The 72,089-nt window shown below is 40.7% G+C and overlaps 1 protein-coding gene across 1 annotated transcript; it reads right to left on the bottom strand.

The window, feature by feature from the left end:
• Nucleotides 1–35,305: 35,305 nt before the first annotated feature.
• On the bottom strand, nucleotides 35,306–67,483 carry LOC138372103 (zinc finger protein 98-like). Its single transcript, XM_069337381.1, has 2 exons — nucleotides 66,336–67,483; nucleotides 35,306–35,623 (listed from the first exon to the last, which is right to left on the bottom strand). The coding sequence occupies exons 1-2, from the start codon at nucleotides 67,219–67,221 to the stop codon at nucleotides 35,574–35,576; spliced, it is 936 nt and encodes a 311-aa protein (XP_069193482.1). The 5' UTR covers nucleotides 67,222–67,483; the 3' UTR covers nucleotides 35,306–35,573.
• Between the last annotated feature and the right edge of the window lie 4,606 nt (nucleotides 67,484–72,089).

The following is a 72,089-nucleotide window of genomic DNA, read 5'->3' as shown; positions in this document are numbered from 1 at the left end:
GGTAATCAATTCCCTCTTTACGAGCAAAAGTCTTGGCCAACTCATCAGTTCTATCATGCATTCGGAAACCAATATGGGAAGGAATCCACAGGAGACAAACACTGACTCCATCATTGATTATTTCATTATATCTGTGTCTAGCTTCAGAGATAAGCACGTCAGTGCCTCAGCTCATTATGTGCCTCTGTACTACCGCCCACAAGATGGGTATGGGGTGCATAATAAATGAGTTAAACTAACTAACAGAGATGAGTTGATAAACATTAATGTTTTATATTTTATTAAAAATACTGGTTTAAACTTTGTTTTCAAACGTTGAATGTAACAATATTTCAAATATAAGAACTAAGATATATTTACGAATTAACAATTTCCTATAAAGTTGCAATATTACTTTAATTGCACTCTATCATCATATGACGCAGGATCGATGTGTAGGTAAATTATGGCTGACACAGTCAGATTATATATGTCAGCCACAAGCAAGTAATTTTCAAAAGAAGGTGCCAAACCGGGGAATGTTATCTACAAGTACAGCTCTTAACTTAAGTATAAGCCTTATATCACACACAAAAGCCTTATATATTATATATCATGAGAAATTCAGAAACAAAATATACTTTAAAAAAAATTTCATATATTGTATATATATATATATATATAGGAAGGGAGTACCACCTCTAGCTGGAAGAAGGGGGACCCATAGCCTCGGAGGAAACCACGCATAACGCATTAGAGGGAATGTTTAGATCCCCTCCAATACAGTTTCTGTGTGCTTTTCTCCTACCACCCCCTTCCTTGAATATTTTTTGTGCTTTATTATGCATTTGATGGTTACAAGATATACATGGGTTGATACAAAAATAATAATGCAAAAAGGTGCTTAAAGGTTATGGATCTCTTGAAGAACACAACAATGGGAAACATTGATGAATGTCACAGACGGGTTCGATCATTGTTGCAAGTCAAACACTTCTTCGAATTCCTCTGAAGTTGGACTAGTGCCCAAGACGCAATATATATATATATATATATATATATATATATATATATATATATATATATATATATATATATATATATATATATATATATATATATATATATATATATTGTATATATTTTGAACCACATAATTACCACGTAATTACATAATTACCACGGAACCACGTAATTACATCCGTGTAATTACCCAAAGCAAATTACCCCCGAGGACCAGGCCTCCTCCGGTTTGTAGTTTGGTCCACCAGGCTGTTTGACGCAGCTGTCATTTACACATATTACATTTATATGTGGATAACTAATCAATCATTGACTTTAACATTAGTAGCCCAACGTCTATAAGGATGATGAGTTGATTTATGAGAGCAGTCAAAACTAACTAGCCTAATTTGCTTCTTTTTTATTTATTTATTTTATTTATATATACAAGAGTTCTTACATTCTTGTAAAGTCACTAGCACGCATAGCGTTTCGGGCATGTCCTTAATCCTAATTTTGACCCTGGAATACGACCCTCCAAACCGTGTACCCATTCACTGCTGGGTGAACAGAGCTAGGCTACTGTTAAGGATTGGCATCTAGTCAATTCTCCCGGGTAGATACAAACGAGTGCTTTACCACTATGCCACGGGGACTGCTTTTTTAACCCAATCTGGCAGCAGGACTCGAGAGAGAGAGACCATCTAGATGTGCTGCTTATAAACAGCACATACATAATCACTAAAAAAACTTCTCTAAATATCTTTCCGGCAGAACAATTCAAATAAATCTCGTTCAACAACTTGAATTTTTTTTATTAAGCTCTTGGTGGTAAAGCGTTTGAACCTAAGAATTGTCTTAGTCATTCTCTGTTTTATTGTTATTAAACATATATTAAACTCAAGCCAAACAAATCACCAGACGAAGTATTTGCCAGTTGTGCTTAAGAATGTTAGTAATAAAACACCTGGTGTTATTCTTCACCTATATCTTTTTCTGGTTAGTCCCCTATTTACATTGTGCAGTTCAGGTTTCGTCGCCATACTATATTTTTAGTTTAGTTAATTTATCTCATAATGGGTTCAGGGACTGAACACACAATTTATTTATCTTAGCAAGTTACAATCTTGAGGAGCTAGCCACAAAATTCATAACACATCGTCACATCAACAACATTGGTTCGAGATCGACCACAAGTACGGTTTCTAAATTAAGCAAATGCCATATGTGGAGAGCTAGTGTCACAATTGATATGTTTGTCCTGCACATTTCCACAGTGGTTTGTTTGGGTTCTTCTAATTATCTTAGATATCATTGAAGAGAACTTCCTAGGTACTATACTGTATATATGCTTGTAATAAGTATAATAATCCTGAGAAATCGTGTAAATTATGTTGTACGAGTGCTTCCAGTTAAGTAACATAGTTCATTTGTGTGCGCGTGCTTGAAGAGGAAATGTTATCCACCTCCCCCCCCCCCGCATTGTAAATATTTGTGGCTTTCAGACCATACGGCCACGGCTTACCCTCGCCGCGGTCGAGGGTAAGAACACCGGATGTATACCCAGTATTACAAGTAAACATTAGCAATAACATTTATGGAAAGTTCCTTCACCTATACATAGACAAGAGACTGAACTTCAGCACCCACATACAACACATAAGGGGATGCTGAGAGAGAGAGAGAGAGAGAGAGAGAAAGAGAGAAAATATCCACTGATGTCTGATTAAGTCCTTTTGGGGACCTTAATCATTAGGACGTCCAATGATTAACGCAAAGTGAGGCGTATTCAGATGGTATATTGACAACATTCAGCATATCTCATAATGACCTAGTAGTACTTGGTGCACAAATACCTTTTCCAAAGGAATCACAACACATAATTAAACACAACTGTACCATACAGTGTTATATATTTATTTCAGTTTGAACACTTTTTAACATTAAAGGATACATCCTTTAATTGATTGAAATTTGTTTTAACATTCGAAATATAATGTGTTGATGTTAAATAATATAAGGTTCAAATTTATTAGGATAGTTACTTTAAAAACTATTTCTATTTGAAATTTAAATAACATAAAAAGAGTACAGAATATAACAAATACCGACTATATAAAAGACCTGACACTTGCAGCACTTAATTATGCTATTGTAACACATTGAAAGTAATAACATTATTTAGTCTCTGTGGTGTAGTGGTAAGACACTCGCCTGGCGTTCCGCGAGCGCTATGTCATGGGTTCGTATCCTGGCCGGGGAGGATTTACTGGGCACAATTCCTTAACTGTAGCCTCTGTTTAACGCAACAGTAAAATGTGTACTTGGATGAAAAAACGATTCTTCGCGGCAGGGGATCGTATTCCAGGGACCATAGGATTAAGGACTTGCCCGAAACGCTACGCGTACTAGTGGCTGTACAAGAATGTAACAACTCTTGTATATATCTCAAAAAAAAAAAAAAAAAAAAAAAAAAAAAAAAAAAAAAAAAAAAAAAAAAAAAAAAAAAAAAAAAATTTGATTCAGCAAAGCATTTGGTAAGGTTATAATAATAGTAATAATAATAATAATGTAGTAATTAAATATTTTAAATTATAATTCACAACTTGCTAGCGCACAAGAAACAAATCCACGAATTATCATTACATTCTGTAACACCTACACATGATCCAGGTGCCAAATATTGCAACGGTCACAGCATACCATCAGCTTCAAATCATTTGGCTTTCTGCAAATGCAGTACACTTCCATCGAGCATGACCGGATGATTCGTTTTCTTCTCAGTGTCTAAGCTGCAGGGAATGAGATTAGACACTTTCCTTTAAAGTTCTCTTGTAGATGTTGTCTCATATTCTGCACATCATATACAAGGTTCACCGGATCTTCACCACTTGCAAGTGATGCAGCAAGCATACACCCCACTCATACTTGAGTCCCATCCTGGCAATTAGCAAGAGCACACAATAAAACATCAGTAGATTTGGATGGTAATTTATGCCTGGTGTCGTATATGTTAATTTGTCCAGTTTCTCCAGTGTTGGAAACGGTGACCCAGTGACAACCATCAACTTGAATTATTTGAATAAATTCACCTAATACAGCTGGCCAGGAGAGGTCCCGCTGCAACACTGGGTCATGAAGGCCTTCTACGCTTGGCATATTTTGTTTGATGAGGTCACATGCAGCCTTTATATGAAGGTCAGAGAGCTGTTCATTTATTCCAATGTTTATGATCTCGTCATCTGTTAAATAATTTAACATTGTCGAATGTGAAGCACTGCTATCAATCTCCGTATTATTGCATTGGTGTCAGGAGTGGCAGTGATTGGTGCAGTTTATTCATCACCAGCTGCCTCTAGCACATCATCACTAGCGACCTCTAGCACATCATCACTACCGACCTCTAGCACATCATCACCAGTGACCTCTAGCACATCATCTCCAGTGACCTCTAGCACATCATCACCAGTGACCTCTAGCACATCATCACCAGTGACCTCTAGCACATCATCACCAGCGACCTCTAGCACATCATCACCAGTGACCTCTAGCACATCATCTCCAGTGACCTCTAGCACATCATCACCAGTGACCTCTAGCACATCATCACCAGTGACCTCTAGCACATCATCACCAGCTACCTCTAGCACATCATCACCAGTGACCTCTAGCACATCATCACCAGTGACCTCTAGCACATCATCACTAGCGACCTCTAGCACATCATCACCAGTGACCTCTAGCACATCATCACTAGCGACCTCTAGCACATCATCACCAGTGACCTCTAGCACATCATCACTAGCGACCTCTAGCACATCATCACCAGTGACCTCTAGCACATCATCACCAGTGACCTCTAGCACATCATCACCAGTGACCTCTAGCACATCATCACCAGTGACCTCTAGCACATCATCACCAGTGACCTCTAGCACATCATCACCAGCGACCTCTAGCACATCATCACCAGTGACCTCTAGCACATCATCACCAGTGACCTCTAGCACATCATCACCAGTGACCTCTAGCACATCATCACCAGTGACCTCTAGCACATCATCACCAGCGACCTCTAGCACATCATCACCAGCGACCTCTAGCACATCATCACCAGTTGTGGGACATTTGGGGCTTGAATCTGATTATTTAAATATTAATGTAGTAAATTAAATTACGAAGGACCACCCGCTTTTATAGTAAAGAGGGAAACTGAGAATTTCTGATCATTAGATAATTCCTAGATGAACCAGTAACTATGGATAAAATACTAGAGAATATGATCATAGAAATAATTAATGGGCTGTATAATTAAATGAATCAAACCCTCAAACACCTACATTGGGGGGTTATTACTGGAGGTAAGTACGTCCAGGAACTAGTGTGGTTCGTTCACTAATCCAAATAATAATAATCTAATCCTATGAATTATAGTGAAACTAATGTCATTACCATGAATGGGAACATAGATTATAAGTATAGTAATGATAGTCACAATAAACACATGTTAATCCTAAGAAATTCTGCATGTAAGTAATTTAAAAAATTTCATGAATGAATACAAAGAATCTTAGCTTAAAGATGATTCCTTTATGTAAGCCACGACGATTCCTCTAATTCCCTGGACTAGGCTGGCTGACGAATGGGATGGATTAACATGGGAGAAGGCGGCAGGGAGAATTCTTCTCACGTGCTGCAAGACAAATATTTACAGTAGCAACTAATTAAACTACTGAATCTCTATATTCAAGAAATTAAGAGTTACAGGTGACAAAAATTAATAACCTGTTGTTTGATGTTGGCATACGTCGTAACGGTCAATCACCCAGCTACTACAAAACACTTTACAAGATGCATCAAATAAAGAGAATATACTTAGCTAATAAGGGCACTGTATAAGTTTTAAGATTGCCGAAATTCGCGTCCCCAGGCTCTGGCTTAGCCTATCCTGGATAATGGTGCGCTTCACTGGCTGGTCACGTGTAGTCAAGAACCAGGTTAAATAGGTTCCTTATATTACACCAGCACCAGTTGAAGATATTATCTGCAAGGTTATTCACGCCTCACAGTGGCGACTTTCATCTGAGAATGGCTAACGTCCACCCTAATGGCTGGGCAATGGCATCTCCTCGTGAGTACGATACGAGTAGGTCTGCCTCAGAGCTTCTCTCCACGTGTACTGGCAAGCCTCCTCTACCCCACGCCGCGTCTCGCGTTCATTAAACAAATTATTGTCACGAACATTAATATTTCTCGCATTTACGCTTGAAATGTTGAAGACTGGACGGGTTTATTATTTAGAAGAGGGAAATATTATTATTTGCCAATTTAAAAATAGGAAATATATAAGGGAGAGGAATTAATGTCTCCCCATGGCATTCACTGGTGACGTTAACTTTTATTACTAGATAATCGCTATGACTCCAACGCTCTATTCGGCTTTTAGTTGGAGGTCAATTCATCAGTAATTAATTATCATACAGAATGCCTTAGTTATAGAGAATCGGATTTAATTCTCAGATACATTGGATATAATGTGTTTATTGTAATGAAAACTGACGCAATACTGGCGTCGGGTGATGTGAGAATTCTAGCCTACTGCACAGATGAAATTATTAGTACATGAGAATTCTATGTGTTGTTAATTTTACTTACTACAATAATTAGTAGAGTTAGTAATAAGTAATGAGAATACAACAGTGTTGTATTCGGTGTTGGAAATATCCAACATAACTCCGGGGGGAGGATTCCAGGGTCGTAGTGTACTGTGGTGTACTGACTGTGGTGTTTGTGTGTTACTGAGGAAGTCTTGGTTGTAGGGTTGATGTAAAGTCATGACTTGGTTACTGACTTTAATACTTAATATGATTACATGACTAGTAGCTACCAAGCTTGGCGGGCGTCCTGTACGCTCTATTGTTTACCTCCTCCTTCTCTCTGGCGTCTCAGCCGCCACACATAGAAAACGGATGGTACCATTTTCTGTGAACATGACATCCCTCCTTTTCTTTAAAAAGAATGAATACAGGATGTCTACCATGCTTGTAGCACAAAGCAAAGTTATTGACACAAAGTAAGTTATTACCATATCAAGAGATACTGCATACATTTAACATTAATTAAGCACACAAAGAATTTAAACAACTTAATCTTTTCCACAAAGGATTTCAATGTTAAAAATACATATGCAATGTTAAACAAACATGAAAGAAACTGTAATACAAAGTTACAAAATATTGAATGAGATATCTGCATTATTCAAACAATATTAAATTTAGTTTAGCACAATAAGTAAATACTTTTCATTACATAGGAACACAATTAATCATCAAATCGTGTAGGGCGTTTAACATGACGTTTAGGACGAGAGTCCTTAAATGCAATAACATCCCTTGATGAATTGTTTGTCGGGTTATAACTATTTTTTTCTTTTTCTTTTGCACGACTTTGCACTTCATCATTTTCTACACTAGTTGGAATCACTTTGAAATAAGCCATATTACGTGTTATACTATGATCTCTATTACTAGCTGTTACTATAGTTCCTTTTACACTAATCACTTTATATGGTTTTGTATCATACGGCATATCTAACTTTCCCTCTTTTTTCTTTTTAACGAGAACAGTGTCTCCAACCTTTATGAACTGTTCCTTTGCACGTTGATCATGAGCAATTTTCATTTTGCCCTTCGCTAGTGCATCCTTCTGAGCGAGACGTTTATCCGTTACCTCGGCTGGCATGACGGTTAGTGCGATTCTCATAGGACGTCCAAATAAAAGTTCGCCAGGCGACTTGCCCAGTGTTCCATGTGGTGTTGCACGGTAGTTCCTGAGAAAAGCATACATAGCTTGTTTCCAGGATCGTCCTTCGGCATGAGCACAGTGTACCGCTTTCATGAGAGGTTGCATGAATCTCTCAACTTCTCCATTTGCTTGAGGATGTAGTGGCATCACACGGCGGTGTTTGAATCCAATATGCTCAGAAAAGTTGACGAAGTCTTGTCCATTGAATGGCGGTCCATTGTCTGTCTTGACTACTTCAGGAATGCCAAAGTTTGAAAAGATCTTGTCGAGTTTCGGGATGACAGCCTTTGCAGATGTGGAAGTGATGATTTCTACTTCTGGATAACGTGAGTGATCATCAATGACTACCATCAAGTACTCTCCAGTTGGTAGTGGTCCGCAGAAGTCCATCGATACTTCCGTCCATGGTGCAGCAGGTAGTGGTGAAGGTTGTAGAGGTGTTGGTCTTGAAGTATCCACTGCAGCTTGGCAAGGGACACAGGCATCATGCATATCCTTTGCTTGACGATCAATGCCAGGAAACCACACCTTTTCTCGTAGCAGCTGTTTGGTCCTAACAAGACCTTGGTGTCCTTGATGTGCAAGCTTCAGAGCACGTTGCTGGAGAACAGCTGGAATAACGATACGAGTACCTCGCAGCACAGTGTCGCGTCGTTGCGTAACACTTAATTCTGTCTGGATGCGTTCAAGTGCTTTGAATGCATCTTGGTCAACCCCTGAGGGTGGGATGCGTGGAAACTTTTTCTTAGTCAATGCATCCACTGTTGCTTGCAGAGTTGGGTCCTCTAGGGTTGCAGTACGTATTTCATCAAGAGTGAGAGCGTTAGGGACTGCATCACAGGTTACAGAGTGTACATATTCCTCGGCAACTTGCTGATGCTTGGTGATGGTGAAACTGTTGCCAGGATGTCGACTGATGTAATCAGCGGGATTGCCTGCACCCGGCTTGTATTTCACCGTAAAGTTGTATGGTTGCAGACGAAGAGCCCATCTCTCAATGCGAGCTGGTGGTTTGGACTTTGGATTATTGAAGATGGTCTCCAACGGTTTGTGGTCAGTGACTATCGTGGTGAAGGGCGCACCAAGCAGATACACATTGAAGTGTTCACAGCCCCATACAAGAGCAAGAGCTTCCTTCTCTGTCTGACTGTATCGTTGCTCAACATCTGTGAGAGAACGGCTGGCGTAGGCAATTACTACTCTGGAATCTGGTTGACCAGGTTTGTGTTGGGCTAAAACAGCACCTAATCCAACAGGACTAGCATCCACCGTTAATTCAGTGTCCATTGATGGATCAAAGTATGCAGCAGTCGCATTCTCTACTAGTGCATCTTTCACAGCATCAAATGCATTTTGCTCGATATCGCTCCAGTACCATGATGCATTTTTCTTCAGGAGCTCACGTAGAGGCTTCGTAATGGTAGCAAAATCTGGAATGAAGCGAGAACAGTAGTTTGCCATTCCCAGAAAACTATGTACTTCAGTGGACGTTGAAGGAGGTGCAGCATTCTTGATATCTGCAACTTTCTTAGGATCTGGAGACAGACCTTTGTCACTAAGTACATGTCCAAAGAATTCAATTTTATGTTGATTGAACTCACACTTTGCTCGGCTTAGCGTCAAATTCTTTTCTCGTAAGCGTTGCAATGTTGCACGAAGAGTTTTGTCGTGTTCAGCTTGGGTACGGCCATAAACAATGATGTCATCAGACATGTTGTCAGCATTAGGTATGTCTTGCAATACCTGGCTGATGATGTGCTGGAATACCTAGGCAGCACTGTTGATACCAAAACTCAGGCGCTTGTACCTATACAGACCTCGATGTGTCGTAAACGTTGTGATGAATCGACTCTCCTCATCAAGTTCAAGCTGATGATAGCCCTTGTTTAAATCTAACTTGCTGAATACAGTTGCACCATTCAAGCGGTAGATCATATCATCTACAGTCGGTGTAGGATGGCGTTCACGCATTATTGCCTTGTTGGGAACACGCATGTCCACACAAATGCGTATCTCATCTGGATTCTTCGGCTTTGGTGGAGTGACAATTGGGCTTACCCATGGTGTTGGGCCTGTTACTGGTTCAATGATATCTAGTTCTATCAGCCTATCCAGTTCGGCATCGACTTTCTTGCGAGTATGGAATGGTTGTCGGCGATGTGGTTGGGCAACTGGAATTACATCAGGGTTGATATGCAGATGTACTTTGCTATCAGTATAACAACCTATGGATTTAAATCGATCAGAAAATTCAGCAACAATACCATCAACATTGTTTGCAGATTCCACTGCTACAGCATTAGAAAGCTGAAGTAGCCCCAATTTGGTTGAAGTCTTGTAACTGAGTAAAGACTCCTTTGCATTCCTAACAACATGGAATGTAGTAATGAGCATTGCATTCTTTGACTTAATCTCTGCAGTGAAAGTTCCAATCACTGGCAAGGCTACCTTTGAAGCATAGGCAGTGGCTTTGCCATTATAGTTTTCAAGCTTTGGGAACTGTTTTTAAAATTTTTCATAGTGGCACTCAGCAATGGTATCAATGTTTGATCCAGTGTCAATGAGAACCTTGAGACAAATACCAGCAATGTATACACATGTCTCTGGGTTGTTTGGAAGATCATTCCATTCTGTGATTGCTTGTACTCCATAAGTATAATCACATTCACTGTCATCTGAGACTGGTTGTAATGAAATGTTGTCTTGTATATTATTAACATTCTGGATATGAGGTGCAATATTGTGTTTACCCCCTCGACCCCTATGACCTGATCCTCGTACAGTGCTTTTATTCATTGACTGTGGTTTCTTTAGTGCGGAACGACACATAGCACCAAAATGACCTAGTTTTCCACACTCATAGCACTTCTTACCTTGAGCAGGACAAACATTATCTTGGTGTGGGTAGTCTCCTCCACAATTGTAACATTTATTGTTGACACCCTCTGATGTGGGTCGTTGTGACTGCTTGAGCCTTGTTCCTTGACCCCAGTTGTGACGTGGTTCTCGGCTAAATTTACTGTTAGGTTTGCCATGATATCTTCTTTGATCACGGTGTCCTCCCTGAACCTTACGTACCTCATCACTGTTAGTAACAGTGGCAGAACCGTTATTAGCACTGCACTCCATGACACGAGCATCACGTGCAGCATCTTCCATTCGACGAGCCATATCCAGTATCTTGGTAAGAGAACTGTCATCATCAACAAGTTCTAGAGCTCTTCGACGAAGACGTGTAGATGTGCATGATTCAATTATTTGCTGTTTGATTTCTTTGTCAACATCAGCAAACTCACAATGGGCTGCTAAACCCTGCAGACGTGTGTGGTATTGATCCACAGTTTCGTTAGAGAGTTGTTTTGCTCTCCTGAAATGCATAATTTCCATAGCAGTATTTTGCCTTGGTTTGAAATGCTCTGTTAGTTTGGCTTTGGCAGTGTCATAATCTTTGGCACCACCAGTGTCTTTCAGTGTGTCAAAGATGTCACAAACTCTATCACCTGCATAATGAAGTAGAAAGGCACGCTTTCTTTCAGCACTTTTGATGTCAGAAACTATCAACAAATTTTCAAACTTTTTAAGCCATTTGACCCACCTCTGTGACAGGTTTGTCTGGTCACAGTCAGGATCAAATGCAGGAAACTGAGGTATATTTGCCATTTTTACTGAATAAATGTAACTTATCACTTAAATGTTCCTCAGAATATTAAACACTTACTGCACTGAATATGTTAGTCAAGAATTCACTGTAATTACTTTAATTTTGCAAAGCACACAAGCATTTTAATGCAAAAGTTCACAACAGTGCCCAATACAGCAGCAACTGACTTCTTACCTAGCCCTTGTGTACATGTGTTGTTCCTCCTCACAGCAGCAGCACAGCAGCTTGGCACAGCAGTTGGTACAGCAGTCAGTTCAGTGTGATGAATTTTGTAGCACGAAGCGTCGTTTCGTAACCAAAACATCAGGTTTTGTACACATCAAAGCGTCGTTTCGTACACAACGTCGGCAGATTCCTCAGTACACAGTTTCTTCAGCACAGCTTGGGTAGCACACAGCTTGGGTAGCACACAGCATTGGTTAGCACACAGCATCGTTTAGCACACAGCATTGGTTAGCACGCAGCATCGGTTAGCATACAGCATCGGGTATGGCGCTCACAGCTTCTCTTCCTCCTCCAGGCAGCATGCTTCTCCCTTGTGTTTGAAACTGAACAAATACCTGCGTTCACAGTTCATCCTCGTCGCCAATGTGGTGTTTGTGTGACTACTGAGGAAGTCTTGGTTGTAAAGTCATGACTTGGTTACTGACTTTAATACTTAATATGATTACATGACTAGTAGCTACCAAGCTTGGCGGGCGTCCTGTACGCTCTATTGTTTACCTCCTCCTTCTCTCTGGCGTCTCAGCCGCCGCACATAGAAAACGGATGGTACCATTTTCTGTGAACATGACACTGACCTATCCCGAAGTGATATTAAGATTAGTATATTAGTATGTTAATATGTTAGTATGTTAGTACACACATAACGAACGTCCCGGATTTATCAAGGACTTACAAGAACTTAAGTCTTGCTATTTACATGTCAAATGAAACATGTTGCTTATAGCCTACACAATATTTATAGAATTTAACTCACCCAATTTAAACTAACAGAATCTACGGTGATACGATATCCTGGGTCATAGTGACGTGTAATGTTTTGTTACGTGATATCACATCGTAGCATCATCATAGTTATCTAAGTGGGAAGTGAAGGAAATTACTCTTGTTCAGAGTTGTAATAGGCTTGCAAATTCTGCCTACATTGTTGAGCAGCAGCTCTAGTGGGGCGGTTGCTTGGAGGAACAGGATCATTGTCCTCGGAAATTACTGGGGAAACTGGATCTGGCTGATATTCTTGTTCAGTCAGTTCAAGGGGAACCAGCTTCTCTAAAGTTTTTAGAGTAGTGTTGCCTCGGCATAAAACTTTAACTACTCTTAGGACACCTTGACGATCTGGATGAATGGTAACAATTTTGCCTATAGGCCACTCTGACCTTGGTCCATCACTGTCGACTAGTACTAGGTCTCCTGGTTTTAATTGCACCTTATTGTAAGGACTCGAAGCTCCGTAGTGGTACTCTCGTATAGCTGTGAGGTACTCTCGAGTCCACACCTCATTCCACCTGTTAATAACTCTAGAAAGATGCTGGTAGCTTTCCACCAAGTCTCCTCTGGTCACATGTGACGGGTCTACAGGGTCCTCTTCGGCTAGAGGGATGAGAGGGCTCAGTAGACCTCCATGGATCAAGTGAGAGGGGCTCAGAGGTTCTCTCTGGGTTAAATCATCAGACAGGTAGGTGATTGGGCGGTTATTGACTCGCGCCTCGATTTCCACAACAATGGTTTGGAGTTCTGAGTAACTGACTTTTTGTCGGTGTAAAGTTTTCCTTAGACACTTCTTGACTGTGCCTACCATTCGCTCATAGAACCCACCTTGCCAAGGGGCTCTCGGTGCTATGAATTTCCAGTGACATTTTCGTCTCTGTAAGACTGACTGTACTTCTGGGTGGTTCCAGACTTCTCGCAAACAACTTTCTCCTGCCACAAAATTAGATCCGTTGTCAGATATCATTAATTTAGGACACCATCGGCGGGCAGCAAATCTGCGGAAAGCTTGAATGAAAGCTTCAGCACTCATGTCTGGAGTGACCTCTAAGTGTACGCCTCTGGTTGTAGCACACGTAAAGAGACAAATGTACGCTTTCACTGGTATATTATCTGGGTTACCAGTGAGGAGTAAGGCTCCTGTATAATCAACACCAGTGGTTTCTAAAGGACGAAGATGAACCACTCGCTCTTCTGGGAGTGGGGGAGGTCCTGGGTAAGGACATACTCTAGCGTCGTATCTCTTACAGATTACACAAGATTTGATAATTGTCTTAACAGTCTGACGACCTTGAGGAAGCCAGTACTTTTGTCTAAGGTCGGTGAGAGTATCTAAAACTCCACCATGTAAGGTACCAAATTGATGGTGATGTAAGACAAGAAGTTTAGTGATGATGTGGTGACGAAGGTAAAAGAATTGGATTCTTAGTGTCTAAGTCAATTTTTGCATGTAGCAAACGTCCTCCACATCGTAGTATGTTATGAGTGTTGGCATCGTACCAGATGCCTAGAGATTTAGTCAATTTATCTGGAAGGTTCTCATATTCGCTTCCATATGTCTCTTGTTGTGCACGTTTGATCCAATAGTGGATAGGATTGGGAAACTTATGTCGAATTCCCACCTTAGCAAGGAAATCAAACACGTGTGCAGTCACTCGTAACAATTTGCTTAAGTTAGAATAATGATGAGGATCAATGGCAAATATTCGCTGAGGCTCTGGTTCTTTCATGGGAGTGGTGATATTGGTCACTATGACTTGTGGCTTTTGTTTGGGCCACTGACCACCAACAAGAACAAGCCATAAAGGTCCATTGAACCACAGCGAAGACTTGACAAGTTGTTTTAATGTTAATCCTCGAGATAAATAATCTGCAGGATTGTCCTTAGTAGGAACATGTCTAAACTTATATCCAGCAGATAAATCATGAATCTCCCTGACGCGATTACTGACGTAAGGAGTTTTGTTGTTATTGTTTCTTACCCATTGTAAGACTGCCTCGTTGTCTGACCACACGACAATCTCACCAAAGTGGATATTATTGAGTGTCTTTGCCAGGCAATGAGCCAATCTTACTCCCACTAGCAATGCAGTTAACTCCATCTGAGGTAAAGATCTCTTCTTGATGGGAGCAACTCTTGCTTTAGATGTGAGTAAAATTGATTGTGCACTATTAACTAAATAGGCTGCTGCACCATATGCTTTGCCAGAGGCATCGCAAAAAAACGTGCAAATTGGTGGGTAAGTTTGGTCCTGAAGCATTACGAGGAAATTTCAAAACGCCTAACTGATTAAAATCCGTTGAGAGTATTTGCCATTTGGCTTGTAACTCACTTGATAACGGATCATCCCATCCCATATGTTTCTGCCAGCACTCCTGCATTAGGAGTTTGCCCCTTATTAATATAGGACTAAGTAGGCCTAAAGGGTCAAATGGTTGACTGACAAATGAGAGCAGTGTTCTCATGGTAAGGGTTGAATTATCAGTTTGCACTGACTTGACATTCATCTCGTCAGTGCTGGTGTTCCATTCCACGCCTAGAACCTTTAATTGACTGGGTACCTGATAATCTGGAAATTTTCTCGATTACCTGGTTAAGCAGTTTATTATTTGAGGCCCATGACTGTAGTGGCATATTGGCTCCTAACAGTTCACGGTTAGCCTCATGGTAGATTTCTACCAGATCAGCTTGATCATTAGCTGTCCCCTGGAAATTGTCGACATACAAGTTGTCGCTAATGGTTGCCTTATAAGGGCTGTTTGATTTCCTCAAATGCGTGTCTAATGTTGCTTGCAAAAGAAACGGTGAGGACGTAGCTCCAAATAATACTGAGGCAAAACGATAGGTGATTATTTCACTGTTAGGATCTAGTGGATCCTTGAACCAGAGGAATTTTGTGTAGTCACGACCTTCCTCCTGTAATCCTACTCGGAGAAAGGCTTTGCTGATGTCAGCTGTATAGGCAAAAATGCCTGTGCGAAATCGTAACAACACATCATGTAGCCTTTGTGTTAGGCTAGGTCCCGTTTGGAGACATTCATTTAAAGACACACTGCTTGGCTTTACTTTAGCACTGCAGTTAAAGACAATACGAATAGGTGTTGTCAATGAGTCTTTCACCACAGCATGGTGAGGTAAATAATGACCTGTTTTTCGGTCATCGTGTTCAACAACTTCAATGAACTTATTGTTAAGTTGTTGTTGGATAAGTTGGTGATACATGTTTAGTTTGTCTGGCTGCTTCTGCAGTCGTGTTAATTGAGACTGCAATTGTGAGGCTGCCATAAAATAATTCACTGGAAGTTGTGGATGATCCAACTTCCATGGGAGTCTTACCCAGTATTGTTTATTTGAGTAGACAACTGTATCCAGGTATTGCTGGTAAGTCCACGTATCATCAGGACTTGGTTGCCCAGGGATGATGCCTAACGTGTCTAAATCCCACAGACGATGTATTGGTGGGTCAGGCTCAATATCCTCAGATATTTCCCTGAAGCGTAGGGGTGACTGTTCTAAGCCTAGTCACGCCACAATTACATTATTGGACTGTTGGTTTATGGATGCTGGACCTTGTCTGAAAAGCACTGGTCCTGTGAGCAATTTGCCTCCTGAGGACGACAACAAATTCATACCCTGTTGCCTAGTGCATCCAGTTATAAACTTGTAATAATGATCCGCGCCTATTAGTATTCCAATATCTGTGAGGCAGTCAGAATTTATTTTATAATCTGCTAGCCTCATGCGGTTTCGTTTAAGGTGTCTCGCAGTGCGAGCTAATCCTGTGACCTGTAGGTCTGTAGGAATCTTATCCACTACTACCGCTTGGATTGGGCTAGTAGAAGATCCTAGTCTTACTAATACTTTAACTACCTTGTAGTCACGAGGTCCACTATTTGACAAGAAACCAGAAATATTTAACCTCACACTTTTGGCAGGTTTTAAATTTAACTCATCTACCAACTGTTGTGTAATGAAGGTTTTCTGTGAACCTTGGTCAAAGAGACCCCTAGTGTTAATTCTAGATCTTCGGTTTATTAATTTAAGTTGAGCTGTAGGCAAAGTAGTATTATTGCCTGACTCAGTAGCAAGTACATTCACTTCGTGATGCACTTTACAATATTTCACTGCAGTAGAATTAGTAGAATTCTCTCCAGTGGTCATGGTTGGTGTAGAAGATTTTCTACATAAGGCGTAGTGGTGTACACCTTGGTTACAGCGGTTGCAGGAACGTAGCTGCACTGCACATTTCTTGGGATCATGAGAGCCCATGCACTTGGTGCACTTGTGCAATTCTTGTAACCTTTTAACCCTAACATTATAAGTAGGGTAAACAGAGCATTGATAAGTGGTGTGTTCCTGATTGCAGAACAGACACTTTCTCTGGTTAATAGACTTAGTCTCTTTAGTAGACAAGTCATTGGTTATCTCTGAAGGAGATACTGAATATGTACCTACATTTCCACTTCTTTTCCTAGTGGATGGAGTAGGTCTGGATTTATATTTATTAGACTTACTCTGAGTCTGTTTAGGTTTGACTGAAATATCAGTACTAGTTGGTTTAGACTCAGGTTTAATTTTATCATGAGTCTTTAACCTGTTAACTGTGATCCTCAACCCCTCGAAAATTTGATCGAGAGTAAGAAACTCAGTATTATAATGTGAGCAGAGCTCTGTCAAGACATTTCGAGGTAATTTCCTCTGTAATAATAGCTTGATAGACCATTCTGAAGCAGGTATATTAACTTTAGTACCTAAGGCCTTTACTAGAGACTCTACTTCTAGTCTGAAGCTCTGAAATGACTCTGGTCTACTGTTTGGTGCATTCAGATCTAGCAATTGATAATAGAGGGTAGCTATACTTAACTCTTTGTTGCAATAGTTCAACTTCAGGAGTTTTATAGCTTCCTCATAATTACTCTCATTAAGAGCAAGGTTATGTATGACCTTTTTAGCCTCTCCTGTGAGAAGACTAAGTAGGTATGAAAATTTAGAAACCTTGTCTAGAGACTGTTTCTTATGGATGTGAACTTCAAAGGAAGTCCAAAAATTGTCCCAATTTTCTGTATCTAATCCTGAAAATGTAGGCAAGTCCAGAGTAGGCAAACGAACCTCGGGTAAGTGATTATTGAAGTGAGACCCAGTGTTACTGGTATTGGATCCAGATTGTTTGGCTAATTTAGATAGCCTGATAATTCTATCTTGAGTCTCATCTTCATACTGGGAGATGTCGTCCACAATTTGACTTGCTTCATCAGGATCAGTTTCTACAGTATTTAGCAGATCAAGGTAAGATTTACCTGCAGATTTGACTTGATCAAATTTCAGATCAGCCACTCTAACTGATGTCTCTAAGTGATAAGTGTCAATGGGAGTATCTTTAGTTAAGCTCTCAGCCTTATTAATTAATCTGGTCAAATGACCTTTAAGGCCAATGTAGGTTCTCCTCAATTGCTCAGGAGTAGCCATGTTGGGCTTAGGTTCAAACTTCACAGTGTTAGTATATGTATTACTAATGAAGCTTGGGTACTTGTTCATTAGTGAATAAGTAACATTAATTGTAGCCTAATTTAAGGTAGCCACTTTATATTTTACCTCACTTGAGGTTGAATGTACCTACCTACCTAACAACAAATAGCTAGATATTTTGTGCACTGTCTGAACTTCACCATTAGTTCTCGTCCGGTTAGCTCATCTATATCACCATCAGAGTTAATGGAGATTATCCAGCAATACACAAAATAGATACACAAAATAATGCATACAAGAGAAATATTATGGAGACACTCCAATCAGAGTTATCTCAAAAATTAATCCCACCCTATTTAGGGTCAGCACAAATAATATAATACATACAACACTGACTAGTTTAGATCTAGTCGTAATAATTCCTAAGAACTATAAAGTTTAGTCTGGGCTTGTACCAAATTCAGCACAATCTCAGCCTAAATTCTACCTAATAACATGGGTAAAGATTACCAGTATTGTGGTGCAGTAAGGTGAATATAGTTGTGCTGTATTTTTGGGTTTTTTGTTTTATAAGAGTGCTCTTGCACACACAGGTGAAACAATTATGTACAGTTAAGTTTGGCTTGCTAGCCACAGCCGTTTGTGATGGTTGATAGTGTTAATTAACTTGTCAACCACATGCAACCTAGATTCCCCTGACAAGTGTACACCATCTCTGGTCAGGTTCTGTCTGTAAGGTCTGGCTGTAAATTGGATATATGTGGCATCCAATCTCGCTCGTTTTTTCAGCCTGAAATTTATGTACTTAGCAGCTCTCAGGTAGTATTCTGGGGTTACTCCCCAACGATTATCTTGTCTTGGTTGGCGAGGTTCCACTAATGTGAATACTACTGATTCACTGATGAGCTTGAAAGAAGAAATTATGGCTTTGAGGTGTTTGATCACCTCGGCTGGATGACGAGTGGGGTGGATGTCATTACCACCTAAGTATATAATGGTTAGATGGTGAGGCCACTCTAACGCAGGTGTTAGGGTGGGGTTATTATAAAAGTTATGAGCTGTTGCTCCTGGTGACCTAAAGATTCTCACCTCTGTGTGAGGTATAGGTCTAAGTGTTGTGGGTAATTGGCTATGACCCACTAAAGCTACCTTATACATGAGGTGAAAGTAGCAATATATTAGTGTGATCTAGGCTAACTGATGTGTTACACTGTTAGTTGACACAATTAATTAAATAGTTAGTCTAGCTTTTATCACACAAGGATTAGTTATTAATGATTAATATTTTAATTATAAATTTAATGCCTATCCGGTTCGATAAGGACCATATTGTGGGACATTTGGGGCTTGAATCTGATTATGTAAATATTAATGTAGTAAATTAAATTACGAAGGACCACCCGCTTTTATAGTAAAGAGGGAAACTGAGAATTTCTGATCATTAGATAATTCCTAGATGAACCAGTAACTATGGATAAAATACTAGAGAATATGATCATAGAAATAATTAATGGGTTGTATAATTAAATGAATCAAACCCTCAAACACCTACATTGGGGGGTTATTACTGGAGGTAAGTACGTCCAGGAACTAGTGTGGTTCGTTCACTAATCCAAATAATAATAATCTAATCCTATGAATTATAGTGAAACTAATGTCATTACAATGAATGGGAACATAGATTATAAGTATAGTAATGATAGTCACAATAAACACATGTTAATCCTAAGAAATTCTGCATGTAAGTAATTTCAAGAATTTCATGAATGAATACAAAGAATCTTAGCTTAAAGATGATTCCTTTATGTAAGCCACGACGATTCCTCTAATTCCCTGGACTCGGCTGGCTGACGAATGGGATGGATTAACATGGGAGAAGGCGGCAGGGAGAATTCTTCTCACGTGCTGCAAGACAAATATTTACAGTAGCAACTAATTAAACTACTGAATCTCTATATTCAAGAAATTAAGAGTTACAGGTGACAAAAATTAATAACCTGTTGTTTGATGTTGGCATACGTCGTAACGGTCAATCACCCAGCTACTACAAAACACTTTACAAGATGCATCAAATAAAGAGAATATACTTAGCTAATAAGGGCACTGTATAAGTTTTAAGATTGCCGAAATTCGCGTCCCCAGGCTCTGGCTTAGCCTATCCTGGATAATGGCGCGCTTCACTGGCTGGTCACGTGTAGTCAAGAACCAGGTTAAATAGGTTTCTTATATTACACCAGCACCAGTTGAAGATATTATCTGCAAGGTTATTCACGCCTCACAGTGGCGACTTTCATCTGAGGATGGCTAACGTCCACCCTAATGGCTGGGCAATGGCGTCTCCTCGTGAGTACGATACGAGTAGGTCTGCCTCAGAGCTTCTCTCCACGTGTACTGGCAAGCCTCCTCTACCCCACGCCGCGTCTCGCGTTCATTAAACAAATTATTGTCACGAACATTAATGTTTCTCGCATTTACGCTTGAAATGTTGAAGACTGGACGGGTTTATTATTTAGAAGAGGGAAATATTATTATTTGCCAATTTAAAAATAGGAAATATATAAGGGAGAGGAATTAATGTCTCCCCATGGCATTCACTGGTGACGTTAACTTTTATTACTAGATAATCGCTATGACTCCAACGCTCTATTCGGCTTTTAGTTGGAGGTCAATTCATCAGTAATTAATTATCATACAGAATGCCTTAGTTATAGAGAATCGGATTTAATTCTCAGATACATTGGATATAATGTGTTTATTGTAATGAAATCTGACGCAATACTGGCGTCGGGTGACGTGAGAATTCTAGCCTACTGCACAGATGAAATTATTAGTATCTGCCCGAAACGCTTTGCGTAATAATGGCTTTAGGCATTGTATGTACTAGCTCTATCTATAAAGCCAACAAACTTTGTAAAATCTCTTTATGTATGTACCTTTGTCTAAATAAAAATTATTATTATTATTATTATAGTACATGAGAATTCTACGTGTTGTTAATTTTACTTACTACAATAATTAGTAGAGTTAGTAATAAGTAATGAGAATACAACAGTGTTGTATTCGGTGTTGGAAATATCCAATACCAGTGACCTCTAGCACATCATCACCAGTTACCTCTAGCACATCATCACTAGCGACCTCTAGCACATCATCACCAGTGACCTCTAGCACATCATCACCAGTGACCTCTAGCACATCATCACTAGTGACCTCTAGCACATCATCACTAGCGACCTCTAGCACATCATCACCAGCGACCTCTAGCACATCATCACCAGTGACCTCTAGCACATCATCACCAGTTACCTCTAGCACATCATCACTAGCGACCTCTAGCACATCATCACCAGTGACTTCTAGCACATCATCACCAGTGACCTCTAGCACATCATCACTAGCGACCTCTAGCACATCATCACTAGCGACCTCTAGCACATCATCACCAGCGACCTCTAGCACATCATCACCAGTGACCTCTAGCACATCATCACCAGTGACCTCTAGCACATCTTCACCAGTGACCTCTAGCACATCATCACCAACGACCTCTAGCACATCATCACTAGCGACCTCTAGCACATCATCACTAGCGACCTCTAGTACATCATCACCAGCGACCTCTAGCACATCATCACTAGCGACCTCTAGCACATCATCACCAGCGACCTCTAGCACATCATCACTAGCGACCTCTAGCACATCATCACCAGCGACCTCTAGCACATCATCACCAGCTACCTCTAGCACATCTTCACCAGCGACCTCTAGCACATCATCACCAGCGACCTCTAGCACATCATCACCAGCGACCTCTAGCACATCATCACCAGCGACCTCTAGCACATCATCACCAGCGACCTCTAGCACATCATCACCAGCGACCTCTAGCACATCATCACCAGCGACCTCTAGCACATCTTCACCAGCGACCTCTAGCACATCATCACCAGCGACCTCTAGCACATCATCACCAGTGACCTCTAGTACATCATCACCAGCGACCTCTTGCACATCATCACCAGCGACCTCTAGCACATCTTCACCAGCGACCTCTAGCACATCATCACTAGCGACCTCTAGCGCATCATCACCAGCTGCCTCTAGCACATCATCACTAGCGACCTCTAGCACATCATCACCAGCTGCCTCTAGCACATCATCACCAGTGACCTCTAGCACATCATCACTAGCGACCTCTAGCACATCATCACCAGCGACCTCTAGCACATCATCACTAGCGACCTCTAGCACATCATCACCAGCGACCTCTAGCACATCATCACTAGCGACCTCTAGCACATCATCACCAGCGACCTCTAGCACATCATCACTAGCGACCTCTAGCACATCATCACCAGCGACCTCTAGCACATCTTCACCAGCGACCTCTAGCACATCATCACCAGTGACCTCTAGCACATCATCACCAGCGACCTCTAGCACATCATATAAATTATATTCATATAAAAGGACCCAACATCTGCAACTCGCATCCAAATGAATACAATTAAAATGTAACCTATACTTTAATAAAAAGTAGAACATTTAAATATCTAATTTCATCTCTGTAGTATCTTGCCTTGTGCTACTAAGTCTCACAATATCTTTTACATCTAATTTCTTGCTTCTGACCAGTGACATCTGACTGACATTAGTATGACATTTGTGAATTTGATAATATTTATGTCAGTCCAGGATTCTTCTCAGCTGGGGAGGTTGAGAGTATGACAGCGTATAGTGGCCTTGATCGTCAGGCGTAGCTGGGGTGGAGGTGATTTTCCGTATCTGTATGCGTGTTTTGTCCTTACTCTGCACTCAAAATTTCACCCTTTTATTACTGTTAACGCACAAAACAAATCACCCGCCCCCCCCCCACTCCCATCAAGAACAATATGTATTATTCCCGAAAAAAATCTATTTTGAAAAAAATGTTAATTAAAGATTAACACACTGGCAAAGCACACATTCAGTCCCACATCAGGAATTATCAGCCACCAATCCCTGTGGAAAGCTGATAATTACGTCAACTTACGAGATACGCCGCGAATGATGTCTCATCCCTGCCAACCTTAAATTTCCCTAACACTAAGATTGAATTAGTATATGGAAAAAAATATTTTATATAAGGTACCTAGGTCATTACTTTGCTACTCCACAAGCTTCTGTTACCCCTATATATCCTTAATTCTAAATGTCTGTCTACTTCTTGATAATATACATATATATATATATATATATATATATATATATATATATATATATATATATATATATATATATATATATATATATATATATATATATATATATAATATATATATATATATATCCACATATAATGTAATGTGTGTAAACGACAGCCGCGTCAAACAGCCTGGTAGACCAAACAACCAACCGGACGAGGCCTGTGGTCCTCGGGGGTAATTAGCTTTGGGCAATTACACGGACCCCTTGGGAGACATGATGACTAAGGGGTGTACAGTAACCTAAGCCTCAGGATGAGTATACGGTGCACAATAAACTAAGACTCACAGTATGAGTATGTGGTTCAAAATACACTGACACTCACAGGATAAGTATATGGAGTGCAGAATAAACTACAACTCGCACGATGAGTCTGTGGTATTCATGCTCTATATTAGGTAAACTAGAATACATCTCTGTTTTCAAAATATATAATTTAATAAAACAAAATTGGAAACATATTGTATGTTTCCGAATTTATGATGATATTGATTGATTTATTTATTTATTTATATATATACAAGAAGGTACATTGGGTTTGTGAGAATACATTGGATAGTACAGTATTTACATTCTTGTAAAGCCACTAGTACGCGCAGCGTTTCGGGCAGGTCCTTAATCTTGCAGATAATTTTAAGTAGGTAATTTCAATCAGAATTGATAAATGATAAAGATACATTACAAGAGAAAAATGAGATGAGAGAGATAAGTAAGTATCTTAAAGCACCTTGTTATATTGAAGCTCTGATTGATTACATTGGCAGCTTGATTAGTAATTTAAACAAGATTAATAGACACCATACAGCAGAGTGACAGCACATATAAGACAGCAATGATCACAATATAGAAAATATATTAAAGTTTATAATAAAGGTAAAAGTAGCTCTACTTGTGGATGACAGTCCTCAGCTTGGCGCCTTCTTTTGATAATTACTTGCTTGTGGCTGACATATATAATCTGACTGTTTCAACCATAGTTCAACTAGACATCGATCATGCTTCATAATTAATATACAAACAGTATATATCTTTACTTCTGTTTTGTGTATTAAGGTGACTTAAATTTTATAAGTTAAGCAGACGAGGAGTCACAATAACGTGGCTGAAATATGTTAACCTAACAACACACACTAGAAAGTGAAGGGATGACGACGTTTCGGTCCGTCCTGGACCAATCTTAAGTCGATTGTGTCGATTAAGTTCACAATCGACTTTAAAATGGCCCAGGACGGACCGAAACGTCGTCGTCCCTTCACTTTCTAGTGTGTGGTTTGGTCAACTTTATAATTAATTTCTTTCTGTATATGATGATAGTGTGCAATTAGGGTATCATTGCAACTTTATGGGAAATCGTTAAATCATAAATATATCTTGGGTCTTATACTTACATTGTTAAATATACAATATCTTATTATATATTTTGTGTGTAAATCACGAAAATTAACACGTAATGAAAAATGTGACAGTGTCAGACCACGGAGGAAGAATTGAAACAGGAATTTCCTTAACTACTTTCGTATATTAATACATCTTCAGAAGGAATGGTTCCTTCTGAAGATGTATTAATACAAGAAAGTACTAAAGGAAATTCCTGTTTCAATTCTTCCTCCGTGGTCTGACACTATCTTATTATATATTGTATATACTGAATTATATATACTATGCTTATATTATATATACTGAAATATTGTTACATTTAACGTATGAAACAAAGTTTATATCTGTATTTTTAATAAAATATAAAACAATAATGTTTATCAACGTATCTCTGTGAATTACATAATTTATCAGTATTGTACAGCCTGTGATCTCCACCTGGCTGGCCACTGATACCAAAGTAGCTTTCATGTGTCCGGACACCGGCGATAGGGCTTTATTATTTAACTTTAGAGAGAGAGATATTTCTTGAAATGTTGTCACATTAACGTCTACATCTTCCTTCCTTCTGACATATAGATTTTAAGGTTAATTAGCATATATGGAAATAAATTACACAATTTATTGGCTGGTGTGAAGGGCTTCACACTCTTAGAGCAAGCCATCAAGTAACTGTACAGTATCAAGTAGCTATACAAATGCATATATCTTCGCTTTCACTTCAGTTATATTTATGACAAGTATTTAAAGTGTAGCTTATATTTGTGCCTTTCTGTTGACATAGAAAACTTTCGTTTATTACATTATCTAGATAAAATTAGCATTGATCTTCAAAAGGTTGTAGTTGTAACATCCATTATAAACAACATTATTATTGCAAACAGTAGGAGTTTCAAAGTCTCATTTGTATGGATAACTTCTCATATAGGTGTTGTCCAGCATGATGACACAAACAAGGCAGCTAAAATTAATGTGATAAGCCTGAAGTTGAATGGGATATGGGCATTCCAATCTCTTCTGTCAAAGCCGCAATATTTTAGGTAATTAGGGAAGACAGAAGAGCAGTCACTGACACACAAAAGCCAGAAAGCAAGAGTATAAAGAGCTATGACATGTTTATGTGCCTCTGTAACCTTTTCCACCACCGCCCACAAGATGGGTATGGGGTGCATAATAAATGAACTAAACTAACTAAACATGTTTAGAATCGAGAATTATATGAACGGACAGCATAAAACTTCCACTAGTGTCACAATGACAGTGTGACACTGTAATTGCCAGAATTAGGCTAGGATATCGATATGTATCGCAGAGGGCTGCAGGTAATGAATAGCCCCCAATGGTGAATATTCCAATTGTAAACTATGTGAACAAGAGCTGGGACATACTCACCAACACTATATCTGTGATTGCCCTGTTATAAGTGACTTCAGACCAAATGGTATAAGGTACTTTAAACTCTATAATTACTTCATACACTTAGGAATATTGGAAGATATTCTTATGCTGTACCCGGATTTTGCTAACGGAGACTAATAGATCAGCCTTATATTTTATGTTCTCATCTGATTGTTAGTCACAGTTGATTTTTTTTTATTGAGGCTGGTATTTTATCCCCTGATTCCATGTATAACTAACCATCCTGTGAGATGGGAATATTTGATGAACTTATAGCTAGTTTTTTATATACACAGTGTAATCTTTCATATAGAATAGGGTAGCAGCACATTGCTGTGTATACCTAAGCTTGTTAATAATAACAAAAAAAAAGTTAGTTTCTATCGATAGGGAGAGCGATGGTTCAAAAACCTTCTTTAAAATATGAATATCTTTCCTATCTCAATAATCTCTGTGATTAAAACGCAAAAATGACTTTGTCACTGCCTTTTTGATAACGTATACAATCATAAGCTTTATTTGTGAATCTCTATTAAACAGTAAATCAGAGAGCGTGTAAGGTTCCGTATTCCATGTGCGAAGAAACAGGGAGATTTTACATAAATACAGTACATGATAGTTTAAGTAAGTAAGTAAGTAATTATCAAAAGAAGGCACCAAACCGGGAAGGCTATGTAGCACCATCAAATACGCAAAATAATCAGAGGGCGCTAAATATCACCAAGGATGCCAATACGAGAACAAAAACGCATAAGGCGAACGATATCAAAAGTATCCGAGTCACCAAGAATTCTATCGAGGGACAGGTGACCGCGAGGGGCGGTCGGAAAGCAAGAAACACGCTCGTCCTGGAAGTCAGGACATTCAAGAAGGACATGCACGACCGTAAGAGGGACAATGCAACTAGGACAATAAGGAGCAGGGCGGCGCTCCATCAAGTGACCATGGGTTAAGCGAGTATGGCCAATACGCAACCTCGCCAGAGCTGTTTCCCACCGCCGGTTACGGTGGAAGGAGGACGGCCACAAGGAAACACAACATTTAAGAGTACGTAGCTTGTTACCAGTAACAGACAACCAAGAAGCCTGCCAACGGGTAAGGACTGAGGAATGGATAACCGGGTAAAAGTCGGAATACGGAATGCCTTTACGAGAGATGGGACAAGAGCGGACAGCTTCCTTGGCGGCAGCATCGACACGCTCATTTAAAGACACACCAATATGGCTGGGAACCCAACAGAACTCAACCGACTTAAATTTACTGTGAACGAGAAACAGCCAATGCTGGATCTCGACAACTACTGGATGAACTGGATTAAAGGACCCGAGAGCCATGAGGGCACTACGAGAGTCAACAACAACTACAAAGGAAGACTGACAACGAGAAAGCAGGAGACGAAGAGCATAGAGAATAGCATAAAGTTCCGCTGCAAAGATGCTAGTCTCCGGAGGCAAGCGACACATATAAGTGCGATCAGGAAAAACAACAGAGTAGCCAACACCGTCCGCTGACTTAGACCCATCGGTGAAGACAGAAACGGAGCGGGAGTGAGAAGAAAAGTGCTTGAGGAAAAAGCGTTTTAGAACCGTAGGAGGGGTAAAAGCTTTAGTGATACGGGTCAAGGATGTACAAAACCGCGGAAGAGGGACCCTCCACGGGGGCAAAGAAGGAACAACACGAGGAGAAACATCAGAAATACGAATGGAAAGAAAATCCTGTAGGCGAGATAACCAGACAGAAAGAGGGAGGTGGTGAAGAGGAACAGGAACTGCAGGAGGGGTAAAAGTTAAAGCACGACAGAGGCGAGAGGAAGGATGTTGCAAGGACCGCGCAAGATAGCGAAGACAGTAGCGATCACGGCGGTCCTGGAGAGACAGGAAGCCAGTGTCAACATACAAGCTAAGGATGGGAGTCGAACGAAAGGCACCAGAACTGAGGCGCAACCCAGTATGGTGCAAAGCATCAAGACGGCGAAGAGTAGAAGGAGAAGCAGACGAGTAAGCAGGGCAACCATAATGGAGCTTAGACAGGACGAGAGAGGAATGTAAAGCAAGGAGAGTGCGCCTATCTGCCCCCCAAGAAGTATGGGACAAGACCCGAAGGAGGGGAAGGGCCTTAGAGCACTCAACACGGAGGTAAGAGATATAGGGAGACCAAGACAAACGAGTGTCAAGGAATAACCCCAAAAGCTTTGCGGAATCTTTGTATTCAAGGGGATGACCATAAAGGGACAAAGAGGGACGAAGAACAACCTGTTTCCGCGTAAAAGTCATGGCACAAGTCTTAGAAGTAGAGAACTTGAAGCCATGATCTGTGGCCCAAGACGACACTGCATCAATTGCAAGTTGAAGCCGGCGTTGAAGAAGAGGCGAATCATCACCCTGACAACAATGGGTAAGATCAGCGACATAGAGAGCGGAGAAGACACCAGAAGGAAGAGAGGAAAGAAGACCATTGAGGGCAACCAGAAAAAGAGTAGTGCTCAGAACACTACCCTGGGGCACACCTTCGTATTGCTGAAAAGAGGGAGAGAGAGCGGTACCAAGGCGCACCCGAAAGGAACGACGAGAGAGGAAGCTGCGGAGAAAGAGAGGGAGATGACCACGAAGGCCAAAAGAATGAAGTTGAGATAGGATATGATAACGCCAAGTGGTGTTGTAAGCCTTTTCCAGGTCAAAAAGGACGGCAACAACGGAGGTCTTCGCAGCAAAAGCAGTACGAATATAGACCTCCAAGTTCACCAGGACATCTGTCGTGCTGTGGCACTTGCGGAAACCAAATTGAGAAGGGGAGAGGAGGTGATGGTGTTCCAGGAACCACATCAGACGAACGTTAACCATACGTTCAAAGAGTTTGCAGACACAACTTGTGAGAGCAATAGAGCGAAAGTCCTTAGGGGAAGTACCCAGAGACCCCGGTTTGCGAACAGGGAGGACAACGGCATCGAGCCAGTCCTCAGGGACTGACGACGACTCCCAGATCCGATTATACAGACTCAGTAAATACTGAGACGTGCTCGGAGGGAGATGGCGAAGCATCTCATAATGAATACCATCGGAGCCCGCCGCCGTAGAACCGCAGAGGGCCAGGGCAGAACGAAGTTCAGAGAGAGAGAAGGGATCATTATAGGGAAGCTGAAGATGAGTGCAGAAATCTAAAGGACGAGACTCAAGGACAGGTTTACGAAGAAGGAAAGATTGGGGAAGATGAAGACCAGAGCTAACAGAAGAAAAGTGGGAACCCAGTTCGGAAGCGACCTGCAACGGGTCCGCCACAAGAGTATCATGGAGGTGAAGGACCGGTGAAACATCGGGAACGAACTTACCCGCTATCTTGCGGATACGCTTCCAGATCTGGGCCAGAGGGGTTTCGGACGTAATTGTTGAGACATAAGATGCCCAATATTCACGTTTAGCCGTACGGATGGCCCTACAGGCCACCGCACTTGCTTTCCGAAAGAAAAGAAAAGAATCGGCCGTCTGCCTACGGCGGTGCCTCTTCCAGGCTGCACGCTTACAGCAGACAGCCCGAGCACAGTCCGCATTCCACCAGGGAACGCACTTCCGTGGACCCCGGGAGGAAGAGCAAGGGATAGAGCGGAGGGCAGCGTTGAAGACAGTGTCATGAAAAAGGAGAAGAGCGCGAGAGAGAGGCAGAAGGGAGAGGTCAGAGAGAGTAGCACTGAGGGAAAATAGGGTCCAGTCCGCCTTAGCAAACTGCCACCTAGGGAAAGAGAGGGAAGGGCGAAAAGAGAAAAAGGAAACAAGGATGGGGAAATGATCACTTCCATGGAGGTCATCAAGAACCTGCCACGTGAAATCTAAGTAAAGAGAAGAAGAGCAGAGAGAAAGATCAAGACAAGAAAGGGTGCGAGTCCGAGAGTCCAAATGAGTGGGCTCACCAGAATTCAGAAGAGACAGGGAAGAAGAGAGGAGAAACGGCTCAAGAAGGCGACCCCGGGTATTCGTCAGAACGTCACCCCAAAGAGAATGACGACAATTGAAGTCACCCAGCAGGAGCACAGGCTCCGGCAAGGAGTCTAGGAGGTGTTTCAAATCAGGAAGAGAAAGCGGGACACTCGGGGGGAGATAAATGGAACAAACAGTGTACCATTTCCCCACAAAGACACGAGCAGCAGAACAATGGAGAGGTGAAGGAAAAAGTAAAGGAACAAAGGGAACATCAGCACGAATCAAAAGAGCAGAAGAATTAGAAGCCCCAGCAACAGCTGGGGGGGGGGGGAGAGAAAGGAATAGCCACGAAAACGACCAGGACGAGCACCAAGCATCGGCTCCTGGAGACAGACACAAAGGGGCGAAAACCGCGAAATCAGAAGTTGGAGTTCGAGGAAATTAGCGTAATAACCTCGAACGTTCCATTGAAGAATGGACAACGACGAGAAGAGAAAGGACAAAAACAGAGAACAAGGAAGAAACAAAGGCGAAAGAGCAAGAGAGCACGTTAAAGAATATCAGGGTCGGGATCAGGGTCAGCAAAGTCAGGGTTAGGGGGGCATGGGTAAACTGAGCAAAGACGGAGGGAAGGAAACGGGAGAACAGATCAGAGGTGGGCGGGTGGGGTCCGGAGGAGGAGGAGGAGGAAGAGGAGGAGACAACGGAGAGGAGCAGGCAAGGACAGCAGCAGGAAGAGGAGGGGTAGAAAGAGGGGAGCGTACCTCAGCAAGGGCAGCAACTGAAAGGGAAGCGGGGGCTAAAGAAACCTCCATAGCAGGAACAGGGGGCGCAACCACCGAAACGGGAAGGGAAGGAGCGAGAGAGGCAGAAGTAAGGGCCGAGGAAGAAAGCGAAACCTTCTTACCCGCCGGGGAGGAGGAAGGAGAGGAGCCAGGTTTATGCTTCTGACGTAAAGAGACAGGTGTTCCAGCAACCACGTACTGGGCAACGGATTCTAGCATCTCAACAGGAGAAGCTGAACGAGGGCACACATGACGGCCGTTTGGAGAGCGATGGACATCAGCCCGCACCGACAGGCGGCAGGGAGAGTCAAGAGACGGAGGGGAAGGATGGGAAGGAGGAACGGAGGGAGACGAGGAAGAAGACACAGGAGACACAACAGACTGGGTGGAAGGAAGGGGAACCCCAGACAGAGGACCAGGAGGGGGATCCTTCGGGAGAGAACCCAAAGGAACAGAGGAGGGGGCAGTGGGCGCATCTGGGTCCAAGGCCCGGAAACGGTTGTGAGTCTGAGGAAGGCGGGAAGGACGAGGAGAGGAAGAGCGCAACACGCGAGCATAAGAGATATTAGCATAAGGCGGGAGTTGGCGAACCTGGCGCCTCGCCTCATTAAAAGATAAACGCTCCCGGTGCTTCAAGTTGAGGACGGCTGCCTCAAGCTTGTAATGGACACACACACGGGAGAAGGCAGGATGGGCCTCACCGCAGTTGAGGCAACGAGCCTGGGGAGAAGTGCACTCCGATTTAGAGTGACCTTCGCCACCACACAAAGGACAGAGAGAGACAGTCCCGGAACAGCGGAGGGCACCATGCCCAAACCTCCAGCACTTGTTGCAGAGTCGAGGAGAAGGAATGTACTCCTGGACAGAGCACCTGGCACCAGCAAGAATGACAGAGGGCGGAAGGGTCCTACCATCAAAGGTAATCTTCACAACCCGGAGGGGTTGACGGCGACTACCACGAGGGGGACGAGTAAACGTGTCCACCTGGAGAATAGAATGGCCCTGGGCAGCAAGGATATGTCGAATATCGTCGTGGCAGTCGCGCAAGTCCCGAACACCGGTCGCAACATGGGGCGGGAGCAAAATAGCGCCAACACTGGCATTCAACTGAGCGTTCTTCAAGACCCGAACAGGGGTCTCGCCAAGGCAGGATAAGGCAGCCAAGCGGGAAGCAGCATCCTGAGAAGGAGCAGCAACGACATGTGTACCGAGATGAGTGGGGTTGAAAGTAATGGAGGCATCCACGGAATCAACGAGATGTCGATGGAGGGAGAAATCGTCAGGAGGCGCAGAATCAAGAGGGAGGAGATCAAAATATTTGGCCCACGAAGCGGGACCAAACAAGGCTTGATAGGTAGCAGAATTGGAAGGAATCGAGCGAGGGCGGCCGTGACGAGGACGGCGGTGAGAACCCCCAGAGAGAGAGGGGTTAAAAGGCGCAGTAGTTACAACTAGAGAAGGAGCCGCGCCAGGGGACGAGGTAGTCACCACTGGGGGCTTGGGGCTCGACCCAACCACAGAGGAGGGAGGGGAGCCAGGGGAAGGAGTCAGAGAGGCCAAAGGAGGAGCAAGGTCGGGGCCCAATGCAGCGGAGGCTACAGAGCCCGGTCTTCCAATACGAACCGACTCGGGGGCTTGGTCGCCCACCCCACGAGCCTGAGAAGGTAAACCAGAAGCAGCCGAAACAGGGGTTATCATCATTACGAAAAGAAGAATTCATTCACGAATGTGCCCCCACACCCACCATGGAGCCACAATTAGAGGCAGGACACCCAACAAGAAGCTATCGCCGGTCTTGCCGGGGCCTCCTAGGGGTGCGTCGTGAGTATAGGCCCCACAAACGCCACCTTAAGAAACCGACAGTCCGTCGAGATTGGGTTCAGTGACGAAAGGGGGATTGACAATAAATGGTTCCCCTCGCTCTCGACTTCGGGTACTACAGTTCTACGGGTGCAAGAGTATGCCTCCTCAAGCACCCGGGCATCAAAATAGAAGAAGTCCAAGGGAAGAACCAGAACGAGCAAAAGGTCGGCAGGAAACGGCAAGCAGATAGGAGAAGTGGGGGGAGAAAAACGAAACAGAAGGAAAAGGAAAAGATGCCCAGCAGAATTGGAGAGGACGGCAGCAGGAGCACAAGGCTAGAAAAGGACAGAGGACTGTCCCAAGGAGCATCACACTCCGACAGCCGCCCACTAAGCCCCCACACGGCGACAACGAGCTGAGCGGGGAGGGGGGATAGTTTAAGTAGCGAACGCATACCAACAAATACCGATTAGTATCTATAACAAAAATATTGTTCTATGGAGTTGATTTAACTTCCAGCCATGTATTTTTAAATAATCTTTAACGTTTTCTGGCTAGTTATGTTAGATTTGATTAAAAATACGCATTCTACTTGTTAACATCATAAATTAAATTTGCGATAATTTGAGCAGAGAAGTTCGACGACTGAATCACTGTGTACAGAAGGTTGATATGCCAGCAAACACTTTCCAGACAGCAATATATCTTTGATAAGTCGCTCCACGACATTGTTGCTTGGACCATCGACTTCCTTTGATATTACATATTTACATCTTATTTTGCTATGAAATTATATTTTTTCAGAGTAAAATTATGTTTTCTCATGTTCTGCATCCAGCATCCACATTATAGCGAGTAAATATACCATATTACGTCATTGCTGACGTAATGCAAGGAGGGTTTGAGTAGCTTTGGGTCTTTAGTGGACAGAATCTCCAATAGATGGGGCGAGAGTCGCCCCATCTCTCTCGCCCAGGCGGGAGTCGAAACTTAAATTAAAATTGCTATATCATTAGTCTCCAACATGATATATTTCCTTTGGTGCACTCACAATAACGATTATAGCTTAGTCTTTCTGGAAGCATGTAATATTTTAGGCTTTATTAGCGTATCTTTGTTAATTACACAACATATTGGCAAGTGCGTAGGCGTCTGCACTCCATGACCGAAAAGCTACTGAACGAAACTATAAAAACATATATATCTTCACTTGAGCTTTAAATATGTCTACTGTAATGTATTTAAAGTAAAGCTTATATTTCTATCTTTCTTAAGACATATAAAACATTTGTGTTTATTAACGAATTTACGTAAAATAAACATTGTTCTGAGAGAGTTGCTCTGTCGCTCAGTCTATGCGGGGGTCGGAGCTCGGTGATTATTAAAATACATGAATCTTCATTAGAACTTTAATTATGTCTATGATAAAGTGTTTAAAATGAGCCTTATATTACTATCTTTCTTGAGGCATATAAAAAATTTACGATTATTTACAAATTTACGTGAAATAAGCATTGTTCTGAGAGAGAGTTGCTCCGTCGATCGATCTGTCCGGAGTCGGAGCTCGGCTATTATAAAAGTACACCTATCTTCGCTTTAAATTTAAATATGCCCATGGTAAGGTATTTAGAACGAAGCTTATATATCTGTCTTTCTTGTGACATATAAAACTCTTACGTTTATTAAGGAATCTACGTGAAATAGGCATGGTTCTGAGATGAATGCTGCGGTTTTAGAACTCGACGAGCGATGAAAACTGCCACTTTTATACAACTACAAATATCTTCGGTTTTACTTAAAATATTTGTCTGGTAGAGGTTTTACATATAGATCGCGTTTCTGTCTTTCTTCTGACTAATAAATAATTTTGGTTTAATCAGTTATCAAGATGTTTTCAACAATATTCTTTCAGCGTTCGTCTTTTCCAACTTGGGCGACCCTTTTGGAAGCACGATACTTGGGTTAACCCATCCTATAGTTGGGTCTGTTTCCAACTGGGGTTCGAATATAGCTACTCACAGAGTCAGCTGATCAGCGGCCGCCCTCAAGGCCAGACGCACTAATATTTCTCCTCCAACAATATTGTTTATGGTGTTATTATGCTATATACACACACATTATATATAAATATCTACCTGTTTTATTCACCATACCTGTACAAATAAGCTGGTATGGTGCCCAAAGACCATAGTGGTCATTAGTAAACAATATGACAAGTCGTGCAGACGACGCTCCTCCCTCACCAAAATGGCGGCTCCCAACCTACTCCTCTTGCTGTTATCTCACACTATACACACGTTATATATAGGTATCTACATATGTGTTCACCATAGCGAACCACTAAGCTGGTATGGTGAGTGCAGTCAATAAATAGTGGCCACACCCAGTCAGAAGATGACGCCGACACCCTCCCTCCCACAGCATTACTCCTTCATCCATGGAGCACAGCGCTAAATATCAGCACAATCCTGCTATTATCAGAATCCTGGTCAGTTTTATCACAGTCAGGGGGCTTCAGTAATACTATCACTGCTAAATAATAGCAGTATCATATATATTATGGCATTTGTAGGCGATGCTGTGGTCACAAGCTGAACTGCGGTGCTGTGAGCTCGTGCTGCGTGCACCAGCCTTGGTGGCTTGCTCAATACCGACGCTCTAACACCCAAGAATGTTGGCCTGGATTTTTTTTCTAGGTGGCATCTGGCTATTATCAGTCGTGGCTGTACTATAGCTGCTCCTATCCCAGGCGGGGCGTTTAAATTATAGCGCTAGACACGAAATCATATATGATGTGCGCGGTTTTGGTTTTGTCACTGATATCATATATATATGATTTGCGCGGTTTAAGGGTTAAACACAAATATACTTTTATTGTTTATTATCAAGACATGTTGAGGTACACAACTGTTATCAATCAAACCTTTATCTGTACAAATCATGGAATACATTCCTAAGGAAAAGAACATCACTTATGATACAGAAATCACAATAGCGTGATACATCTAATGAACAAATCCACAAAGGCCGTAATGAGGGGTTCTAACTTGTGTCCGGGCTAAGGCGTGTGCTGAGGTCCAGCTAAGACGCGTCTGGGATCATCCAGGACGTAAATCAGTACAGCCACGATGGATCGCACCACTGTGGCTAGATCACTTCGCCACCACAGCCACACAAGCAATGCCATAATCAAGTGCTGTACCTGTCAAGTAAAAAAAGAAAAAATGATTCTCTATAATATTCTCTCTACTCTGAGTAAATACCCAACCTGTCCTCCAGTAAAGAACGTCACTTTTCGCTCTTATGCATCACACAAGGCCAAAAAATGTACTAGAAAATTAAAGCGGCTCGAGAAAGTAACGTACTGTCCCATTTTATGTTTTGGAGTCTCCGGTAAGGTATGAGAGACTACTTTAAACTGACTGTTTTCTTGACGTTGTGAAACCTTTGGAGGATGGCCTGAAACCCCGCCCATCTGAAACTGGGTAATGACGATCACTGTTATTTATCACGCTAGGCAAACTTACACTACAAAAAAGTGTGCCCAAAGCATGGGCTTTGGGCACTTTGGGCATATGCCCTTAACAAATGAATAAAATTGCACCCAAAAGATTTATTTGGTCTCGGGTCTAATACACAATAATGTACATGAACTTCACAACTCACCTGCTTGTACCATTCAAGGTAGACAACAACAACAGTTATGGTAAATAAACACTCATCTTGACAATGTTCAAATGAGCTCATATTCTGGTGTAAAAATCAAATGATAAGAAAGGTGTGTCTCTAGCACACCCTGAACAGACTGTTTTTAATTAAAAATAATTTAAAACACAGCACAACTTCTGGCTACACTGACACCACAACCATTACTCACCAGACTAATCAGACACATTACAATCTCAGATTCTACACACTCAGACTATACGCTCATTGAAGGCAAACTAACATTAATAACAGCAGTACGTCCAAGAGAACCAACAAGTGAGAAGGGTTATTCAATCAGTTCAATTTCAACAATAAGAGGATTGACTGGGAAGAAATAAATATAGACCTTGGAAACATTCATTGGGAGACCATCCTACATGACAAAACTCCCACACAGGGACTATATATAGTCTGAGTGAGTTTAGGAGGATAGGAAAATATACGAAAGACAAGAACCCCCCCTTAAGGGTGAAATTTAATGGAGTGAAGTATATGACAGAAGTGCTTTGGAATACCAGAAAATTGCAATGTGACGAGGATGACAAACTTTGGTCAATGAGACAAGACCTCTCAAAAGAGGACACAGAAAAGCTGAAAGTGAACCTTATTGAAGCGAAACGTCTGAATTGGGGATAGAAATTAAGAAAGGAATTCTTTTTTCTACAAAGTTTCAGGGTCTGTAAAGCTTGTGAAATGGTACATAAAGACAAAGCAACAAAATCATTAAAGGAAGGAGGTGTAAAGAACAAAGGAAAAGGGAACATATTCCTGACAATAGTATATACCAATATAGATGGAGTGAGAAAAAATATTGGAGTTCAAGGATATAATTCAGCTCAAAGTCACAGGTATTATCAGATTAACCCTTAAACTGCGCAACACTTCATATGACGTGTTGAGTACCTTGCTATATTTAGCGCATCACGTCATATGACGTGTTGGAGTACTACGCAAGATTTAAACAGCCCCCGGATACATGGGGTTCACCACACCTTCATCAGGGCTCTTGTAAACAGACACCATTTTAAAAAAAAATCGTGGGCCAAACTCCTGGGTGTTAGGGGCCTCAGTATTGAGTGAGCTACCAAGCCTGACGCATGCAACCTGAGCTCACAGCACTGCTGTTCAGCTTGGGACCACAGCATCGCCTAAAAATGCCATAATATACTTGTTCATGGTATTATGTAGTGATGATATTATTACAGAAGGACCCCTGACTGTGATAAAACTGACCAGAGTTCTGATAATAGCAGGATTGTGGTGATATTTAGCGCTGTGCGCCATGGAGGGAGGTGTAATGCTGTGGGAGGGAGGGTGGTGGCGATGTCTTCTGACTGTGTGTGGCCACCTTTTATTGACTGCACTCACCATACCAGCTTAGTGGTTCGCTATGGTGAACACAAATGTAGATACTTATATATAACGTGTGTATAGAGGATATAAATAGCAAGAGTAGGAGGTTGGGAGACGCCATTTTGGTGAGGGCGGTGGCGTCGTCTGCACGATTTGTCATGTTTACTGGTTACCACGATGGTCTTTGGGCACCATACCAGTTTACTTGTACAAGTATGGTGATTAAAACAGGTAGATATTTATATATAATGTGTGTATATAGCGTAATACCACCACAAACAGTATTGTTGTAGGAGAAATCTTAGTGCGTCTGGCCTCAAGGGCAGCAGCCATCAGCTGACTGTGTGAGGTCCTACGTCTTTGTGCCTTTACTCACCATACAATCTTAGATGTACAGTTATGGTTAACAAAACATTTAAATACTTATATATAACGTCTGTATATAAGAGCAAAAACAGTATGGTGGGTGGAGAATGGTGGCAAGTCAGGTGAGGTGAGGGAGTGGCAGCCACTGGCTGCCACTGCCACTCAGCATACCAACTTAGTGGTTCGTTATGGTGAACACGAATGCAGATACTTATATATAGCGTCTGTATATAGTGAATAAAAGCAAAAACAGTATCATGGGAGGAGAATGTGGGCGAGTCTGGTGACTTGAGGGAGGGCGTGAGTGGCTGACTGGTACATGGCGGTCACTCCTCGTTACTTTTTGACTCATAATAGCAACTTAGTGGTTCGTTATGGTGAACAAAATATGCAGATACTTATATATAACCTGTGTATATAGTGTAATAACCGACAAAGTATTTGTTCACTGTTTGATGAACATAATTGAATCGACAATATGCACACCATATTTTTGAGTACAGCAATGATTCACTCATTTTATTATATAAATATATTACATTACACACTATTGAATAATATTACAGCAAAAAAAATACGAAAAACCAATCAGAGACATTGAAATAATTAGGTAATTATCTCTTTGTGGCAACTCCGGCCTGACAGCTGGCGATCAACAGACCGTCTGGGACGCACGCTGAGTCAGCGCCTGTTTTTTGCCAGACCTCCCCAATATATGTCACTTACGATTTTGTATTATTTTTCCCACGATCAGTGAACACAAATTAACAGAATGTCTCATCTTGGAGACATTCATGTATCAACACGCCAAGCAGGCCACAAGAATGAGGATAGGGGATGTTCTGTCAGTACAGGATCTAGTATTCACCAGGAAAGAAGAAGAAGAGGTATTTGACATCTAGTACCTTCTTCCCTTGGGAAAGAGTGATCACGTCCTCTTGGACATTAAATACGCTATGCGATAAAATCTAGTTGAATATGGGTAGAGTGAAACACTTATTAAACTTGATTTCAAGAGAGGATGCTATGGGGAACTTAAAAATTTTTTCTTGGGTATAATTGGACAGACTTGTTGCTAGACAAGGAAGTAAATGAGATGTATGCCAAACTTTGCACAATATATGATGAAGGCACACAAACATTCATACCAAAACTGACATGCAGACCTAGGAAACAGGGTTGGTTCAACAGAAATTGCGAGAGGGCCAGAGATCAAAAGACACACGCATGGAATCATTATAGAAAGAGGCCAAAACCCCAAACATACCAGCGATACAAAGATACGAGAAACAACTACACGAGAGGCAGGTAAGTAGGTAAGGTAAGGAGAGAGGCAGAAAGGAACTTTGAGAACGGTATAGCAGACAAATATAAATCAGATCCAGGCCTTTTCTACAAATTCATTAAAGGCAAGCTGCAGGTAAAGGATAATATTCAGAGGTTGAAAATGGGGGACAGATACACGGAAAATGATAAGGAAATGTGTGAAATATTAAACAAAAAGTTCCAAAGTGTGTTATACAAAATGAGATCTTCAGAGAACCAGACACAATAAGAATTCCAGAGAACAACATAGAGCGTATAGAGGTGTCTACAGATGAAGTGGAAAATATGCTAAAGGAGCTAAGTAAGAACAAAGCAGTTGGTCCAGATGGAGTTTCACCATGGGTTATGAGAGAATGTGCATCTGAGCTCAGCATTCCACTTCACCTGATCTTTCAGGCATCCCTGTGTACAGGACCCCATAGCAGACGTGTGGAAAAAGGCTAACATAGTTCCACTCTACAAAAGTGGCAGCAGGGAAGACCCCCCCCCCCCTCAATTATAGACCTGTATCATTGACAAGTTTAACAGTGAAAATATTGGAAAAAATAATAAAATCTAAATGAGTAGAACACCTGGAGAAAAATGATATAATATCAGACAGACAGTATGGTTTTCGATCTGGAAGATCCAGTGTATCGAATTTACTTAGTTTCTATGATCGAGCAACAGAGATTTTACAGGAAAGAGATGGTTGGATTGACATCTATCTGGACCTAAAAAAGGCTTTTGACAGAGTTACACACAAGAGGTTGTTCTGGAAACTGGAAAATATTGGAGGGGTGACAGGTAAACTTCTAACATGGATGAAATATTTTCTGGCTGATAGAAAACTGAGGGCAGTAATCAGAGGGAATGTATCCGACTGGAGAAATGTCACAAGTGGAGTACAACAGGGTTCAGTTCTTGCACCAGTGATGTTCATTGTCTAAATCTAAATTCATAAAATTGTATTGTATTGTATTGTATTGTATAAATTACCTATCAGTTGGTATACGGAATTATATAAACATGTTTGCTGATGATGCTAAGATAATAGGAAAGATAAGAAACTTAGATGATTTTCATGCCCTTCAAGAAGTCCTGGACAAAATAAGTGTATGTAGCACCACTTGGCAAATGGAATTTAATGTGAATACATGCCATGTTATGGAATGTGGAATAGGAGAACATAGACCCCACAAACCTATAAATTATGTGAGAAACCTTTAAAGAATTCTGATAAAGAAAGAAATCTAGGGGTGGTTTTAGATAGAAAATTATCACCTGAGGACCACATAAAAGAACGTTGTGAAAGGAGCCTATGCCACACTTTCTAACTTCAGAATTGCTTTTAAATACATGGATGGCAAAATTCTAAAGAAATTGTTCACGACTTTTGTTAGGCCAAAGCTAGAATATGCAGCAGTTGTGTGATGCACATATCTTAACCCTTAAACCGCGCATATCATATATAAATGATATCAGTGACAAAACCGAAACCGCACACATCATTTATATATGATTTCGTGTCTAGCGCTATTTTAAACTCCCCACGTGGGATAGGGGCAGCTATAGTACAGCCACGACCGATAGTTGCCAGATGCCACCTAGAAAAAAAATCCAGGCCAACATTCTTGGGTGTTACAGCGTCAGTATTGAGCAAGCCACCAAGGCTGGCGCACGCAGCACAAGCTCACAGCACCGCTGTTCAGCTTATGACCACAGCATCGCCTACAAATACCATAATATATATGATACTGCTATTATTTAGCAGTGATAGTATTACTGAAGCCCCCTGACTGTGATAAAACTGACCAGGATTCTGATAATAGCAGGATTGTGGTGATATTTAGCGCTGTGCTCCATGGAGGGAGGCGTAAGGCTGCGCGAGGGAGGGTTGTGGCGTCGTCTTCTGACTGTGTGTGGCCACCATTTATTGACTGCACTCACCATACCAGCTTAGTGGTTCGATATGGTGAACACAAATGTAGATACTTATATATAACGTGTGTATAGAGTGAGATAACAGCGAGAGGAGTAGGTTGGGAGCCGCCATTTTGGTGAGGGAGGAGCGTCGTCTGCACGTCTTGGCATGGTGTTTACTGATGGCCACTATGGTCTTTGGGCACCATACCAGCTTATTTGTTCAGGTATGGTGAATAAAACAGGTAGATACTTATATATAATATGTGTGTATATCACGAAAATAAACACGCGTGATTTAAAAATGTGACAATGTCAGACCACGGAGGAAAAATGAAACAGGAATTTCCTTAAGTACTTTCGTATATTAATACTCCTTCTGAAGATGTATTAATATACGAAAGTACTTAAGGAAATTCCTGTTTCATTTTATATATAATATGTGTATATAGCATAATAACACCACAAACAATATTGTTGAAGGACAAATATTAGTGCGTCTGGCCTTGAGGGCGGCCGCCGATCAGCTGACTGTGTGAGTAGCTACGTCTTTGTGGCCTTTACTCACCATACAAGCTTAGATGTACAGTTATGGTGAACAAAACATGTAAATACGTATATATAACGTCTGTGTATAGTGAATAAATACAGAAAGAGTATTGTAGGAGGTGAATGAGGGTGAGTGAGGTGGTGTTGAGGGAGGGAGTGGCAGTGAGTGGCTTGCTGGTGTTTGGCGGTCACTCCTCGTTTTTTGACTCACAAGACCAACTTAGTAGTTCGTTATGGTGTACAAAACATGCAAATACTTATATATAACCTGTGTATATAGTGTAACAACAGCAAAACTATTTGTTTATTGTTTTATGAACATAATAATTGAATCACTAATATGCACACCATAATTTTGAGTACAGCGATGGTTCACACATTTTATAATATAAATATACTACAATTCACTGTATAGAATAATATTACTGCAAAAAAACTAAGAAAAAATCAGAGACATTGAAATAATTAGGTAATAATATATTTGTGGCAACTGCCGTCTGACAGCTCGGGCGGAGTAGACCTCATCTGGCGAAGGCTCTGCCAACGCTTCTTTTTTGCCACACTTCCCTACCCTATTGCGGCTAAAATATGCCACCTACAATTTTTTGGTTATTTTTTCCGTGATCAGGGAACAAAAATGAACACTTCTATAAGACGAAAGAATTTTTTGGATTTTTTATTTTGTTGCGCCTGTGGGTGTGAATTCCATTTGGGCCCCTAGCGGTTTGAGGGTTAAGAAGCACATCAACAAACTGGAAAAGGTGCAAAGACATACTACTAAGTGGCTCCCAGAACTAAAGGGCAAGAGCTATGAGGAGAGGTTAGTGGCATTAACCCTTAAATGGCGTATAGCTATAGTGTATACCATTTGACACCCACAGGCGCATACCAAAAAAAAAAAAAAATCGTAAGCGGCATATATTGCCCACTATAGGGCGGGGAATTCTGGCAAAAATCAGGCGCTGACTGAGCGTGCGTCCCAGATGATCTGTTGATCACCAGCTGTCAGGCCGGAGTTTCCACAAAGAGATAATTACCTAATTATTTCAATGTCTCTGATTGATTTTTCGTAGTTTTTTTGCTGTAATATTATTCAATAGTGTGTAGTGTGATATATTTATATAATAAAATGAGTGAATCATCGCTGTACTCAAAAATATGGTGTGCATATTGTTGATTCAATTATGTTCATCAAACAGTGAACAAATACTTTGTCGGTTATTACACTATATACACAGGTTATATATAAGTAGATGCATGTTTTGTTCACCATGACGAACCACTAAGTTGGTATGCTGAGTGGCAGTGGCAGGCAGTGACTGGCTGCCACTCCCTCCCTCACCTCACATCACCTCACCTGAGTTGCCACCATACTGTTTTTGCTTTTATATACAGACGTTATATATAAATATTTACATGTTTTGTTCACCATAACTGTACATTTAAGCTTGTATGGTGAGTAAAGGCACAAAGACGTAGCTACTCACACAGTCAGCTGGTGGCGGCCGCCCTCAAGGCCAGACACACCAATATTTCTCCTACAACAATACTATTTGTGGTGTTATTACACTATATACACACATTATATATAAATATCTACCTGTTTTATTCACCATACTTGTACAAGTAAACTGGTATGGTGCCCAAAGACCATCGTGGTCATCAGTAAACAACATGGTAAGTCCTGCAGACGACGCTCCTCCCTCACCAAAATGGACGGCTCCCAACCTACTACTCTCGCTGTTATCTCACACTATACACACGTTATATATAAGTATCTACATTTGTGTTCACCATAGCGAACCACTAAGCTGGTATGGTGAGTGCAGTCAATAAAAGGTGGCCACACACTCAAAAGACAACGCCACCATCCTCCCTCCCACAGCATTACTCCTCCCTCCATGGCGTACAGCGCCAAATATCACCACAATCCTGCTATTATCAGAACCCTGGTCAGTTTTATCACAGTCAGGGGTCTTCTGTAATAATATCATCGCTACATAATAGCATGAACAAGTATATTATGGCATTTTTAGGCGATGCTGTGGTCACAAGCTGAACAGCAGTGCTGTGAGTTCATGCTGCGTGCATCAGGCTTGGTAGCTGACTCAATACTGAGGCCCCTAACACCCGGGAGTTTGGCCCACGATTTTTTTTTTAAATGGCGTCTGTTTACAAGAGCCCTGATGAAGGTGTGGTGAACCCCGTGTATCCGCGGGCCGTTTAAATCTTGCGTAGTACTCCAAAGCATCACATGGCAGCCACATGTGATGCTTGTCTGCCACCCACTGCCACCCCACTGTGATGCCTGCCACCCACAGGCAGCTAAGTACATGGAGTCCAAGCATGTTATAGCAAAACCAAAGTAACCACCCAAAATCAACTCATTCCATCTCAAATAAGTTTCAAAACAATCCTCTACGGCTGTGAGTACCAGTGCATGCTGCCGCCACCGCGCTGCCTGACGCAAGTTTCTTCACAATATATACCCCCAGTCCATTCTAACCAATCATGTCTCCTAAAAATGTGACTGTGCAGGGAAATAAGGACAACAAACCCCTTAACAAGGCATCCATCCCGGCCAACTCTAACAACATTCGTGTTTCTCCGTCTGGAAGCTCTGGGGTCCGGGGCGGCGGTGCTGCCTTCCCCTCCACCCCATTGAGCAAGGGAGCAGTGTCCTCTCAACCCTCTCCTATGAACACGCTAACATCCCAGTTTACGCAATTCAAGCGAGCTTCCGGTCCCTCACCGGAATTCACTATCTGGACCGAGAATCAGTGGTTCAAAAAGTTGTGCCTAGTCCTCGAGTCTCAAAATACTATCATCTTGAGTCTTCTAAATGAGAATCTAGTGAACCGCGCTAATCTCCAACAACAACAACAAGAATTAACCCTCCTCCGTGAGGATATTAGAAACTTTAAGGCTAGCCAAGACCAACTACAGCATGATTTGAATGATCTCCGTGAGGAAAACAACCTTCTGAAAACTGATGAAACCATAAAAAAACAGGAGGAAGCTCTCAGCAAAATGACTGCATGTATCAGTACATTTTCAGCCCAACGTTCGTCTCCCAGGATGAACAAGACCAGCAAAAGCTGCTAGACTCTGTTATTGTGTCGTCCCAAGATATACCTGTGGAACGTGAAGGTGAAAAGTGTGTTGAAATAGCTCAGGATCTCTTAAAAAACAAATTGCAGCTCATTCTAAACAAAACTGACGTTATTGCTGCCTACAGAGTAGGCAAAAAGAATCCATCAGGTCAAAACCAGCAGAAAATTCGCCTGAAGCTGACTTCCCAGTTCACGAAATCCCATCTAGTCCGGACAGCTGCATCCCAACGGAAGGGATTATACATCAACAAGTGCTTGACTAGGAATAGACAGCAACTCCTCTACTGCCTGCGTCAAATCTGTCAACAAAACCCAGATGCGATTCATCAGTGCTTCGTTAGAGATGGACTGATAAAGGTGAGAAAAACCGCAGAGGGCAAAATGTTTACAATTACTAATGAAGTGAACCTCAACACTTTCCTCTCCCAATGTGGTTTGTCTCACCTTATTATCACTCTCAGTGAATCAACTTAATTAACCCCCTGTCAACTAGTGGGGCTAGGTATCCTAAGTCTCCTTGTTTCATTTTCTGACTTAATTTCTAACTTACTCTTAACTAGTCATTTACTGAAATTATTTAATTGAGTGCATTAATAGTTCTTCAGGTCTTATTAATTATACAGTCATAACTGAACTATTTATAGTTAATAATCATTAGCTTAAATTTGCCTATGTTTATTATTCATTTATTACCTAGGTTGCCTAGCCTCGCCATGCTCCCTTACTCCATTGTACCCCTGGCTTTGCCTGCATCTCAAATTGCAAATTGTTACTTACAGTGTACCTGAGAGTACTTGTAAGCAATCTACCTCATTTTTCATTTTTGCTCAATTTGTTTTTGTATTGTTAGTCTTGTTTATATTTTTGTTTTGTATTTCTATATCTTTTGTTTTGTATAGTCCATGTTTATATGTTTTTTCTTTAATCTCATTTATTACCTAGGTTGCCTAGCCTAGCCATACTCCCTTACTCCATTGTACCCCTGTAAGCCCCTTGTAAGCTACTTTTTTTTTTTTTTTTTTGTTTGTTATTCATTTTGTGTTTGTTTTGTACAGTATTGTGTACATTTTTTTCCCTATTTTATAGCTTATTTCTACCTTGTAATTTGCTTTTCTTTCCTTGTTTTTCCTGCAATCAGCTTTTTTATGCAGACAAGTATAGACCCAGAACTTAACCTCTTATCCACTATCTATGACAATAATCACTTTAATGATCTAAATTGGAGATATTTTGCAGCACATGATGTAAACAATGTATTAACTCATAATCACAATATCTCTGTAATCAACTTGAACGTTAGATCCCTAGGTAAACACTTCGATAATGTTAGTGCCTTGATTGAAACTATTGACAACAAACTCTCTTTTATTATACTTACTGAAACATGGTTGAAAGAGGATACTACTCAACTCTTTAACATGCCTAACTACTCAGCAATTCACAACTGTCGTCAACTTCGGAGAGGTGGTGGCACTGCTCTTTACTACCACCAAGAACTAACATGCTTAAAAAAAATTAGAACTAGAGACTGCTATGGGGAGTATATCTTCGCCAGCTTCAGAGTCAAGGGTGCCGAGTCTGTCCTGTCTGTGGGTGCAGTTTATAGAATTCCTAACACTGATGTGTCCGAATTCAACTCAAACCTTAGAAATCTAATACTTGATAACAGACTGAACAAAAACCACCTAATTATCGCAGGGGACTTTAATATTGCCCTCTGCGAGCCTGAACACCCTACTGCTGTTAGCTTCCTCAACTGTATGAATTCCTGCTTCCTCATACCCTTAATCACTAGACCTACTAGAATCACTGATAGCACTGCCACGACTCTAGATCACATCTGGACAAACATAACCTCTCCGCTTACTTCAGGTATAATCACCGATAGCACTACAGACCATTACCCCACATTTCTCTTAACTAACATTAGCAAACCACCTCTTGAGTCAAGAGAGTAAACGTTTTAGACTGCACAATGAAACTGCTATAGACAATTTTATAACTGCTGCTGATAATGTCAACTGGGAGTCCAAGTTAGGTAACATAGAGGACATCAACCTAGCAGTGCAATCTTTTCTTCAAAAAACTCTTAGCCTTTATAACACCCACTGTCCTATGCTTACAAAACAAGTCATAACCAAAAGGCTTAACAATCCCTGGCTTACAAAGGGAATACTTAAATCTATAAATAAAAAACATGACCTTGAGAAGAAGTATAGGTTAGGAATTGTCTCCAAAGAATTCTCAAAGAATTACTCATTATTGCTATCTAAGATAATTAGACGAGCCAAAACTAAATACTACGAAGATAAATTTACCCAAATAAAGAGCAACATTAAACAAACTTGGAGCACAATTTCACAAATATTGGGATCAAAGAAGTCTTTAAATAACAAACCGACTCTCCTGTCTAATAACGATGGTCAGCTTTCAGCCTCTGATTCTGCTATTGAGTTCAATAGGTTCTTCTCTTCCATTGGGTCATCCCTTGCAAATGATATTCCATCTTCCAGGACTGACATTAAAGACTATCTTACAGGTAACTATCCACAGTCTCTGTACCTAAAGCCTATTAATTCCACTGACGTCAATGAGATAATCCTTTCCCTTAAAACCAAGTCTGGTGCCCTTGAGGAGATACCAACTTTAATTTACAAAAAAGCCTCCAGTTCTTTAGCCCCTGCTATTGCTTTGCTCTTCAACAAGTCACTTGAACTCCAAACCTTTCCAGATATTCTAAAAAAAGCGAGAGTAACGCCTGTCCACAAATGTGGTGATCTCACAGATGTTAACAACTACAGACCTATATCAATCCTGCCAAACTTGTCAAAAAAATTTGAAAAACTAATCTATAAGCAGCTTTACTCATATCTAGCCAAACTCAATATACTTAGCCCTTGCCAATATGACTTCAGACCCAAAAAAAAGCACTAACAATGCACTTGTTAGTATGCTTAACTCGATTCATACAGCTCTTGATAAAAATGAGTTCCCTGTTGGGTTATTTGTGGACCTGCGTAAAGCTTTTGATACTGTCAACCACCAAAACCTTCTTCTTAAATTACATCATTATGGAGTCAGAGGACACTCTCTGCAATACCTCAAATCCTACCTTACTGACAGGCTCCAATATGTTTCTGTGAATAATACAATTTCTTCCACCCTACCCATCAACATTGGTGTTCCTCAGGGCAGCATACTTGGCCCTCTCCTCTTTCTCATCTACATTAATGACCTTCCAAATGCCTCCCAACACCTCAAACCAATTCTATTTGCTGACGACACAACCTTCATTTACTCCAGTCCTGACCCCCTTGCTCTAAATGCCACAGTAAATACTGAGCTAAATAAAGTCCATCTTTGGCTAACTGCCAACAAACTCACCCTTAACATTGACAAAACTTTCTATATTCTGTTTGGCAATAAATCCTCCAATCAAATAAATCTCAAAATAAACAATACCCAAATTTGTAACAAATTAGATGGCAAATTCCTTGGCATTCTCATTGACCACAAGCTGAATTTCCAGGGACACATTCTAAATATATCAAAAAAAGTTTCAAAAACTGTTGGCATTCTTTCTAAGATCAGATATTATGTACCACGCCCTGCCCTGGTGACTCTCTATTACTCCCTTATCTATCCATATCTCAACTATGGTATTTGTGCTTGGGGCTCTACTACCCAAAATCACTTACGTCCTCTAATTACTCAACACAAAGCTGCTATTAGAACAATATCCAACTCTGGCCCCAGACATCACTCGGTACCCCTACTCAAATCTCTGAATATGTTAGACATTAAGTCACTGCACATTCTCTCATGTGTATTATACATATATAAAACGCTAAACTATAATGCCAATCCTGATCTCAAAAGCTTCATAGAAGGTTGTAACAGAACCCATGAGCACCACACCAGAAATACAGTTTTGATATTCCTAGAGTACGACTTAACCCTTAAACTGCGCAACGCGCCTGCAGGCTCATGTCTGGTTTGCGCAACGCGCCTCCGGGTATTTGTATTTTTCACGTTCCATTCAAAACTCCCGCGGCTACATGGGGTTCACATCAGCTTCCTCAGGGCTCTTGTAAACAGACGCCATCTTTAAAAAAAATCGTGGTCCACATTCCCGGGTGTGGGAGCCTCAGTAGTGTGTGAGCAACCAAGGCTGGCGCTCGCAGCATGAGCGCACAGCACTGCTGTTCAGCATGTGACCACAGCATCGCCTAATAATGCCAATATATATATATAACTTGTATTATTTAGCTATGATAGTGTTATATTAGAGCCTGAGTGTGATAATGACTGGGTACAATGTTCAAATATCAGTGATTCAATGCTGTTCACGATGTTCACAGCGCTAGCCACAGCACCACAGCATTATTTCGTTCATCTAGGAATCTTCAAATGATTTCTTAGGTTCCTTTTCAAAATAAACGTGTGGTCAATTATTCATTTACAGGAATTAGTGACCAGGATTGTGATAATAGCAGGATTGTGGTTATAATTAGCGTTGTGCGTAGTATTGTGGAAGGAGGAATTTTGATGAGGGAGGGCGATAATTGAGGTAGCCTCATTGTGTGTGTGTGGCTGCCACTCTTGTTTTGCTCACCATACTAGCTTAAGAACATAAGAACATAAGAACAAAGGCAACTGCAGAAGGCCTATTGGCCCATACGAGGCAGCTCCTATTTATAACATAAGAACAAAGGTAACTGCAGAAGGCCTATTGGCCCATACGAGGCAGCTCCTATTCTATAACCACCCAATCCCACTCATATACTTGTCCAACCCGTGCTTGAAACAATCGAGGGACCCCACCTCCACAATGTTACGCGGCAATTGGTTCCACAAATCAACAACCCTGTTACTGAACCAGTATTTACCCAAGTCTTTCCTAAATCTAAACTTATCCAATTTATATCCATTGTTTCGTGTTCTGTCCTGTGTTGATACTTTTAATACCCTATTAATATCCCCCCGGTTATGTCCATTCATCCACTTGTAAACCTCTATCATGTCACCCCTAACTCTTCGCCTTTCCAGTGAATGCAACTTAAGCTTTGTTAATCTTTCTTCATATGAAAGATTTCTAATTTGGGGAATTAACTTAGTCATCCTACGCTGGACACGTTCAAGTGAATTTATATCCATTCTATAATATGGCGACCAAAACTGAACTGCATAATCTAAATGGGGCCTAACTAGAGCAAGATATAGCTTGAGAACCACACCAGGTGTCTTGTTACTAACGCTGCGATTAATAAATCCAAGTGTCCGATTTGCCTTATTACGAACATTTATGCATTGATCCTTTTGTTTTAAATTCTTACTAATCATAACTCCCAGATCCCTTTCGCAATCCGACTTCGCAATCACAACACCATCTAGCTCGTATCTTGTAACTCTATCATCATTACCTAACCTCAGAACTTTACATTTATCAGCATTAAACTGCATCTGCCAATCCTTTGACCATTTCAAAACCCTATCTAGATCAACTTGAAGTGATAGTGAGTCCTCCTCCGAATTAATTTCCCTACCGATTTTCGTATCATCGGCAAATTTGCAAATGTTGCTACTCAAACCTGAATCTAAATCATTTATATATATTATAAACAACAGAGGTCCCAGGACAGAGCCTTGAGGCACTCCACTTACAACATTTTCCCACTCTGACTTGATTCCATTTATACTAACTCTCTGTTTCCTTTGGTATAGCCATGCCCTAATCCAGCTTAATATAGCACCCCCAATACCATGAGACTCTATCTTTTTAATCAGTCTTTCATGTGGCACTGTATCAAAAGCTTTGCTAAAGTCAAGGTATACAACATCGCAATCCTTACCACTATCAACTGCCTCAACAATGCTAGAATAAAAAGATAACAAATTTGTTAAACATGAACGGCCATTTATAAAACCATGTTGCGACTCAATTATTAATTTATGTTTTTCAAGATGAAGACGAATTTTATTTGCTATTATAGATTCGAGTAACTTTCCCACAATAGACGTTAGGCTAATTGGTCGATAGTTAGACGCAAGTGATCTATCTCCTTTCTTAAAAACTGGTATCACATTAGCAACTTTCCAAAACTCTGGCACTCTGCCTGACTCTATTGATTTATTAAATATGGTTGACAGTGGGTCACAAAGCTCCTCTTTGCATTCTTTAAGCACCCTAGCAAACACTTCATCCGGCCCTGGGGATTTGTTTGGTTTGAGTTTTACTATTTGTTTAAGAACATCCTCCCTGGTAACTGCTAAACTCGTCAACCTGTCCTCGTCCCCACCCACATAGACTTGTTCGGCTGAAGGCATATTGTTAAGTTCCTCTTTAGTAAATACAGATACAAAATATTTATTAAAAATACTACTCATCTCTTCATCACTATCTGTTATTTGACCTGTCTCAGTTTTTAATGGACCTATCCTTTCCCTAGTCTTAGTACGATATAACTGAAAAAACCCTTTAGGATTTGTCTTTGCTTGCCCTGCTATGCGAACTTCATAGTTTCTTTTTGCTTTCCTTATCTCTTTTTTAACATTTCTAACCAGTTGTACGAATTCCTGTTCTAAAGTGACCTCCCCATTTTTAATCCTTTTGTACCAAGCTCTCTTTTTACCTATAAGGTTCTTCAAATTCTTTGTTATCCACTTTGGGTCATTAGTATACGATCTATTCAATTTGTATGGTATACTACGTTCCTGTGCTTTGTTTAGAATATTCTTAAATAAGTTATATATTGAATCCACATCGAAATCCCCATTTAAGTCACCTATCGCTGGGTTCATGTCTCGCTCCAAGACCGGCCCACACCCCATACCCAAGCCTTTCCAATCAATTTGACCCAAAAAATTTCTTAGGCTATTAAAATCAGCTTTACGAAAATCTGGCACTTTAACAGAATTTTCTCCTACTGGTCTATTCCATTCTATGCTAAATCTGATTTCTTTGTGATCACTGCTCCCTAGCTCACTCCCTATTTCGATGTCATTAATTTGCGTTTCCCTGTTAGTTAACACTAAATCTAAAATATTATTTTCCCGTGTTGGTTCCTTAATGTGTTGCGTAAGAAAGCAATCGTCAATTAATTCTAGAAAATCTTCTGCTTCACTATTCCCTGTTTTGTTCAACCAGTTTATTCCGCTAAAATTAAAGTCACCCATGACATAAATACTGTTAGATCTAGATGCTCTAGATATTTCATCCCATAGATGCTTTGCTTCCATTCTGTCTAAATTTGGTGGCCTATATATTACTCCTATTATAATATTATTAGCTTTTTCGTTTAATTCAATCCAAATAGTTTCTGTGTGTGGCTCTGTTTTGATTCCCTCTTTGAGACTACATTTCAAATTGTCCCTAACATATATGGCTACTCCACCTCCTCGTCTAATATATCTATCTGTGTGAAATAGTTTAAATCCATATATTTGATATTCAGCTAATAGTTCTCTATTTTCTACATTCATCCACGTTTCGGTAAGTGCAATAATATCTATTTTTTCTGTGCAGACAAGAGCATTTAATTCGTTAATTTTATTTCTTAGACTTCTACTGTTAGTGTAATATACCCTAAGTGAATTGTTATTTTGCGGACCTTCTCTTTCCCTGATCGTTTTGCCAATTCCTTTCTCCCACAAACACATACTTTTATTACCTCCTTCCTCCAAATCAATTCCCATACCTCTATCTACTAACAGTTTAAACCCAAACAAACACCTCTAACCACTTCTTCTAACGAGTTCGCAACAGCAACAACCCCAGCTCTCGATAGATGCACCCCATCACGAGCATACATTTCACTTCTTCCATAGAAGTGTTCCCAGTTGTCTATGAAAGATATTGCATTTGATTTGCAATATCTTTCCAGCCGGCAATTGACACCAAGTGCCCTCGATATCCATTTATTTCCCACTCCCTTTCTTGGAAGAATGCCACATATGATCGGGATTCCTCCCTTGCTCCTAACTAACTCTATGGCTGTTTTATACCTCTGAATCAGTTCCTCACTCCTGACTCGACCAACATCATTTCCTCCCACGCTAATGCAAATAATGGGATTGTTCCCATTACCAGCCATAATATCATTCATGTTGTTTATAATATCACCAATGCCAGCTCCGGGATAGCAAACCCTTAACCTGTTCCCCCTATCTCTAGCACAAAACGTTCTATCCAAATACCTTATCTGGGAATCTCCCACAACTAATGTTTGCTTAGGTACTTCCTTTACTTTCTGAGGGGCCTGCGCTTCCTTTCTCTTCGTTGCTTTCCCTTTTGCGCGATCCACAGTCTCTCCACAGCACTCGTCCTCCAAAACGTCAAATGAATTTGAAGTTGCTATGGCGTTTGAAGGCGGCTTTATCAAAGTCTTCTTAAGGCCCCTGTCTTTCGCAACTCTCCAAGACGAGGTCCCTTTACTGCTGGTCTCCTCCTTCGTTACTTCTCGTTGTTCTTTAAGCTGACGCACCTCCTCCCGCAGAGAGTCCAACTCTGTCCTCAGGGCTCCCACTAGAGTCACCAGGTCCTTCACTACAACTTCCATATTGCTATGATAATATAACAACACTCAGGAGCTCCGGTTAACACAACCTCTCACTGTGACTTCACCTGACCGACTGACGAAGCTTAGTTGACGAAGTTGCCCATAGCTTAGTGGTTCGCTATGGGCAACACATATGTACATGGGTATATATAGTCTAAGAACAGCAACAGGAGAATGTTGAGAGGAGCTATTTCGGTGAGGGAGGTGACGTAATCGTAGCGTCGTCTGCTGTGTGATTTTTCATGCAGTGTATGGTGGCCACTGTACTGTTTGGACACAATACCGGCTTACTTCCATAGTTCTGGTAAATAAAACATGTATATAGGTATATAGAACATGTGTAATAAGAACTATAATAATATGGTGGGAGGAACAATGTTGGCGAGTAAGATGTTGGAGTGAGGGAGACTGGCTGGGTGAGGCTGCTCTCACTCGAGGTGTTCTGAATGTGTTCATGGTCAAATGCTCCTATTGGCCCATACGAGGCAGCTGCTATTGGCCCATACGAGGCAGCTGCTATTGGCCCATACGAGGCAGCTGCTATTGGCCCATACAAGGCAGCTGCTATTGGCCCATACAAGGCAGCTGCTATTGGCCCATACGAGGCAGCTGCTATTGGCCCATACGGGGCAGCTGCTATTGGCCCATACGAGGCACCTGCTATTGGCCCATACGAGGCACCTGCTATTGGCCCATACGGGGCACCTGCTATTGGCCCATACGGGGCAGCTGCTATTGGCCCATACGGGGCAGCTGCTATTTGCCCATACGAGGCAGCTGCTATTGGCCCATACGAGGCAGCTGCTATTGGCCCATACGAGGCAGCTGCTGTTGGCCCATACGAGGCAGCTGCTGTTGGCCCATACGGGGCAGCTGCTGTTGGCCCATACGAGGCAGCTGATATTGGCCCATACGAGGCAGCTGCTATTGGCCCATATGAAGCAGCTGCTACGCGGTGTTCTGAATGTGTTGATGGTGAATGTATATAGTGTGTGACAGTGTATAGTGTGTAAATAGATTGTATATATACACAAATTAGCATGATACATAGTAAATATGTGCTGCATATGTGCGCACAAGTTTCATGCACGTAACACAGTGTCTACGGACAGTACGGATGTTGTACTGCGATATTATAGTGTACATGTTCATTATACATTGGATTGGCACATAAAAACAATGAAAATGTATTTGGAAAGGTGCGCAAAAAATGAACGAAAATATATTCGCGGCAACTCGCGCACCCCGCCCCGAGCGCCCCACCGCCCCCGAGAGCTTACGGCACGGGCAATGATGACGTCACGCCCCAACTTCCGGACCCCATAGCAGCCAAAGTAAGTACAATTTCGACTTTTTTTTTTACATACCCATACTGAGGGAAGGGTTTTTGACACTTTAAAAAGAAAAAAGAATTTTTTCCAGAGAATTTATTTCCTGCGCACCGTGGGGGTGTCACATTTGGAGGCAACGCAGTTAAGGGGTTAATCAAACTAGAAATGCTCTACAAATCAAGGGGCCCAGAATGTGGAATGACCTTCCCAACCATGTTAAAGACTGTACCTCTCTCAACCAGTTTAAGCTAAAAACGAAGCTATACCTAATAAATTCCCTGTAACCTACCTTACCCTTCTATTGTCAACCAATGTCTGTTTTTCTTTAAAGAGCGCTGTTTGTCGACATAATTGTATTTGTGCTGCTTTTTCAGCTATGTTTTCATTTCTTGTTTTCATTGTACTCATTATGCTCAATTAGTATTAAGCTTGTCATTTAAGATTATCATGCCCGAAACGCTTTGCGTAATAGTGGCTTTAGGCATTGTATGTACTAGCTCTACCTATAAGTCAACAAATCTTTGTAAAAATTTATTGTATGTATGTACCTTACCTAAATAAACATTTTATTTTATTTTTATTTTTTTTTATGATGCGATGCACAATTGAAGGGTTAAATATGCCAAAACTTGTGGACAGAAGAAAAAGAGGTGATATGATCACTACGTACAAAATAGTAACAGGAATTAATAAAATCGATAAGAAAGATTTCCTGGGACCTGGAACTTCAAGAACAAGAGGTCATAGATTTAAACTAACTAAACAAAGATACCGAAGAAATATAAGAAAACTCACTTTCGCAAACAGAATAAAAAAAAAAATTAAATAAAATAAAATGTTTATTTAGGTAAGGTACATACATACAATAAATTTTTACAAAGATTGGTTGACTTATAGGTAGAGCTAGTACATACAATGCCTAAAGCCACTATTACGCAAAGCGTTTCGGGCATGATAAACTTAAATGACAAGCTTAATACTAATTGAGCATAATGAGTAGAATGAAAACAAGAAATGAAAACATAGATGAAAAAGCAGCACAAATACAATTAAGTCGACAAACAGCGCTCTTTAAAGAAAAACAGACATTGGTTGACAATAGAAGGGTAAGGTAGGTTACAGGGAATTTATTAGGTATAGCTTCGTTTTTAACTTAAACTGGTTGAGAGAGGTACAGTCTTTAACATGGTTGGAAGGTCATTCCACATTCTGGGCCACTTGATTTGTAGAGCATTTCTAGTTTGATTAAGTCGTACTCTAGGAATATCAAAACTATTTATTTCTGGTGTGGTGCTCATGGGTTCTGTTACAACCTTCTATGAAGCTTTTGAGATCAGGATTGGCATTATAGTTTAGCGTTTTATATATGTATAATACACATGAGAGAATGTGCAGTGACTTAATGTCTAACATATTCAGAGATTTGAGTAGGGGTACCGAGTGATGTCTGGGGCCAGAGTTGGATATTGTCCTAATAGCAGCTTTGTGTTGAGTAATTAGAGGACGTAAGTGATTTTGGGTAGTAGAGCCCCAAGCACAAACACCATAGTTTAGATATGGATAGATAAGGGAGTAATAGAGAGTCGCCAGGGCAGGGCATGGTACATAATATCTGATCTTAGAAAGAATGCCCACAGTTTTTGAAACTTTTTTTGATATATTTAGAATGTGTCCCTGGAAATTCAGCTTGTGGTCAATGAGAATGCCAAGGAATTTGCCATCTAATTTGTTACAAATTTGGGTATTGTTTATTTTGAGATTTATTTGATTAGAGGATTTATTGCCAAACAGAATATAGAAAGTTTTGTCAATGTTAAGGGTGAGTTTGTTGGCAGTTAGCCAAAGATGGACTTTATTTAGCTCAGTATTTACTGTGGCATTTAGAGCAAGGGGGTCAGAACTGGAGTAAATGAAGGTTGTGTCGTCAGCAAATAGAATTGGTTTGAGGTGTTGGGAGGCATTTGGAAGGTCATTAATGTAGATGAGAAAGAGGAGAGGGCCAAGTATGCTGCCCTGAGGAACACCAATGTTGATGGGTAGGGTGGGAGAAATTGTATTATTCACAGAAACATATTGGAGCCAAGTCAGTAAGGTAGGATTTGAGGTATTGTAGGGAGTGTCCTCTGACTCCATAATGATGTAATTTAAGAAGGTTTTGGTGGTTGACAGTATCAAAAGCTTTATGCAGGTCCACAAATAACCCAACAGGGAACTCCTTTTTATCAAGAGCTGTATGAATCGAGTTAAGCATACTAATAAGTGCATCGTTAGTGCTTTTTTTGGGTCTGAAGCCATATTGGCAAGGGCTAAGAATATTGAGTTTGGCTAGATATAAGTAAAGCTGCTTATAGATTAGTTTTTCAAAAATTTTTGACAAGTTTGGCAGGATTGATATAGGTCTGTAGTTGTTAACATCTGTGAGATCACCACATTTGTGGACAGGCGTTACTCTCGCTTTTTTTTAGAATATCTGGAAAGGTTTGGAGTTCAAGTGACTTGTTGAGCAAAGCAATAGCAGGGGCTAAAGATCTGGAGGCTTTTTTTGTAAATTAAAGTTGGTATCTCCTCAAGGGCACCAGACTTGGTTTTAAGGGAAAGGATTATCTCATTGACGTCAGTGGAGTTAATAGGCTTTAGGTACAGAGACTGTGGATAGTTACCTGTAAGATAGTCCTTAATGTCAGTACTGGAAGATGGAATATCATTTGCAAGGGATGAACCAATGGAAGAGAAGAACCTATTGAACTCAATAGCAGAATCAGAGGCTGAAAGCTGACCATCGTTATTAGACAGGAGAGTCGGTTTGTTATTTAAAGATTTCTTTGATCCCAATATTTGTGAAATTGTGCTCCAAGTTTGTTTAATGTTGCTCTTTATTTGGGTAAATTTATCTTCGTAGTATTTAGTTTTGGCTCGTCTAATTATCTTAGATAGCAATAATGAGTAATTCTTTGAGAATTCTTTGGAGACAATTCCTAACCTATACTTCTTCTCAAGGTCATGTTTTTTATTAATAGATTTAAGTATTCCCTTTGTAAGCCAGGGATTGTTGAGCCTTTTGGTTGTGACTTGTTTTGTAAGCATAGGACAGTGGGTATTATAAAGGCTAATAGTTTTTTGAAGAAAAGATTGCACTGCTAGACTGATGTCCTCTATGTTACCTAACTCGGACTCCCAGTTGACATTATCAGCAGCAGTTATAAAATTGTCTATAGCAGTTTCATTGTGCAGTCTAAAACGTATCTCTCTTGACTCAAGAGGTGGTTTGCTAATGTTAGTTAAGAGAAATGTGGGGTAATGGTCTGTAGTGCTATTGGTGATTATACCTGAAGTAAGCGGAGAGGTTATGTTTGTCCAGATGTGATCTAGAGTCGTGGCAGTGCTATCAGTGATTCTAGTAGGTCTAGTGATTAAGGTTGGAATGGTAGACGGTTGGAACAAGTTATGGTAGACGGTTGGAACAAGTTAAGTGAGAAGGTGGTGGAGGCCAAAACCGTCAGTATCTTCAAAGCGTTACATGACAAAGAGTGCTGGGAAGACGGGACACCACGAGCGTAGCTCTCATCCTGTAACTGCACCTAGGTAATTACAGGGAATAGCTCAACTGACAGCTGAAGTATACTAGATCTGCTTGAAGCACATGTCTGTGAGGAGGGTCAGAAAGAGGACCACTCTAAAAGGAGAACGCAGACGACTGCACAGAAGGAAAAAATAACGGAAATGCTTAAACAGACACGACTGTCTTTAAAAAGGAAAATAAATCTAAACGGGAAGATCAAGGAAATAATTCTATGAATAGAGCAGACGTTGAAGTGATCATATGAGTGAGGAAATGGAATTGAAATGGAAAGCTATACAAGAGATAAAAGAAAAATCCTTAATATTTTTTCACATGCAAAATCAAAATAAAAAATCTCCACCAGTATTGGACCTTTACTTATAACTGAAGGAACGTACACAGAGGACAACAAAGAAATTAGTGAAATTCTAAGAAGCCAGTATGAGACTGTTTAGCACCCAAATAAACAACTTGAAAGTTGAAGATCTAGACAGCTTCTTTATGAATGACATCCAAGCTGCAGATAATATAACTGGTATTAACATGAACTTGGAAGAATTTGAAAGAGAAATTGACAACATGCCCGCGCACTCAGCCCCTGGTCCATACTCGTGGAATTCAATATTCATAAAGAAATATAAAGTACCAGTAACATGAGTACTCAATATAATATGGAAAAAGAGCCTGGATACAGGGAAGATACCAGCAGCACCTAAATCAGCATATATATCCCCTCTGCACAAGGAAGGTAGTAAAGCTTTGGCTAAAAATTATAAACCAGTTGCATTAACTTCACACATAATGAAAGTTTTTGAGAGAGTAATTAGGAATCAAATTTTTAATTTCATGGAAAATAATGGACTACACAACTAAGGACAACATGGATTTAGAGTGGGAAGATCCTGTTTGTCACAGTTACTCAACTACTGTGACAAAATAACAGAAGCCTTAAAAGAAAAGCAAAATGCAGATGTTGTGTACACAGACTTTGCAAAGGCATTCTACAAATGTGACCATGGAGCATAAAATGGGAGTGATAACCCATAAAATGAAATCAATGGGAATAACGGGTAAAGTGGGGCATTGGAATTTCAACTTTGTCAAACAGAATGCAGAGTGTGATAGTCGATCAAATACGATAAGCCCAAGTGCAGTGAAAAGTTCTGTACCCCCAGGGCACAGTCCTTGCACCGCTGCTATTTCTCATTCCAATCTCGGATATAGACAAAAATACTAGTAACAGCTTCGTGTCACCCTGTATCCTATTATGTCGTGTCATCAAAAACGACATCTAGTATCAGGCCCTTGCGACAGAGATAGCACTTTCTCAGATGACAACAAAGAAATGAGCGAAATACTGAGGAATCAGTATGACTCTGTTTGAAATGAGCCACTACACACACTAAAGATTGATAACCCAAATAAATTTTTCATGGATGTGATGCCAACATCAAATCATATATCTTATGTCACCCTATCCCCACTGGATTTTGAAGAAGCCGTAGACAGTATGCCTATGCACTTTGCACCAGGCCCTGATTCTTGGAATTCCATATTCATCAAGAACTGTAAAAAAAAACACTGTCGCAGGCCCTTCACATTCTTTGGAGGCAAAGCTTAGATACTGGCATTATCCCTGACCTACTAAATTCAGCAGATATAGCACCATTCTATAAAGGAGGAAATAAGGCAGAGGAAAAAAATTACAGAGCGATAGCACTGACATCACTCAACATAAAAAATCTTTGAGTGCTAAGAAATAAGATCACAAAACACATGGAATCACAGCATCTCCATAAGCCTGGACAACATGGTTTCAAAACAGAGCGCTCTTGCCTATCACAGTTGCTGGACCACTATGACATGGCTTTAGATGGTATGGATGACAAGCAAAATGCTGATGTAATTTACAAAGATTTCGCAAAAGCCTTCGACAAATGTGATAATGGTGCTATTGCACACAAAATGGGTGCAAAAGGAATTACCAGAAAAATAGGCAGATGGATCTACAATTTCCTGACTAACAGAACCCAATGTGTAATAGTCAACAAAATAAAATCCGGACCATTAACACTGTCTCCCTCTCCCAGGTCAGTCTCCCAGGGTACTGTGCTTGCTTCAGTACATTTTCTCTTCATATCAGACATAGACTAGGACACAATCTATAACACTGTATCATCCTTTGCACATGACACTAAGATTTTTTATGAGAGTAAACAACATAGAGAACACAGCAAACCTCCAATCACACGTAAATCAGGTCTTTCAATGAACTACAGAAAAAAATATGGAATTTAATGATAAGTTCCAGCGTTTGTGCTACAGAAAATATTCAATTATATAAGCAGAAACCACATACAAAATGCAGCCAAATCATAACATAGAACGAAAAAGCAATGTAAAGGATTTGGCTGTACTCATGTTGGAAGACCTTACCTTTAAAGTACTGTACACAATAAAGTAGCCATCCCAACTGCAAGAAAAATGACAGGTTGAATAACAAGAACTTTTCAAACTAGAAATGCTATACCAATGATGATACTCTTCAAGATGCTAGTGCTCTCTACAGTAGAATACTGCTGCACAATGACAGCCCCTTTCAAAGCTGGAGAAATTGCTGACCTGGAGTGTGCAGAGACCCTTTACTGCTAGAATCCACTCAGTAAAACATCTAAACTATTGGGACCGACTAAAATGCCTAAATCTGTATTCTCATCAGCGCAGGTGGGAGAGATACACAATAATTTACACATGGAAAATAATAGAGGGGCTGGTCCCAAATCTGCACACAGAAATAACACCACATGAGACTAGGAGGCATGGCAGGATGTGCAGAATATCCCTCATTGAAAAACAGAGGTGCAATAGGTACCCTGGGAGAGAACTATCAACATTAGAGGCCCGAGACTGTTCAACACGCTTCCACTACACAAAAGGGGGTATAACTGGCTGACCCCTCACAGTGTTCAAGAGAGAACTTGATAAACATATCCAAAGGATACCTGATCAACCAGGCTGTGACTCATACGTCAGGCTGCGAGCAGCAGCGTCCAACATCCTGGTTGACCAGCAAGCAACGTGGAGGCCAGGGTGATGATCGGGCTGCGGGGATGCTAAGCCCTGAAACCAACACAAGGTAAGGTACACAAGATAATCCTTTGCAGATGATAAAAAAATCAGAATGAAAATTTCTACCATAAATGACACTGAAAAACTGCAGGCAAATATTAATAAAGTCTTCGATTGGGCAACTGAAAATTACATGATGTTTAACGGGGATAAGTTCCAGTTACAGTACTTAGGTATGGTGGAAACGAGTAACTTCAACAAAACACAGGGTACAAGACACAACTGGACCTACTCAAAAAAAGGAAAGCAATACGTAAAAGATTTGGGAATTATGAGGTCTGACGACCTAACATTTAGTGAACATAACTGAACAAATATAGCGGCTGCAAGGAAAATGATAGGATGGATTATGAGAACGTTCAAATCCAGAGACCCCACAGCAATGCTAATACTATTTCAATCACTGGTGCTGTCCCATCTTGAGTATTGCTCAAAACTCACTTCCACTTTCAGAGCGGGAGAGATCTCTGAATTAAAGGGAATATATTGAAAATATACAGCATGCATAGACACGATAAACATCTAAATTATTGGGACCGTATCTAAGCTTTCAAAATGTACTCTTTGGAAAGGAGATGCGAGAGGTGTCAAATAATATATACATGGAAGATACTTGAAGGCCAGGTCACAAATCTGCACAGAACAACAACAACAACAAATTGGAGCGAAAGAAATGGATGGAAATGCAGAATAGAACCAATGAGGATTAGAGGTGCCATATCACAATCAGAGACCACTGAAGTGCTGGACCAAAAGGGCTGTGCTAGATATGTGGGTCTGTGGGCCACTCCAAGCAACAGAACTTTAAAATCCAGAGATCCCATCACAATGGTTATACTATTCAAATCACTTGTGCTGTCCTGTCTTGATTACTGCTCAGTACTCACTCACCCCCTCAAAGCAGGAGAGATTGCTGAAATAAAGGGAAAACAGAAAACATATATATGGCATACATAGACACGATAAAGCACCTAAATTATTGGGATCGTCTCAAAGCTCTCCAAATGTACTCACTAGAAAGGAGACGAGAGAGATAAAAAAAAATTATACATGTGGAAAATACTGGAGGGCCTCTGCGAAAGGGAGATGGAACTTTTACAAATGACAACTAAGAAATGAGCGAAATACTGAGGAAACAGTACAACTCTTTGTTTTCAGCGATACACTAAATAAACTAAAGATTGATAACCCGAATGAGTTTTTCATGTCTATGAAACCAACATTAAATCATATATCAGATGTCACCCTATCCCCACTGGATTTTGAAGAAGCCATGGACAGTATGCCTATGCTCTCTACACCAGGTCCCGATTCTAGGAACTCCATATTCATCAAGGACTGTAAAAAAACACTATCACAGGCCCTTCACATTCTTTGGGGACAAAGCCTAGATACTGGCATTATCCCTGACAATACTAAAAACAGCAGAGATAGAACCACTCCATAAAGGAGGAAATAAGGCAGAGGCAAAAAAATTACGGACTGGTAGCACTAACATCACACATCATAAAATTCTCTGAGAGAGTGTTAAAAAAGTAAGATCACAAAATACACGGAATCACAGCATCTCCATAACCCCGGACAACATGGTTTCAGAACAGGGCGCTCTTGCCTATCACAGTTGTTGAACCACTATGACATGGCACTGGATGCCATAGAAGACAAAACACTGATGTAATTTACACAGATTTCGCAAAAACCTTCGACAAGTGTGACCATGGTGTTATTGCACATAAAATGCGTTCAAAAGTAATTACCGGAAAAATAGGCAGATGGATCTACAATTTCCTGACTAGTAGAACCCAATGTGTAATATTCAACAAAATGAAATCCAGCCCATCAACCGTGAAGAGCTCAGTCCCCCAGGGTACTGTGCTTGCTCCAGTACTTTTTCTCATTCTCATATCAGACATAGACAAGGACAACCTATAGTACTGTATCATCCTTTTCAGATTACACTAGGATTTTTATTAGATTAGACAACATAGAGGACACGGCAAACCTCCAATCAGATGTAAATCAGGTTTTTCTTTGGGCTACAGAAAATAATATGGTGTTTAACGAAGATAAGTTCCAGCTCATATGCTACGGAAAAAAAATATATAAAAATGGAAACCACGCACAAAATGCAGTCAAGTCATAACATAGAATGAAAAGGCAATGTAAAGGATTTGGGTGTACTCATGTCGGATGAACTTACATATAAAGAACACAATAAAGCAACCGTCACAACTGCTAGAAAAATGACAGGTTGGATAACAAGAACCTTTCACACTAGAGATGCTATACAAATGATGATACTTTTCAAGATGCTACTACTCTCTAGTATGAAACACTGCTGCACAATGACAGCCCCTTTCAAAGCTGGAGAAATTGCTGACCTGGAGAGTGTGCAGAGAACCTTTACTGCTAGAATGCACTCAGTAAAACATCTAAACATAAACTATTAAAAAATAAATAAACATAAAAAATAAATAAACATAAAAAATAAAAAACATAAACATAAAAAAAAACACAAACATAAAAAACAAACTATTGGGACCGACTAAAGAGCCTAAATCTGTATTCTCTTGAGTGCAGGCAGGAGAAATACATAATAATTTATACATGGAAAATAGTAGAGGGGCTGGTCCCAAATCTGCACACAGAAATAACATCACATGAGTCCAGAAGGCATGGCAGGATGTGCAGAATTTCCCCATTGAAAAGCAGAGGTGCAACAGGTACTCTATCAACATCAGAGGCCCAAGACTGTTCAACATGCTTCCACTACACATAAGGGGCATAACTGGCCGACCCCTCACAGTGTTCAAGAGAGAACTCGATAAACATATCCAAAGGATACCTGATCAACCAAGCTGTGACTCATGCTTCAGGCTGCGAGCAGCCGCGTCCAACAGCCTGGTTGACCAGTCCAGCAACGAGGAGGCCTGGTCGACGACCGGGCCGCGGGGGCGCTATGTCCCGAAAACACCTCAAGGTAAGGTAACATTCGCCAACCAAACCCATCACAATGGCAATGGGCTGGAAAGGGAGGTAGAGAAAGACGAGAGGGCGAAGAATACTGCCCGGTGGAACACCAGTGTTAATGGGTAGAGTGGGAGAATTGGAATCATTCACAGAGACATACTTGCCCGCCAATGAGACAAGATTGTAGGTATTAAAGTGAGTGACCTCTTACTCCGTAATGTTGTAATTTAAGAAGGATAATGTGTTAACAGTATCAAAAAGTCTTATATAGGCCAACAAATAAATGAACAAGGTACCTATTTCTTTCAAGAGGTGCATATATCAAGTTAATCATACTAATCGGTGCATGAGTGGTTCTTTTTTGGGCCTGAAGCCATCATGGCAAGAAATAAGTATATTTTGTTTTGCTAAATAGGAGTAAGGCTGTTTGTGGATTAAGTCTTTAAAATATTTTAGACAAAAACTGGCAGAATTGATATATGTCTATAATTGTTGACTTCAGTGAGATTGCCACTTTTACGGACTAAGGTTACTATTGTTTTTGTTTTTTTTAGAATATCAGGAAAGGTTTGGAGTCCAAATGATTTGTTGTAGAGCAATGCAATGGCTGGAGCTAAAAATCTAGACGCTTTCTTGTAAATTAGGGATGGTATCTGAACATACGGTATCTGTGCATGGGGTTCATTCATCCACTGCAAATTACTTCAAGCCCATCATCATCAAACAAAACTCTGCTATCAGAAGTATAAAACTGTCTTCAAACAACAAACAGCATCTCTCTCTTTAAATCCCAGAACATGCTAAATATACACTCGCTCTACACATTCTCTTGTGCTATTTATATGTCCAAAACCTTGTTCCTAAATGCTAATCCTAATCTGAAACTCTTCATTGATAGATGTAATGGAATCCACGAGCACCACAACATAAATAAATATCCCTTTGATATAAATTGACAGTCATGCTAATATAATTGCCAGTCAGGCTTATTGTAATTCACAATTATCTTAATATAATTGCCAGTTTGGATAATATAGTTGTCAGAGAGGATTATGCCAGTCAGGCTAATATAATTGCCAATCAGGGTAATATAACATTGAACCAGGCTTTTTCACCCACATGGTTATTGATTGATGGAACTGCCCACACGCCGAAGCCATAACTGCCAAAACTGTGCTGAATTTCAAAATATAGCTGGAAAAGATCAAGGCAAATGGGGGGACGAATGGGGGCCTGAAACAAGCTGCTGGCTTCCTGTTCTCATCAGCTATATTTACCCTCAGGTAAATTGGGTAAAATATTATTCCCAGACAATTACAGCATAACTGATAAAGTTATGCAAGAGTAATATAAATTTCTGGTAAATTTAGAGTGATATAAATTTCTAGAGTAATATAAATTTAAATTTCATAGTAACTTGACTGACAGTTATAAATACCAGTCTGCCTTCAATAAACTCTTCAGTGAAATATTTATAAACAAGAGATGAACTCATAAATAGGCCAAAAAAATGGACATCAGTTTACAAATAAATTTGATCAGAAAAATCCTTGATTAGCATACATTTCCCTACCAATCAAATGATCTCTTCTTAAGTACGTCTCAGACTGTCTTTTTCACCAACTCCAATGCAAAATAATATTACAACAAAAATGTCCGTAACTTAGCTACAGAGTATAATAAATTTTAAATAAATTTCCACAGAGCAAAAACAAAGCACATTATTATTAACATAAATATGAAGAAAAACATTTAAAGCTTTGTTTTATCTTTGCTAAACTAAATAGATATTTCTATACTTATAAGCAATTTTATGTTTTCCTACAGTGACAGCTTCTCTAGTTCTTGTTTGGTCACCTAACTTTCATAAAAGAACAATGTAATAAAATATCTTCAGATTTTTACCTTTCATGGAGAAGTGTTTTTCACAAACGAAATATAATTACCTCTGAAGAACATCCAACTAACATTGTGATAGCACACTGTTAGATTAAAGGTAAGTTAATATACCATTATGTGCCTCATTATCTTTCAACATTCTCTTAATTACCTTCCACACTCGAAGGGTTTAGCCTATTATCTGCATGTATCATCTTGTGCCTCTTCATGCGTCCAAGACGACTGAATCTCTTCCCACACTCAGGACATTCATGAGGTTTGTCACCTGAATGCACTAACATGTGAGACATCATACTTCCAAGACGACTGAATCTCTTCCCACATTCCAGACACTCGTGCGGTTTGTCACCTGAATGCACTGACATGTGCCTTATTATAGTTCCACGTTCTCTAAATTTTTTGCCACACTCGGCACATTGAAAAGGTCTCTCATCCGCATGCACCATCCTGTGCCTCTTCAAATGTTCACGCCGACTGAATCTCTTCCCACACTCAGGACACTCGTGAGACTTGTCACCTGAATGCACTAACATGTGAGACTTCACACTTCCACGCTGACTGAATCTCTTCCCACACTCTGGACACTCATGAGGCTTGTCACCTGAATGCACTGAATGCACTGCATGTATCATCTTGTGCTTCTTCATGTGTCCAAAACGACTGAATCTCTTTCCACACTCAGGACATTCATGAGGTTTCTCACCTGAATGCACTAACATGTGAGTCTTCATATTTCCAAGCTGACTGAATTTCTTCCCACACTCTGGACACTCGTGAGGTTTGTCACCTGAATGCACTAACATGTGTTGTATTATAGTTCCACGTTCTCTAAATTTTTTGCCACACTCGGCACATTGAAAAGGTCTCTCATCCGCATGAACCATCCTGTGAGTCTTCATATTTCCACGTCGACTGAATCTCTTCCCACACTCTGGACACTCATGAGGTTTGACACCTGAATGCACTAACATGTGACGCTTCACACTTCCAGGACGGGTGAATACCTTCTGACACTGTGGACACTGGCGAGTCTTCATCTTCTTTATGACAGGTGCAGTTTGTGTGAAGGTTTTCTCTCCCGGATGTTGGGAGAAGCGTCAAGGCTTGAGTGTTGTTTCTTAGAGTTAGACTTGATGTGAGCACTTGGCGGTCAATGGTGGTGCTTCTTCTTTATGATAGGTGCAGTTTGTGTCAAGGTTTTCCCTTAATGCTCGTGCTGGACATCACCGGCTGTGGTGCTGCTGAAATGGCGGCGGTTGTTTACCCTCTTATCACCTAAGGGTTCCAATGTTTTGTATGGTTCCACATACAATTTTTCCTACTTCTTATTTTTGTTTGTAACTGGTCATTTACAATTACGACTTGTATTTATACCCATGTTTTTCCAACCAAAGAATGTACTTGGAATTGTTTCTTTAAACATAATGCTACACGATTATGCTTTTTGAAGGAAACAGCACTCCCATAGTGGATGTGCTCCGAACATTAATGGAACTTATTTATTTATTTATTTATTTATATATATACAAGAAGGTACATTGGGTTTGTGAGAATACATTGGATAGTACAGTATTTACATTCCTGTAAAGCCACTAGTACGCGCAGCGTTTCGGGCAGGTCCTTAATCTAGCAGATAATTTTAAGTAGGTAATTTCAATCAGAATTGATAAATGATAAAGATACATTACAAGAGAAAAATGAGATGAGAGAGATAAGTAAGTATATTAAAGCACATTGTTATATTAAAGCTCTGATTGATTACATTGACAGCTTGATTAGTAATTTAAACAAGATTAATAGACACCATACAGCAGATTGACAGCACATATAAGACAGCAATGATCACAATGGTAAAGATGTTCAGAATGGGTTCATAAAGATTGGGAGACTGGGTAGCAAAAGATACAGATAAACAAGATTTATAAACACCATACAACAGATTGGCAGCACATATAAGAAAACAGCAATGATCCAACCCGTTCTCGCAAATTCGTAAAGTCAATATTGACTTATTAACTACGTGCATAGGTGATATACTAAACATAATAGATACCCCTAAAAAGATTCATAGAAAACACCGACCTTACCTAACCTTGTTAGTATCTTAAGATAAGCATCTTATTGCTTCGTAATTACAATTATTACCTAACCTATAATAGGTATAGGTTAAGTAATAATTGTAATTACGAAACAATAAGATGCTTATCTTAAGATACTAACAAGGTTAGGTAAGGTCGGTGTTTTCTATGAATCTTTTTAGGGGTATCTATTATGTTTAGTATATCACCTATGCACGTAGTTAATAAGTCAATATTGACTTTACGAATTTGCGAGAACGGGTTGCTGATCACAATGGTAAAGATGTTCAAATTGGAAACATAAAGGTTGGGAGATTGGGTAGCAATTGATACAGTGCAATTTTAAGGCAAAAAGTGAAAAACTATGAAGATGAAATTAGGTACTTTTTAGTATTGATTTTGAATGATGTAAAAGTTGGACAGCTTTTCAATTCAGTAGGGAGTGAGTTCCATAAACTGGGTCCCTTTATTTGCATAGTGTTTACACAGATTAAGTTTAACTCTGGGGATATCAAAGAGATATTTATTTCTGGTGTGGTGATAATGGGTCCTATTACATCTGTCCAGGAAGAGTTTCAGACAAGGATTTGCATTTAAGAACAGGGTTTTGTAAATGTAGTTGACACAAGAGAATTTGTGGAGTGAGATTATGTTTAGCATGTTTAGGGAGTTAAACAAGGGGGCTGTGTGTTGTCTGAAAGCAGAATTTGATATTATTCTGATAGCAGATTTTTGCTGCGTGATGATGGACTTGAGGTGGTTTGCAGTGGTTGAACCCCATGCACAGATACCATAGTTGAGATTGGGATAAATTAGTGCATAATATAGAGAGATGAGAGCAGAGTTAGGAACATAATATCTGATTTTGGAGAGTATACCAACTGTTTTAGAGACTTTCTTAGCTATGTGTTGTATGTGAGTACTGAAGTTGAGTCTCTTGTCTAAGAATATTCCAAGAAACTTTCCATCATTTTTATTGCTAATGTTTACATTGTCAATCTGAAGCTGAATTGCATTTGTAGATTTGCTTCCAAATAGGATGTAGTAGGTCTTTTCTATGTTAAGTGTTAGTTTGTTGGTTGACATCCATAAGTGGACTTTTTTTAGTTCATTATTAACAACATCATTTAGTGTATGTGGGTTGGGGTTGGAGTAAATGAGGGTAGTATCATCAGCAAACAAAATAGGTTTCAGAATGTTAGAGACATTAGGCAGATCATTAATGTATATAAGAAATAGTAGGGGTCCCAAGATGCTGCCCTGTGGCACTCCAACGGTTATTGGTAGAATGGGAGAGATTATATTATTGATGGCTACACATTGGTGTCTATCACTAAGATAGGATTGGATATAGTCCAGTGCATGGCCTCGGATTCCATAATGATGGAGTTTACATAAGAGGTAATCGTGAATAACAGTATCAAAGGCCTTTCTCGTGTCAATGAAGAGTCCAATTGGAAACTCATTTTTGTCAAGGGCTGAGTAAATTATATCAAGGAGACTAATAATTGCATCGTTGGTACTCTTTTGAGAGCGGAAGCCAAACTGACAGGGGCTAAGAATGACACTCAAGGGATTTGTTGAACAGCAGAGCTATAGGTGGTGCAAGGGCATGGGAGGCGCTCTTGCATACAATGGATAGGATTTCACTGATGTTCCCAGTTTTGGTTTTTAGTGAGTGTATGATGGACACAACATCTGACGGGCTGACTGGTGAGAGGAGAAGAGAGTTTGGATAGCTGCCTGAGAGATATGTGTTGATGTGTGTCTGAGTCTGTGGGATTTTACTTGCAAGGTTAGCACCAATCGATGAAAAGAAGCTATTAAATTCATTCGCCATTTCTAAGTCAGATGACAGTGTAAGCTCCGCCGACTACGCAGTTCACTTTTCGACCACAGTTACCAGCAGCACCGCCACCTACGACAACAGACGATCCTGTACGACCTCCCACCCTACAACCCCAGTTACCAGCCGCACCACAACCTGATCCTACGACGACGGACGATCCTGTGCGACCTCCCACCCTACGACCCCAGTTAGATGACATCAGCGAAGAGGAGGAAGTTAACTTTGATGGTTATGTAACGCGAGCAGGGCGTACAAGTATTTTTGTATTTTATTTTTGTATAAGATCAAGTATTTTTCCTTTCATCCCCTGGGAGGGGGAGTTCTGTAGCGAGTAGATTATCCCAATAATATACTCGCTCCAAATGCATTGTTAATATTCCTGTCAACCTTTGGAGATGAATGAGGTGAGGCGTTGCCCGGGCAACACGGTGAGGTGTTGCCCGAGCATATAAGCAGCAGAATAGCAAACATTAACGAGTCTACTTTCAAGTGTGGTCTAGAGCAGACACTTGCGAGATACTGTAGCGACGCTCAGTGCGCTCAACTCACACCAAAGTATCACCTGTGTACTTCTGTATATTCGACCAAATATATATATAGTATCTTAGTGTCTTATGTGTTTATTTGTCACCATACTTTACGTAACAATAGAACCGTTACACATCTTCTCCAGAGCAGTTATGTCTTTCTGAAGATAAGGTCTCAATGCCTGTATGCAATAATCCAGGCGGGGGCGCACCAGAGACTTATACAGATTCTCTGGAGTGTTTATTTATTTATTTATATACAAGAAGTTACATTGGGGGTTAACAGAGAATATAGAAAATAAGTTGAATTAACATTCTTGCAAAGCCACTAGCACGCATAGCGTTTCGGGTAAGTCCTTAAACTAGCAGAAATTTTTTGATAAATTAACAGTAAAATTGATAAAAATGTTGGCAGGTATTTTACAGCTTTTCTTTACAGGAAATGGCCACTGCTTGATCGCAAGCGGGGATGTTTCTGATGGGGGAGAAAGAAACATTTGCGCAGCGCGTCCCGCGGCGTTGCGCGGGCAGTCTGGGGCTGTATAAATACGGGGAAACAGACGGGCTCTGCCCTCACTCTGCCTGCCCCCGCCGCTGCCCTCGCAAAGCCGGACACGACAAGCCGGAACCCCCCCCTCCTTACCCTACTGCGGCGAGGAAGAGAACGCGAGCCGGATATCCCTCTTATCACCATTACAACGCACGCAGCGGTGACGGGATGCAGCCGCCCAGGGCCTACGTTAATACTATTATCTTCCCTTATTTGCTGGGCTATATGGTAGTATTAATATTATTCCGTATCGTTACTGTCATTCCAGTATTATTTTATTAAAAATATAAATTGTTATTATGGTTTGGCGTTGCTTTCTTAATTTCTTCCATTCTGCGGCACTTGCCGTCATCGGTTATTTACGTTATTACATTGTATTCTTACATTGTACGATTATTCACGACACTGTATTCTTATTATTATCCTTGTTACAGTTACTGGACGACAGTTCCCTGCCGTCGAATTCACTTTGCTCCTGTTCTAAAAGATGTAGCCGAAGTTCACGGCGTACTAGCTGCGGCTTGCAGACGCTCATTGACAACACAAGACTTCACTCAGCGGCCACTTAAGGCAGACTCCTTGGCTTCTATCCAGCCCTATCACCCGTCTGGAGGCAGAGATGGGATGGAGACCAAGGGTAATGTTCCCCGCTCACATTCTACATCCGCTTAGGACACAAGCATGTTATAGATTTGGCTTTAAGAATTGGTTCTTATTCCATTTTATTGTTTATGTATATATTGCTTAATTGCATATACCCGTTCTTGGTATATGTATTGTTTATATTCAAGATTTATAGTGTTTCGTATTACCCCTGTTATAGTTGCTTTGTGCTTCCTTGCTGTTCTCCTACTGGCTTTCTCCCACCTTTGCTCTTAGCAAGGGTACTTCCCCCTTCCGT

Source organism: Procambarus clarkii, chromosome 37 (assembly GCF_040958095.1).
Source record: "Procambarus clarkii isolate CNS0578487 chromosome 37, FALCON_Pclarkii_2.0, whole genome shotgun sequence".
NCBI classification, from domain to species: domain Eukaryota; kingdom Metazoa; phylum Arthropoda; class Malacostraca; order Decapoda; family Cambaridae; genus Procambarus; species Procambarus clarkii.
Note: the sequence above shows the minus strand (reverse complement) of the source record. Positions and strands in the feature narration are given on the sequence as shown.

Bases quoted from the DNA above. Each gene is read 5' to 3' on its own strand.
- LOC138372103 (XM_069337381.1), bottom strand. From the start codon at position 67,221: ATGAAGACTCGCCAGTGTCCACAGTGTCAGAAGGTATTCACCCGTCCT. The intron at 35,624-66,335 runs GTAATTAAGAGA...TTTACTTGACAG, and splicing joins AAACCCTTCGAGTGTGGAAG to GTACAGCACTTGATTATGGC.